This window comes from Eptatretus burgeri, chromosome 5 (assembly GCF_056783735.1).
Source record: "Eptatretus burgeri isolate ZD-2024b chromosome 5, Ebu_testis_v1, whole genome shotgun sequence".
NCBI classification, from domain to species: domain Eukaryota; kingdom Metazoa; phylum Chordata; class Myxini; order Myxiniformes; family Myxinidae; genus Eptatretus; species Eptatretus burgeri.
The window spans coordinates 22,207,037-22,279,125 of NC_140965.1; the positions used below are offsets into that span (position 1 = coordinate 22,207,037).

Sequence of the window (72,089 nt, forward strand, 5' to 3'; positions counted from 1 at the left end):
TTGTCAGCTTCAAGCACGCTCGTCTGCTTTCCCAATCGCCACTCAGCTTTGTATGCATCGTACTCCTCTGTTAGTGGTCTCTCAGAACGTTCGCTTCAGATGAGACTCGCAACCCGCTCTTTTTTTTAGCCGCGTCTCGCGTAGCGAACGTGGCTCTCAGAGAGCTCGGCGTTGTTCTTCTTCTTGTTCTTCTTCTTCTTGTTGTTCTTCTTGTTCTTGTTCTTCTTGTTCTTCTTCTTCTTCTGGTGGATACAAAACCTTTAGGACTCGGCTCTTTTATATACAGCATCCGGATCTCCTTAAATACTAAACACTTGTACACATCCTCGCATTGAGGGTTCCTTTTGAGAGCGTCTATCATCAACTTTTAAATATATTCGGACATTTGCTTTAAAGTTTCGAAAAGTTCACGTTACTATTTAAAGATTATTCCATTTAATGTGTTGTAATTTCGTAAATACACGATTTTCTCGTCATGAACAGGAGCCTCCATGACGGGTCTCGCTATTGGCTCCATCAAGGCACGTGATGAAATATCGGAAGTTGTTATTGCCTTTAGGAGGCGGCACTTGGACACATTTGTCCTTGTTTCGTTCTGGACGCTCCTGAGCCTCTTATTCTTCCTCTTCGCTGCGCGTTCTCCTTGGTTAGATCTATTTTTTTTAATCTTAAAAGTTATAAACTTACAATATTAGCTTATAAATTGTATTGTTACAATTTCTAAACTTAATTTTGTATATTTAAATTTTGAAATCACTGTAAATCAATTATCAGAATTATCACGGAAGAATCTTACCGGCACGAGCAAAGAAAACCTCCTCTTCTTCCTCTGTCCTCCTCAGATATATATATATATATATATATATATATATATATATATATATATATATATATATATTTTAGCTTGTAAGTCACAAGTTATAATTATATTCTTATAATTTATGAACTTAATTTTGTATACTTAAATTTTTAAATCACACTATCAGAATTATCACGGAAGAATCTTATCCACACGAGATGAGAAAACCTTCCATCAAAAGCCTCTGTTGTGCTTGTACACTTTGAGCTTTCTAAAGGGAATATTCTAAACATTTATTGTGGAAATAACTATGCTGAAGGACCGACGTGTCGTGAGTGCACATTTACAATAACGGTTTCTCGAAACCGCAACAATATTATAATGTCACTTGCAACTAAAACCATCGTTATATCATTGTACTAGTATTTAACTCTCCCAATGGTACCTCCCCCCCCATGGCTATCTCCCGGGGTGGACCACCCCCCCCCCTTAGTACGCCACTGGGTGTGTGATACGGAAGAGTTGATTCGATTTTGGTGAAGATCCCAATGGGATAATTTTTTAAGTGATTCTTCGTCATTGAGAAATAGAGATAGACGGCCAAAAACGATATATAGCACGATATCTCAAAAATTGTGGTCTAATTCGAACAAAATTTGGTGTATGACAAGGACACAACGATTCGATTTTGGTTAAGGTCCAGAGACAGATCCGGTCTATCGGTGGGATACAAAACGTAAACTGTTCAGCCTAGCGGACGTATACGCTCTACCGAGTGCCTTCCCCCCCTCCCCCATTTTCTGCATGCAGAGTCAAGGCTCATGGAATGGAAGAGCTAGAATACAATACCCTTCAAATCGAATAATATGTCCAGCTCGTCGCAGTCTCTGTGCTCGCAACATTTGGCACTGTGATTTGATCTTGACAGGCTGATAAAGCTCTTCATTAGTGATCCGTGTCGGCCAATATATCCTGAAGGCCGTTCTGAGAAGGTGCGAGTGTGCAACATCAATTTCCTGCTGAAAGGTCTCGGCCAACATCCAAGTGTCTGCATTGTAGAGGGTGAACATTGTAGAGTAGAGTGGAGGAAGTCAGCGATCCATGAGAGGAGGTGCCCTTGGATGCCATAAGCAGAGAGCTTGGAGGTCAATGCAAGGTTACAGACTGTATCAAATGCTCGAGATATGTCCAGAGAGATTGTCCTGATCTCATATCTGACATTAAGGGCCTCCATCCATTGTTGGGAGAGTAGATGCAGCATGTCCAAGGTGGAATGATCAGGTCTGAAACAAAATTGATGATCAGAGATGAGATTAAGAACAGTTTAATAGACGCCTATCAACAAAGTCAATTCTGATTGGACGTTCTCCACTGATGCGTCATCACCTCCCAATTGTCTAGGTGGGAGGAGCCTGTGGACTCCTCCCACCTAGAGCATTGGGAGGTGATGATGCATCAGTGGAGAACGTCCAATCAGAATTAACAGAGATGAGATTGTTGGAGAAATCGTTCTAATTCTTCTTGAGAATGATTGTATTTTTTGGAATTGTGGAAAAAAATAAACTTGAACTTGAACTGGACCAGGTTTTGAATTGAACTGATTTTGTGGATCAGGCATTGCTTGGTGGAGGTATACCCTCGACCGAGTGCCCTTCTAGTTCCTCTTTTTTCCCACCTGTGGAACAAATTCCCACACTCTCTTCAATCCCACTCTTCCCTCCATGTCTTCAAAACAGCTGTTCACCACCATATCTTATCTTCCCCCATGCAAATCCTCGATCTTTTCTTCCCCTGCTTATTCACCCCAAACCCACCTCCTTCAAATTCCTGAAATTCCCTGTAGTGTCCATCTTGTATACCCCGTGTTCCCTGCCCCATCCTTCTCCCTTCCACAGATCTCATGTGTCGACAAAACACTGTTTTTTTCCGTCACTCTCCCCCCCCCTCCCCTTGTACGTTCTGTGTGTTAGCTCTCATGCGAGCCTTAACAGTGCATACAAAAAACCCCCCCAAAAAAACCTGTATTCACCCAAAAAAAGGAAACTGTGCATGGATATAAATCGTCTTTCTTTTTAGACTATGCAGCACAAGAAGAAAAAATAAAGCCAGACCAAAGAAATAACCATTTTGTCACATCACCACCCAAGCATGTTGACAAAGTCCAAATACCATGGCAAGTTCAATGAAAGAGGGGTCATTGGCCAAAGTCTCAAACTCAGTACTTGGTATGTCCTTCTGCAGTGATTGCAGCTGTGCACATGCACCTCTGAGGATATCAAACGGATGTGGAAGGCTTGTGGGATAGCATCCCAGACCCTGACGAGCTCTGTGGCCAAATCATGGACATTCAGAGGAGGGTGCGGTGGACATCAAAGACGGTGTTCCGTTTCATCCCAGACGTGCTAAAATTGGTGATAAATCTGGGGAATTTGCAGGCCATGGAAACAGATTAATGTTCTGTTGGTTCATGAACTGCTGAAAACCCTGGCGGTGTGAAAGCTAGCGTTATCCTGTTGGTAGACGATACCATGACAGTGACGCTGGAGAAATGGAATAACCACTGGTGCCGAAACCTCATATCATCCCGATATCAGATTCCCGATATCAGAAGCAGAGGTGTTCGAGATGGCGTGCTGTTAGCCCACTCCATGCCATTACCGAGCCACCTCCGAAGCGCCTCCTTTGAACCACCATGCTTGAGAATAATGCTCATCATGACAACGGTACAGAGGAAAAGGTGGGTGGGGTGGGGTGGAGAGCGAGACAGAGACATTGAGACATAGAGACACAGGGAGACTGACAGAGACACAGACAGACAGACAGAGTGACACAGATTTGATACATTCTAATTTTAACAAAAAAAGGATTTCAATCCATAAGATAGAAGTTGTATACATTTATGCGCGCAAGTTTTACTCAAAATAAAACAGGTTTTAGAACATATTTTTAGATCCTCGTGGAGGATCTCTCAGTCTTACTCACGTTGTTGTTCTTGTAGACTTTTTTGTTTCACAGCCTACAGTTTTCATCGAAACTTCATGAAACTTGGCGTAAATATGTAAAAATACCCTGTGCAGACAGTAACCATCTCCAATTTTGAAAATTCCTCTGAGAAAAAAAAGTTATGATGTCAAAATATCTCCGCTCATGGAATCGCCTAAATATTATCTCCGAAACTCGGCAAGCTTTTTGAATTCTGTTTGCAGGAATCGAACAGGGCATTAGCAGAGATGAATTACCGCACATATGATACATCACTATGACGTCGTATCAATTTTTATGACGTCATTCCTATTTTTTGACATTTTTTGTTTCACAACCCAGAGTTTTCATCGGATCTTCGTGAAACTTGCCATGTACATGCAGAAAGCCCACGCGCCGGCAGTAACCATCTCCGATTTTGGAAATTCTTCCTAGAAAAAAAGTTGACGTCATAATATTGCCACTAATGGAAATCGCCTATATCATTATCTCCAAAACTAGGCAAGCTGTTTGAATTTTGTTTGCGGGAATAAAGCCGGGCATTAGCACAGATAATTTATCGCAAACCTGATACATCACAATGACGTCATATTCGTTTTTATGACGTCATCATTAAGAGGACGAGGATCTTAGCTCATTTGAGCTTGTTTTAAAGATATATAAAGAAAGTAAATAATATTTCAAAATCATAATTATGATTGTTTAAAGGTGATTTTTTCGATGCATTCCATCCACAAAAGACAATACTTTTCCCATACACGGTTTTTCCCTCAATTTGACGTTCTAACTGTTAACAAAAATTAAATTGTAACCCAAGTCGTGATGAAACCAACCATTTGAAAATGAGGACATCATAACTATAGTTATTATCAATGTTAGCTTTTCAAGATTTATATGCTGTACTGCAAAACAGCAGCCAATGAATGAAGAAGCAGTCCAGATTCCCAACAAAAAGAGTCGAAAATGTAAACCAAATATAAACATATGACAACTGAAGGAAAAAGACCATTTGTGAAAAAAATGTGCGAGGATAGAAATAATGAGATTGGCACTCGGTAGAGCACATACCTCTGCCAGGCTGATTGGTTTACGTTTTGCATCCCACTGATGGGTCGGATCTGGATTTGGACTGGAACCAAAATCTAATCGGCTAGTTCTCCTCACCTAACCAACCGGTCCACCTTGTTTTGTCATAAACTGTCCACAGGTTTTTGTAATATCACGCAAAATATCGTTTTTGGCCCAATCTCTGAATTAAGAATCACTTAAAAAATAAAAAAATTCTTCGATCCCAATCCGGATCCGGATCTTCACGAAAATTTAATCAATTCTTCATTGTCACACACCCAACCTGTCCAGCAAGTTTCAACTGAAATGGTCCACAATGGTTTGAGATATCCTGCTCACAAACAGACAGACAGACAGACAGACAGACAGGGGTGAAAACCTTTATCCACTTCCGGTGGCAGATGTAAACAGGATTTCACAGAACTAAAAGAACAGCAGAAGTGGGCCGGGTTAGTGGGGAACAGAACCACCCACCCACCCTTGCCCCTCGTGGTGAAGGTGGACACATCTACACACTCAATTAGAAATGAAGGGAACACGACAAATCCAGAAAGAGGTGGACTTGGGAAGGGTCAATGGGGGTAGAAAAGATCATGGTTTTGGATGAGAGATGACCTGAGTTGGGATATTGTGACCTTCACCAGAAGGGGGTTGCTGGCAGACCACACGCCCCCTAAGGAAAGCTGTGAGGGAGGGGAGGGGAGCAGGAGTACAGCCAAAGAGCAGAAGGTAAAAGATCAGAAAGGGGGTGGTGGAAGACAGAGAGACCACCGACCTGTCGGCAGTGGCGAAGTGATAGACCCATCGACTCAGCTTCATCGTGGGAGAATCCAATGATCTTGAAGACCTTGGTTTCCACGGCGTCAAGCTGAGCAAGATGTGAGGATAGGGGTGCTTTAGTAATCATGTGAAAAAGGGACACAGTATTGGTCTGTAAAAAAAAAGATTACTTTCATCTGAAGAAAAGATAACCAGAAATATTCAGTAATATACTGGCACCAGCCTTATTATCATGTGCAAAATTTGGCTGACACCTCAAACAGATTTAACACCCAGTCTTGTCACCAGTGACCCAGCAGATCAGCCCTTATTATGAGACCAATCTCTCAGGGATGCAACGCTTGGAGGAATACAGAAGAAAACCGAGTTATTAAACCATTGGTTCTTGAAGGAACATCTGACAATTCTAAGCTTCGCAATCATTGGACCCGATGATGAAAATGAATAAAATGATGTTAAATGTCACAAACTGAGGGTAATAAACTAGATTCGAGAGAAATAATTCACACCTGGGAGTAAACACACATGCTGGTGGCAAAGCAAAACCTATCGGGCTGTTTCCCACCAGCCAAAGAAGCACCGGTTTAAGGTACTTATGATTGCTCAGTTGCCATGGGAACCCGGGTGCTCTCTCTTGAGCCTATATTATGAAGCCTCGGTCTGATCATGGAGCTTTCACCTGGAAGAAAAGCTTGAGCTTGCAGTATGATGCTTGTGTGCCACAGAATATGGAATTAGAAATAACATGTTCTTACTACTCATTGCATTAATAAAAAGTTGACTTTGTGTGGACTATTATATCTCATTCGAAGACATATTGGAACGTCCCTCATAGCTCCTCCATGAGCCTTGCTGAATGTGTTGGAAGTCAGGGATTTTAACTGTTTTGTCTGTCTGAGCATCTTGGCACAGAGATAGCAAAAGCAGCGACTCCCTGCAGAGAACTGCTCCCCTCCAAGAAAATTATTTTTCAACGCATTCCAGTGGCTTCTAACAATTCAATAAAGGGAAACCTCAAACGAAAACAATTGAGAGTCATTCCTAACATGACTGGCATGTCCGACAATGAGGCTAAAGTAGAGGATTGTTGCGTCATCGCAGACAGATCAGTGGCCCTTGTTTTTGTACCACCTCTCCTGTGGCCGAAATCCCTCTGCTCTCTCTCAGTCCTCCAATTTTGAGTGATGTAATAGCAGCACTGTAATGTCTTGAGAGAATTTTTAAAATAATTGTTACTTTGGCAATGATGTTTAGGCATTAGACTGTATGGCAAGCATGGCAGGATAGACGAAGTCTAGCCTGGGTTTAAGGGTTTATAGATGGGTTGAAATTCAAACTGGTGTTTCACGGGCACGGCCAGCTATGCGTCAGTGTGTGTGTGTGTGTGTGTGTGTGTGTGTGTGTGTGTGTGTGTGTGTGTGTGTGTGTGTGTGTGTGTGTGTGTGTGTGTCATCCACCGTATAGTTGATGTTAAGCTGGTGGACTCATCTGCTAGTACTGATCGTTGATGGAAGTTAAAGATCCCACGGTGGGTGTCTTTCGCGAAAAGGTGGTTTTCGCTGGAATTCTGAACAAATTCTAAAATTCCTGCCACCTTCAGTCATTATCCTACAATGGTGGCGATCTGTCCAGCTCAGGTTATAGCCGAGGAACGTGAATTCCTCGAAGCTCCGTCAAGAGTATAGCCCATCTTTACACAGTAGAATACATGGATACTAAGCACTTTGCAGTGAAATATCCTGTGTGCTAGTACATGTGGGTGAATCTTTGGGTGAGCTGAGCTGGAGTTAGTCATGATTGAAGTGGAAATAACATGCTGAGATGAAGCCAATTTTTCACTTTAACCACCATTTATTGTAACATGGACTCTTCAAGAAAACAAAATCACATTTATCCATGGAGAAAATAAAATGTTATGAACACATCCAGTATGGAATGATGATATAGAAAATGACATTTATATAAGCATACAGAAAATGAATAATACAAAATTATAACATCAGTTTTGTTCATTCAGGGCTAAGAACACAAACTTGGAGTTTGAACAGCGACGCAACACCATTTCCTTGCTCAGCATCGTCTCAGAACTTGGCTTTGTTGAGGCTAATGATCAGGCTTATACCATAAAGTAATGTCACCGTAAAAGCAAAGATCTGAAGGAACACAAGAATAAGCATTCAGGACTGGTTCATTGAAAAAAATATATTTTTAATGCAAAGTGATAAGATTAATTCTTGATTAGGTTCAAAGGTGTCCAAAATGTAACGTTCTGAGTAATCTGTACTTTATTACCTCCACCACCTTATGTTTTCACCTCTGTCTGTCTCTTTGTCTGTGAGCAGGATCTCTCAAAAACTTATGGACGGATTACGACGAAACTTTGTGGACAGGTTGAGTGTATGACAAGGACCAATTGATCCAATTTTGGTGAAGATCCGGATCCAGCTACCAGAATAATAATAAAAAAAAATTAAAGTGATTTTTCACCATTGAGAGATCGGGCCAAAAACGATATATCGTACAATATCTCAAAAAAGTTGTGGACGAGTTACAACAAAACCTGTTTAATGAGTTGGTTAGGTGACAAGAACAAGCTGATTCAATTTTGGTTCATGTCCAGATCCAGATCTGGCGTATCAGTGGGGTACAAAACGTAAATTGTTCAGCCTGGCAGAGGATTGCGCTCTACCGAGTGCCGTTCTAGTTCCAATTGTTTTTTGACCGACTTTAACCCCAACAAATCCATGATCGATTTTAAATTGTTATTACATTGATCCCTGAGAGTGCTCCATCTGTCGATGCTGTCCATGTAGTATCTCACGACTCGGCTTCATCCTCAAATGCACAAATCTTAACCTATCTGAGATATTTCTCTCTTCCTGCTGGAAATTTCTTTATCGACGTGTGATGATCTAATAACCCAGGAAACTTGCAGACTCCGATTCTACATTGGAATGTATGAGTAACATCTTAAAGCGTGAGTATACAAAGGCAGAACTGCGTCTCCATATGAAAACACGTCATTATGCAGTGTAAAATGTGATGTTAACACAAGTTGCATAAATTGACTAAACGATGCGATCTAAATGCTGAGACGTGAGAATAAGGCCAAAGATACCATTTACACATTGCGTGCACCATAAGAAGGGGAAGGTATTAATCTTGAGATAAAATAAGGAATGATGGAGGAGTAAAGGCAAAAGGCATTTCGAGGTTATAGGGAGGTGAGTTGAAGAGAATGGATTCCAAAATTCCAGTGTTTCTGTTTATATAATATAGGGCACAAGGCCTGAATCTTTGACAGACTCCTTGGGACCATTTTCAATTTTTAGCATCGCACGAGATCACTCACAAAATACTGATCGGGCAACTTTTAGCTTGGTCAAATATTTCAAAGGAATTTATTGTCCAGAGTAATAATAAAATGGAATAAAAATTTCAGGATCTCAAGGATATGACAGCCACCGGTCTGAATTTCAATTACCTTTCTGTGCTTCGTTATATCACGACTTTGTCCATGTACTACTTATCACAAACATCCTGATTGAATAACAATGGAACGTGTACAATCGCTGCATCTCAAAGACAAGGCATTTGCCAAATGACTAATTGCGTGCAATTTTAATGATCATGCCAATTATAATATCCCTTAATGGTCATGCTTATTATAATGCTGCATACCTTGAAATTATTCACAAGTTCTTTAAAACTTGAAGCAGAATCGTACAAAATATTTGACACAAACTTTTGTTTCCGGCGAAGCCTTACCACCCCAGCCACGTTGAATCCGTAGACGTGCCCGGTGGTAACTGTGTATGACATTGCTATACAGAAGTAGGCCTGCAGGGCTGAAGCACTAAGGTAGCAGCTGAAAGCCAGCAAGTAATAGACCAGGTCCTGGAGAAACATTCAGAAGACATACATCATGAAATATACATGGCTTAACCAATGCTCAAAATGGAAATGGGATTTGTATACACACAAACAAAAGCTGATCAAAAGGTTATGACCTCAAAACTACGATGTGCTTCATAAATAATAAAGTACAAAAGAGATTAAAAATATCCCAGCCATAACAAGTTGAAACTACAACTACTACTACTACTACTAATACTACTATCAATGCCTCCACCAGCTAAACTCGTAGTTACGTGACACATCATGCAAAAATAAAGTTCAAAGGAAACTTCCCATTCTTTTTTATTCTGAACAACAGTGTATAATAGATTTTTGGTAAAATAATAGGGTTTGCAATTCAAAATGATTGACCAAAAGCCAAGAAGCATTTAATTACATTGACATTAACCCTCCCCCCCTCCCAAACCCCTCCCTCCATCCTCCCACACCAAAAGCAATGTGTTCTGACAGATTTTTTTTATCCTTTGAGATGCACTTGATGCACTTGATGCAATGATAATGAGAACCAATTCTCAAGAAGATGGTTTATGGGGATATTGATGGGTTAGATAGATTTCATTGGGCCACCTGTATACAACACAGAAAGGGGAGAGCAAGAGAATGTTGAGAAGAGGAAAAAGCAAAAGGGGCTTGATAGGGAAGAAAAAGAGGAGGGGAGATGAGGAGGAAGTGGAAAAGAGGTTGGAGGTTGAAAGGAAGAAAAGGGAATGAATGAGACATATGCAGAAAGGACCTTCGTTGAGGCAGTGGGGTGTGGGGGTGGGGGAAGGGGGTGGTGGTAAAAACAAATTCACTCCTTCCTTTGATTCATGCAGTTTGAGGAGAAACAAATTCCATCAAATTTTATATCACCAGGTCAACTTGTCCGTGGCTGTATCTTGATGATAGATCACTGGCGTATCACAATGGCATTCAACCTTCATGATGACGTTATGTGGTACAGCGTACAAATTACACGGTGCTGACGAGTGATTCAGACATAAACCCGGCAAAATCGCCTCCCAAAAAAAGTTGGAATGAAAAAGAAAAACGGTCAAAATCAATTGATTTAAAAGGCAAAATTTGAAAGGCAAAATTAACAACACTTGGTGGTGTAATGGTTATAGTGCCCTCTCTGAGCCTGGGAGGTCGGTGGTTTGAACCCCATCCAAGGCATACCAAACACTATAAATGGTATGTGCTGCTTCCCTGTTTGACTCTCAGCATTTAAAATCAAAATAGTGACCAATTACTGCACCGTAATCCCAAGAAGAAAGCCAGACACACACACACACACACACACACACACACACACACATACACACACACACACACACACACACACACACACACACACACACACACACACACACACACACACACACACACACACACACACACACACACACACACACACACACACACACACACACAATGTACTGGTAAGTACTTACAAAAACTATTTTATTTGAAGTTATAACTTTAACTTATAAGCAATTTACTGATTTCCCAACTGCCCGGATCATCAGCTGGGAACCGTTTTTCATCGAGGTTTCGATCCTTTCAGCCCAGAACCTCTCCAGAGAGAGGTTCAATAGATTACTTATCAGTAGATTACTCAACATCAATGGACCCACAACCTCAAAGTTGTGTCCAGACAGTCAGTCAACACAGCAATGCAATATCAGAATTCAAACTTATTTAATTTTAACTTTTATTTAAAGTATTACTACATATGACTAACTTTAATCATACACCACTTTATATATGATAAAGTATTAAGCGATAAACACTTTACCTTGCAGACATGTCCATGACACAGCACCTCCATCGAACTACAGACTCAAACTATCATTCAAATATTCAAAATGTCATCATTAACCGATTTTAACATGCTGCACTGCATATCCCAGCAACCACCAATAAATTATATTAATACTTAGTTATAATATATTTTATAAATAATATTTATTCATTTTATTGTATTTTCATCTGAATACGTCCACTATTTTATATATGAAGACCACAAGGGGAAAACCAGAGATGCCAGGATAAGTCAATTTTGAAGAAACTGAAAAACAAAGTTTCAAGACTTTGGTGGACTGTTTAATAACTGTCATATAGATTTCTTTTCCAGTAAAAGGAAGAGTGATCATTGGCCAATCAAATTAAGCATGTAGCATTTGCCAAGCTTCTGTGTTATTTGATTTAAGAGCAAAGAACGAATCAATGTTGCAAACTGACATCACTGGTTATTCCCTTGTTTAATAATAGCCATGCAATTTTAACCCAGGATGTGTAGCAAATTCATGCTTGTTGGTTATTTGCATACATTACATGACTTTGGTGATCACAGATTATTTTTTTCAACATTAAACGGTCATTGTTTTTTTGTTTGATTGGTGTTCAACGCCATACTCAAGGGTATTTCGCTTATATGATGACGGATTCTCCATTTCTTAATCCGTACTACTTAATATGATGGAAAACCGGGAGGAAACCAAGGATAAACCACCCCCGTGATAGCCGAAGTCACCTCATGTGACTCCCTCATATACCGAAGCAGGTTGATTGGGTGGTGGGTACATCGAATGAGGATGGGTACTCAGACGCGCTAACCATTAAGCCACGGCATGGGTCCCATAAAAGTCACAATAAAGGTTTGACCAGGCTTGAACCACGATATGCACCAACTACGGAGTCCATGATATAACCAAATAGGCCATTGTTGTGCTCAGAGTTTATGCTGTGAAAGTTTTACAACCTTTCATTTTTTAGTTTCTCAACTCTGAATATTATGGTGGAACAGTTAACATGAATGAAAGGGAGATAACCAGGAGTAAAGTACTGACAACTCTGGGTTTCTACTTGTTCAGCTTTGACAACACTTGTTTTTTCATTGCACGGATAAACGTTATACCATATAAATTATGTGACACCCCTGGTTATTTGTTAAAGTAATATTGTGAGAGGAAACCTTATGTTGCCAACTATTGGCAGGTGCAATAACCCTGAAATTTATAAAAAGTGACATCTCTGGTTTTCCCCTTGCGGTCTTCATATATATATATATATATATATATATATATATATATATATATATATATATATATATATATATATATATATATATATATATGTATATATATATATATATATATATGTTTAATCAATAATATTAATGAAGGAATTAACCTCACTAAAGTAATTAATTTATTATTATTATATCATATGCAATAGGAACTTCTTTACATGAAAACCAACCAAACTTAAATAACAGGTGACAATGGAGTCTAAAGACATTCTCACAAGACCTGATGAAACAATCAGCCAAACATCCCCTGTTTAATACAATGGAAAAACCTTCTCAGCACATTCCACAAAATCATCCTTTACTGAACAAATTCTTTCAAATCTAAGTATCTGAGATGAAAAGATATTGTAACCCATTTTAATTGGTACATTGCGACCTGAAAAGGTATACAAGACTACTGGGAAACTGAAATCATCAACTTTATGATATACACTTGTACGAAAACTATTCTGTCCAACTCTAATCAACACATCCAGATATGCAGCAACTCTACAATCATTACCACTCCTGTTTCAATCAGGCTATCTGGATAAATCTTGTGTAGCTGCCTATTTCAAAAAATTATAGTTAACCACACAAATATCATCTATATAACAACATGTATGAGATAATATTTTAGCTAATCCGAATTTTTTTCTCCTTCTGAAGTTTCTGCATGAATGAAAATTCACAGAAAATAAGGAAAATGTCCACTAGTAGGAGACAGCAATTCCCAACCATGGGAATACCCTTAACCTGTTGAAACATTTTCCCACAAAAGACACAAAAGTGTTAAATAAAATAAAATTAACAGCATCCTTAAACTTCTGCTTATCAAAACAATGAAAACTTGAGTAAAAAACCTCCTGTGTTGAAGTTCCTTGAAATGAAACTCATTATTATAAAGGTTACATTCTTGCCAACAAAAGTCATACGATTAAACATCCCCTCATCTTGCAATATCACGAAATTTCAATGATGAAATTAAACAGCTTCCAAGCTAAATTTACAATGTCTGACTGTTATAAAATTACGACTGACAACTGCCATCTTCCTTTTACGTTTATCATGGACATCGTTCATGCAGACGGTGGTCGATTCCTCTCGGTGTGGTGTGCTTTTGACATTGTTAGAGTCCTTGGGGAATCTACACGTTGTATCTGTGACTGATAGTTTGGGAGCTCCCTTACAAAGAACTTCAAAACGCAGCTGGAGGAGGCCATTCGGCCCAGCATGACTGCACAATGGAGCATACCAGCTGCACGTGTGTTTTGATAAGTGATGTTAATGTTGTTTACAAGTTGACACGTGTGTGCTATATGCACACAAACTATGCACAGGCTGTTATTCGTTGGGCACGTTGGCCATAAACATGGATCACTTTGTCACAATAATCGGTGGTGAACAAGAACAAGCCAATTGTAAGGGACCTAACTCTAACCCTAACCCTCACTCTCCGAAAGTGGGGTATGGCAAACTCTCCTATCTACTCATTTAAGGTTCCTCTTGAGGAAGATCAGTCACTCAAACTCCTGGATCTCACTTTCAGTTATGATCTTTCTTGGACAAACTACAATTCAAAGTTGGCCTCCAAAGCCAGCCGCCAACTACTACAAGGCCTTCATCCACAGCTTGATGGAGTAATGCTCTCCCATTTGGACTGGCGCCCCTGCCTCACACCCTGCTCAGTTTGACACCATGGAAGCCAAGGCCTTCAAGATTATTTGAATTTCCCGCGATGAAGCTGAGTCTATGGGCCTATCACCTTCCCATCACAGACAGGTCGGTGGTCTCTGTCTTCTCCCACCTCGTTTCTGGTCTTGCATCCTCTGTCTTTCTGCATTTTGTCTAACCCCCCCCCCCCCGTGGCTTCTGCAGGGCGTATATGGTCCACCATCAACCCCTTCTGGTGAAATCATTTGTTCCTCTTTTTTTTCCCCCACCTTTGGAATCAACTTCCACTCTGTTCAATCTCATTCTTTCCTTCAGGTCTTCAAGACAGCTATTCACTGCCATCTCAGATTGTCTCCCATTAAAAACCATGACCTTTTCTACACCCGTTACCACCCACCAAACCCACCTCCTTCCAAATTTCCAGGTTTTCCTTCCTGAAAGTTTGCTTATTTATCCATTTTGTCCATCCATGCATTCCCCACTTAGTCCTCATTATTCCCCACATCCCTTATTTGCCCAAGTCTCCCTCTATTTTGTCCTTCAACCCTGCTGTTGATGTTTGCCCATCTCTCTCTCTACTGTTCCTTTTATTCTGTCACATCCTGATATGTTCTATGTTGTAGCTCTTCCATGAGCCTTGACCTTGTATACTGTGCAATAAAAATTAATGGTATGCTGGTAATAATACTGTAGTTAATGTCATATCATCTCCATTGGATACTGAGGTGTGACAGTGTTTGAATTCCTCTTTCCTGGCTAATTTAAAAAATATTTCCTGAATTACACCTTACTATCCCAGGTTAATATCCTGATGATGATGATGATGATGATGTTGTTTTGTATGCAGCCTGTGGCTGCCTGGATGCATCATTTCATAGAGGTGTGGCTGTGCCACTGATGCAGTGCCCCCTGTTGCCAGTAAGCTGGTATTCATTTTTGCCAACCTTGGAAGGACGACAGGCTGAGTCAACCCACCTGGTGTAACTTCAACGGTAAAAAAACAGGGGCTCAAACTCAAGACCAGGATTTTAAGCCAGCCAACATGATGGAGGATGGATGATGGAGATGATGAGCGAAGAGCGATTAGAATTTATGGGATGATGGATACTGAGGATGGATGATGGAGATGATAATAATGAGTGAAGAGCAACTAGAATTTATTCTTGTAGTGTGGTGCGGCTGTTACTAAACCATCAATCACCATATTATATTGTGATTACATGTGTGCAATGGAGTTTGAGTGTGCCATCGTGTGCTCAATATTGTAGAAAACAAAACAAAAGCCAACAACAAAAACTCCTCTCCCCCCCCACCCCCAACCAACCGAAAAGTCACCCCCATAAACAATTTCAAGTAAGTGATTTTATTTTTGGGAAAAAGACTTAAAAAGAGCCTCCAAATTATTTTATTTATTTTGAACCCCGATACGTGATGTTAAACGGCGGAAGGTTTGAACTTGATCACAAAATGATGTGAAGCACTGCAGTTTAATGCAAGTTTAAACAAAGTTATTCGGATGACAAAAAAAAATCCACAAACCTTTTGTGAAAAAGAAGCATCATATTAGGAGTTGGTAATGAAAACAATGGAATTTCAAATTATAATGAAATCTCAGATAAGTGATATCTGCAATAAATGAACTATTTAATTCCAGAAATCCTCAGTACACATACTGCTAAAAAGGGCAAGGTCTTTCTGTACACACAGGAGACATTAAATCATTTTGTTTTGTAGTCCTGAAGAATAGTTGCCTTAAAGTCAGTTGTACGCAGTCATTGTTATAAAATAGATAAATCAGTGAATAACATGCAATGATGTAAGGTTCGACAGTTCAATAGATACGGTAAAACCTGTTCCGACTCTTTTGCCCCTACCCGTGGATAACAGGTGGCTGCACAATAAGCCGACGCCTAGTTTCAGTACCTACTTGATATTTTATCAATACAATTTTTGGCACAATGGATGCCGTGAGATGAGATCGATGCTTTTTATTTCCATAATCGCACTCTGCCATGATCAACATAATAAGCGGATAATAACAAATTCAGTGAATACTGATGATATAAGCACAAATCAAAGTGAAAGATTTCTGTTTTGAATGGTTTATATTATTTTTTGGAAATTTACATTTTTTTTTTCAAAACGATACAAAGGTCTGCACATGCACTGGGTAATGATATCATCCTGAAACCCATTATTTAAATATAATTCCACAATGCACATGTGTACTTACATGCTTTAAATGTGAACTAATGACAGGTCAGTGGCATTATGATTATATTTTATTTATATTCATTTGAGTTATGAAATCAAAGCAGAATGGAAGTCAAAGTAAGAGTAGTACAAGCCCTGAATATTCAATAAGCCCTGAATACCAATGGAGATATATTCAGTTCGTTTATCGTTTCTCCTCGAGCTATTGTACTGGATGCATTAAATTGATTGAAATAGCAAGATCTTTACCCTCTCCCCCTCTCTTCACTTGACTCATTGATTCCCCTTTTTTCCTTCCATGTCCCTGTGCTCCCTCGATTCTTCTTCTTCCTCCTTCGTCTGTCTGTCTCTGTCTCTGTCTCTGTCTCTCTCTGTCTCTGTGTCTCTCTCTCTCTCTCTCTCTCTCTCTCTCTCTCTCTCTCTCTCTCTCTCTCTCTCTCTCTCTCTCTCTCTCTCTCTCTCTCTCTCTCTCTCTCTCTCTCTCTCTCTCTCTCTCTCTCTCTCTCTCTCTCTCTCTCTCTCTCTCTCTCTCTCTCTCTCTCTCTCTCTCTCTCTCTCTCTCTCTGTCTCTGTCTCTGTCTCTGTCTCTCTCTCTCTCACATTCGTTCGTTTTTCCCTTCCTTATTGCGTCCAACTTTGTCCTCACTGTCAGTTTTATCTTCCATCTCATCACCCTTCTACGAGCCTAGACTTTGTGTACAAAATATATAAATAAAGTATTAAATCTTATTCTAGTTACCTCTACTACCAAAGGCAGACAGAGGTTATGTTTTCACCAATGTCTCTGAGCAGGATATCTCAAAAAGTTATGGACGCATTCGGACAAAACCTGGTGGATAAGTTGGGTGTGTGACAAGGACAAATTGATTCGATTTTGGTGAAGATCCGGATCTGGATGTGGATGTGGATCCAATAACTTTTTAAGTGATTCATCACCATTGAGTGATCGGCGGAACAATATATAGCACGAAACCTGAAAAGGTAATGGACTTGGACGAATTGATTTGATTTTGATGAGGATATGGGAATTTTTTTAATTTTTAAAGTAATTCTTCACAATTGAGAGATGGGGCCAAGAATGATATACCGTATAGCATGATATTTCAAAAAGTTGTGGATGGATTATGGCAAAACATGGTGGATGAGTTGGGGAGGTGATGAGAACAGGTGAATTAGATTTGTTTAAAGTCCCGATGCAGATCTGATCTATCAGTAAGATACAAAACGTAAACTGTTCAACCTGGCGGAGGTATTGTCATGAATCTGGAAGCCATGAGCACTCAACATGCAGGTCCTATAGCTCAGTTATTTCGATAATTAATTGTGGATAGATAGCTCCCTTTCCCTTGTTTAATGGGTAATTAAATGTTCATGCGCTGTGGAGTTATTTTGATAGTCAGGGTTTTCTTTTATTTTTACACCACCAGCATCAACTGCAACAACACCAGCATCACCCTCACCTTCACCTCGCTCTGACCGACGCCATTGCCTATGTGCGTGACAGCATGTATGTGGGCGGCGTCCACACAGGATACTGTTCCTTTGCCTGTTTGGGAGGGCGGTCCGCAGCGACGGCTATCACGCCCCCCCCCCCCCCGGTCCAATCAACGGCCGTGGCGCCCGTTTTGGCCAATGACAGGGCGACGAGCGCATTTTGCGCGCCAAAACCGTCCAGTGAGGGAAAGCGGGGAGGGAGGAGGCGTCCCCACCCCCCCCCCTGGACAAGGGTAAATAAGGTGGCGGCGCGATCGGACCGAGAGGAGAGTTTGAGATAGTTGATGACCATCGAGCAGGCAAGGTTCTGGTCAATCTGACGGGCAGGTTCAACGAGTGTGGAGTTATCAGTCTTCGCTTTGACGTTTAACTCAAAGACTTGGAGAAGTGGCAGAGAAACCTCCTGCCTTCTCGATAGTTTGGGATACAGAGGAGAGTTTTGGTTGTTGGGACGAGCGCTGAACGGAGTTCAGGAGTCTGATCGCCTCTCGCTGGTGCCTGGTTCTATCATCGCCTCTCGCTGGCCTGGTTCGCTCATGTCAGCCAAACCACACGAGGTGGGCAGGTCCATGTCCTTCTGGGTATGTGTGTGTGTGTGTGTGTGTGTGTGTGTGTGTGTGTGTGTGTGTGTGCGTGCGTGTATGTGTGTGCGTGCGTGTATGTGTGTGTGTGTGTGTGTGTGTGTGTGTGTGTGTGTGTGCGTGTATGTGTGTGTGTGTGTGTGTGTGTGTGTGTGTGTGTGTGTGTGTGTGTGTGTGTGTGTGTATGTGTGTGTGTGTGTGTCAGTGGGCCCGTCTGTAAGTAGTAAATTGTTAAGTGCCTTCGCTGTACATTATTTGCCTTGCATCTCTGATTAGTCATCATAACTCTGCCCTTATGTGCTTCCTTCCTTCCCCACCTACTGGTAATAAATACCCTATTTGTTAATTGCATCAGCTCGTTTTTGTGTTTTTTTTATTGGTTTAACATGGTGCGTGTTGGGGAATTAGAATGGCTGTTGTTGCTTTAGTGGTGTGCATTTGGGACCGACGGAAGCTCGGTGACCATCCACTCGGGTCACGCATGGGTCGAGCGCGCATACGGTTCATTCCATATGAGTGCCGTCAAGGGTGTGAATACTCGGTAGCTCGCCACATGGTCTCTAGGTATTTTGAAGGTGGGCAAATAACCCTGTACCATGTGGTGGAATTATTGATGATTCACGGTCCGGTAAAGGACCTGTACCCTCGGAGTTTTCCGAAAGGTACGATCTAAATTCCGGGTGTTCAGCAGAGTCGACCCTACTGCTCCACCTAGTGGTCGTGCTCACAGCCGATACCCGGCCTGCAACAGTATGCACTCCATATACCGAGTGTTGTTCTAGTTCGATTTTGTTTTCAATAAACACTCGTGGACATTTGGTACTCAAGGCATTTCTATGATAAAGGAGAGATGATGCACATTCAACCTTTCGATAAATGTTTTATCTTGTCTGTTATATGGAGTGTTTATAAAGTCCTTGTACAACTTTACACTTTAATAACTTTGGATGTACCCATGATGGAAGCAAATTACAAATAGAACGTGAAAGCATAAGTCATAACGTTTTTACTCAATACAATTCAAACTTTTAGGCTTCAACATAACTGACATCTTTCGTGATGCATCATTCATTCTGATTTTCCAACTTGTTGAAAACATTCTCCAGTTGCTGCTGAGTAATTTCATGAATTACATGAATGAATTACTGAGTAATTCCTCCTAATGACTCCATCTTTGCTCTTGACTTCTTCGGGTTCCTTCTTGGTCTTCCGTTTCATTAAGTGATCGTAACCCTAAGTTCATTCAAAGAATGTGGTTTTCATGAGTGAACAACAGTTTTACATAGCTCCATAAAATGCATTCCCATAGGGACAGGTCATGTGAATGAGGTGGCCAATAAATTGGTCCACGTCTACTGATCCACTTGTCTGGGAAGACATCATTGAAGATCCGTCGCACATTCAAACAATAGTGGAAGGGAGCCTCGTCTTGCTGGTACAATATGATATGTGAAGGATTTAACCAACGTAGTTGAGGGACAGAAATTCGACAACATTGTAAAGTGACGTTCACCTTTGACTGTTATTTCTTCAAGAAAGAAAGGACCAATTGATGCATGACTTCCTGAGATCACACAGATGTTGATTTCTGGAGTCTTTTAATGTTGCCAGATTTTCTGAGGTTTTTCTGTACAACAAATGTGGTAATTGTGGTGGTTGACCAGGGGAGTTGTGGATTTAACAACAGCATTAACAACAATATTCACACTTACAAAGCCTGATGAATTACGTTTTCATGTTCCGTTTATTTTCCATCATCATTTCCATCAGTTAGCTTCCATCATCTGTACATCCATCTATCCATCCATTGGGACCATACTCTGTACAGAGCGTTGGTGCTGCTAAAGCAGTCTCCTTGGCTATTTGGTACAATCCTGGACAGGTAGCCACTCCGACACAGGATACCGGCAAGTTAGCACTCATTTTGCCGACCTCGGAAGGATGACAGGCAGAACCAACCCCACCTGGTATTAATTCAACAGCCGAGTGGGATTTGAACTCAGGATCCAAGGATCCCAAACCCACCACCCTAACCATTAAGCCAACACCAAGCAAATCATATGTACATCTAATGGTATTAAAGTTTAAATTTACAATAACTTTATAAACACCCTGAAGGTATATGCTCTTCCTCGATAGCTGTATATTAGATGTGCAGTGATAATGTTTTTTGACCGCCTTTAAAAAAAAATAGTCATTGAATTTAGGCCAATTTTTTAAATACAAGCAGAGTACCTGCCTGATGGGCAATCTTGTTCCAAGCATGCAACACATTCTTCTGATGCATACCTTTATTTGGGCAGCGTTTAGGCCAAAAAAACAAAAACCTGGTTTATGTGCATGAAGCAACAACATACCTACTGCTGATAATACAAAACACCTCACAGCACTGAAACACATGGGGACAGGAATACTGTGCTGAAAATGGTGGGGACTTGTAATACCCTCCCCCTCCTTGATGCGGTGCTACATGATACACGTTTATATAGAGATTTTGCATCTCCCACCCCGCACCCTGATACCGCCTACAATTTTTGTTTTTTTAAACACCCGTGTACATTAATTGGGGTCATGCTGATGTTATGTAGCAGTCTGGATGTTATCGGCCCAGAACTGGTCTCCCATGGCTACTTTCTCCAACATCAACTCATCTTGGGAATTCTTTCAAAGAAACTTACTCTCCCTCATGCACAAATTTATCCCCTCTCATCTTCAGTTGGCCTAAGCTTTCTCTCGTCCATGGTTCACCGAAGCTTGTGGCGAGGCAGTTGTCCCAAAACAACTTGCCTTTGCCTCATGGAAAGCAAACCCAACTGAGGGTAATCTCAGTTCCTTCCATAAAGCTCAGAACTCTCAAACCTATCTCCCTCCTCCAAATCCTGGTGGCGTCTAATGAAATCTGTTTCTGGTGTTTGTTCCCCCTCCATCCCCTCCCTTACCCCAAAATTGCTGCACAGCCGATACCGCACGTGAAAAGGCTGAATGCTAAAACTCGGTGTTTACATCTAAATCTTGTGTCCAAAACCCATCGCTTTCTGTACCCACCTTACCCAGTCACACCCAACTGTCCCTGGACTCTGTGTCCTTTTCTTCTGACAGAGTGGAGAGCTTGCTGTCAAACCTCGACTCAGATTCTGCAACTGGTGCAGATGGCATCAGTCCATGTGTCCTAAAAACCTGCTCCTCTGCTCTTGCTCACCCTCTCTCTGTTCTATTCACCCTCTCATTTGCTCAAGGTCATCTGCCATCTGCTTGGAAATCAGCAAACATCACCGCCCTGCATAAAAAAGGTACAAAAACAGATCCTTGCAACTACAGACTAATCAGCCTTCTCCCAATCATCAGCAAGGTTATTGAATCCATCAATGCTTCAGATATTAAATCCTTCCTCTTCTCCAATGGCTTGATTTCCGATCATCAATTTGGTTTCAGACCAGGTCACTCTACCCTGGACATGCTGCTTCTGCTCTCCCAACAATGGATGGAGGTACTCGATGCCGGACATGAAATCAGGGCCATCTCCCTGGACTTAGTAGGGCTGCCAAGTTTATGGGACATGCTAATTATACATGAAGCCTGGTGTTGGTTTCGTGGTTAGGGTGGCGGATTGGGATCCGAGGGTCCTGAGTTCAAGCCCCGTTGGCTGCTGAATTAAAATACACCAGGAGGTTGACTCAGCCTGTCATCCTTCCGAGGTCGGCAAAATGAGTACCAGTGTACTGGTAAGGGGGACACTGCATCAGCGGCATAGCCGCGTCCCAACCAATGATGCAACCAGCAGCCACAGGCTGCACTCGATAGAAAAAATTATACATGGAAATGTGTTTGCAAGATTGTAGTCATTTAATCAAAACCTCCGCCTTTCCTCCAAAAAAGCTTAACCAGGAGTTTATTCTGACATCGTTGTCCTTACTCACTTTCTCTCCTGTCTCTCCTGTGTCTCCTGTGTCTGCGTCTCTGTATTTCTCTCTCCTGCCATATTTGTCTCTTCAACCCAAGGTTTATTTTTCTCTCCTTATTTTATGCCACGTGTGAAGACTCTTTCATTGTTGTTGTCTAGTATCTACCCTTCCCACACTTCTCTCCCACGATACACTGCTGGAATGTTGTTCATGATTCATTGCAATGTTTAAAATGAATCACTCTTTTCTATTACAAATAATGTGTGCTTTATTTCACTCCAAAGAAACGGAACCTGTGACAACAGGTGTCCCTTCAAAGTTAAGCAACCGTTTAAACATAAAAGTTAAAACACCTGTCATCGAGGAAAATGCTCAAAGCATTCAAATAGTCATTTTGAATATTCTGCTGTTATTCTTTTCAAATTGAGCATCCCTTTTCGATCTCGTGCAAAATAAGTATTGGGTCATGTCATATCTTTTTGAGAATTTTCACCGTATTGGCATCACACAACAAATACTTCTTGGTGATATGATTGTAATTCTTTATGACATCTGCCACACACTTCCTCAGGGATCTGCCACTCTAATTTGGCTGTCATAGCAAAGAAAGACATCCTTCATAAATAATTCGACTCGAAGAGCAAAATCTTCCTTTAACGAGAAGGCTGCCATTGGAGATCACCATGAGGTATTGCCACCTCGTAATATTAGGCAATTGGTAGCACTTACAATTCTGCTTCAAAATGAAAACAGATGTATTATTACCTCCACAACCGAAGGTGAAGGAGGTTATGTTTTCACCCCCTTTCTGTCTGTTTGTTTTATGTGCAGGATATCTCACAAAGTTGTACACGGATTCGGATGAAAATTTGTCGACAGGTTCGGTGTGTGACGAGGACAAACTGATTAGATTTTGGTGAAGATCCGGATCCGGATACTATAATAATAAAATTTTTAGAGTGATTCTTCACCATTGAGAGAAAAAGGGCCAAAAAGGATATGTAGCACGAGATCTCAAAAAGTTGTGAACGGATTCGGACGAAACTTGGTGGGCATGTTGGGTGTGTGGCAAGGACGAATCGATTTGATTTTGGTGAGATCTGAATCTGTATGTGGATACAAAAATTATTTAATTTTTATAGTCATTCTTCACCATTGAGAGATCGGGCCAAAAACGATATAGTACTGTACCGCATGGTATTTCAAAAATGTATTGGGCCCGCGATGTTCTCTTGGATCAGGCATTGTGTGGCGGAGGTATGCGCTCTACCAAGTGCCCTTCTAGTTTTGCAATGAAACAGCATCCATAAGGGAAAATTACCTCTTTTTTTTTTGTCTTTTCTTTTCTTGAGGTCGTAATCGAATGGTAAATGTCATCGTAATAGATCTGGAACAGATTACAAATGTGGGTGATAAAATTTGACAACCATTCAGACAAAAAAAGTGAACATTTATGCTCAAAGAAAAATTTACAAAAAAAATGAACATTCATGTTCAGACAAAAATTTACGATGTGGCTTGGTGGTCTTGAGGTATGATTCTTGCTTTGGGTGCAAGAGGTCCTGGGTTTGAAGGCCATTGAAAAATTTTGGACTTGTTTTTCAAAAAGTAGGACATCATGGACACTAAGACTAAACACTCAATGCCTCCATCATAAAAAGTATCACCAAATCCAGAGCATACTCAAAGAGTGTCAACTTGCAGAACAACCACGATGATGCCGATTTATTGCTGGGCCAATAAATTTCACATCGCAGACAGGTTGGTGGTCTCTATCTTCCACTGCCTCCTTTCTGGTCTTACACCTTCTGCCATTTCCATGCTTTAGCACCCTCCCCAACCCCCTGAGTTTCCGCAACCACACATGATCTGCCAGGAACCCCCTTTTGGTGAAACTCACAAAATCCAGACTCGCTGCTCACCTTCACTCATTTGTTTCTCTTTTTCTCCACCTGTGGAACAAACTTCTTCAATCTCTTCAATTCTTTGCTCCAAGGCTTCTAAACAGCTGTTCATTACCATTTCAGATCACCTCCACCCCCCTCCCAATCCACAACCATGATCTTTTCTAACCCTATTAACCCTCTCCAATCCAGCCTCTTCCTGGGTTTGTAGTTTATCTTTATACTTGTGTGATAAAGAGTTTATGGCTGTATTCATCTTGTCCACTCTCTGTGTCCTCCCCTTGTCCTCATTCTTCCCCACATCCCTTATTTCCTCAAGTCTCCCTCTGTCTTGCCCCTCTGCCTTGCTATTGGTCTGTCATCGTCGTCGTAGTCGTCCCCCCCACAATTCCCTCTCGAACTGCTGTTGTTTTCATTCTGTTATGCCCTCATCTGTTCTGTGTTCTTGCTCCTCCATAAGACCAAACACTGAATCCTATTTATGAGATCCTACTCTGATTATTGGTTTCATCAGACAACCTGCTGTTTTCCTCTCAGAGCAGTAAATATATTGAGGATATTAAGCCAAAGACAAATGTTTGTTTTTTCTGTGGAATATAAAGCTAGTAGATGATCATTAAGCTTCACCAAATATGCCTGGTGTTGGCTTAATGGTTAGGGTGGTGGGCTTTGGATCCTTGGGTCATGAGTTCAAATCCTGCTCAGCTGTTGAATTAATACCAGGTGGGGTTAACTCGGCCTGTCATCCTTCCGAGGTTGGCAAAATGAGTGCCAGCATGCTGGTATACTGCGTCGGAGTGGCGACCCGTCCAGGATTGTACCCAATAGCCAAGGAGACTGCTTAAGCAGCACCAACGCTCTGCACAGAGTATGGTCCCAATCTCGTCCTCCTTCACCAAATACAGACATTTCACAATGGAATTGCCATTGCTTCGACAAACAGGTAGACAATATCAGCCCAAATTCTCAAAATCCTTCTCCACTGACCTCGTCCCGCATCTACCTTTCTCTTTCTCTCTCTCTTCAGCACATCCTTCAATGAAGACTCCCTGCCTTCTGGTTGAAAGATGAAAGTTGACCCTTTTTACAAAAAAGCTACAATAAAAAATGATCTGTTCAACGACAGACCAGTTGGTCTGCTTCCAACCATAAGCAAAGTCATGGTATCCTTAATACTGCTGATATCAACTCGTTTCTCTTTCCCAATTGTCTGATCCCGACTTACCGGTCTGGTTTTTCATCCTATTTGCTCAACTCTGGAGATGTTGATATTCCTGTTTCAACAATGGATAGGGGTCCTAAATCTCAAAACGGTCAGGACTGCATCTCTGCAGACATAGCCAGTTTGTCATATACCATTCGACCTATAAAGCTCTACCCGGGGCAATGAAAAGTCTATATGCCTGGCTGGCTGGTGTCCCTTATGTACGCGAGAAGTGCTGAGCTCTTCCTGGAATTCCCTCATCAGCTCTTTGGTGGAAATCAGCCGGTAAAAAGGCAGTGTGTTTTGCATCCCATTATCTTGTTGGTTTACCTTAATGACTCCGATAAGTCTCGGAAAATGTTATTGTTATTTTGCTGATTATTTCACCTTATGTTGAAATGTTTCTCATCCGGTTTGATTCCAGGCTGGGATAAATCTAAATAAACACTCATTCTGGAAAGATATCATGTTGGACACCGATAATGGAAGTTATAACATGTTTTACCAATGAAGTGAGCTATCCTATTTACAATCAAGTCGATTAATAGAGACAATTTCCAGTTTATTAACAGTTCGGCGTTAATTAAAGAAGTTGATACATATGTTAGCTAAAAAAATAATTGTCTATAAAATCTCGGCTCTTGAAGGATTAAAGTGACAAAAAAAAATCAAAGGGTAACACACTGATAGCAGGGTGGTGGGGAAACAACCAGAAAAGCAAACAAGTGGATGAACAAATAGGGGGGGAAAAAATAGGAGAGACAGAAAGAGTGTAATTTGCAAGTAAGAAGGGTGGGTTTGAGAAGCGTTAACAGGCATAGAGAGCACCACAGTCTGACACCTGTCTTTGAGCCATAAGACCTGGAATTAAGTTTTTACTTGACTTTCAACTTCTGATTGATGTTTTGCAGGCAGTGCATTGCGTCAATGAGTGCACAATCGTCCATTCAAGACAATATTAAGCTGGAGACCTTTCCGCCAGCATTGATTTCTGGTCGATGTTAAAGATCGCATGATGCCTTTCACAGAGAGTAGGCAATTGTTGCCAGCACACCCTATGAACGCAGCCCAACAGCACCCCCAGTAGTGCCAGTATCCACGATGGTCTATAGAAGAGTCTGAAACATTTATAATAACACCAAAAGAAAAAAGATAACATAACACGTCACTCACCTTTAACAGCCAGTCTTCAGCAATACTTTCTGGAACTCGAGTCACATACAAGATGAACTGCAGAAAAGAGCAGATGCAAAACAGGGCTGCAACAAAAATGACCCATCCCTGCAGAAGCGGGTTTGGAACTTCAGATGCGGCGATGAGAATCAATGTGATTGCACCCAAAATCTGGAATGTAGGAATGTGACTTAGTATGCTTCGGAGAAGAAAAAAAGAAATAGATTACAGAGGCAATGCAATCTCAAAATGCCATTATTAAATTGCATGATCTTCACTAAATGAATGGTCAATTGATGGGTAAAGTGTATTTTTGTTTTCAACACTTATTTGGAAACATTGTTTTCATACAGGGTGGCCACAAAGTGGGGGATCAATTCGATAACATTCAGTTATATTTGTCTGTATGATCCCCGCCGTTATCCAAACACACTTGAAAGCATTGCCATGTCCTCTGAGGCATCTTCCTCAGCATGTCATTTGTGCTATCTGCTGTTGCAGCTGAAAAGAACATTCAAAATATACTGCTCCCCCGCTTTGTAGCCATCCTGTGCACTTGTCAGTTTTGGTTTTTTTCATAAACGTTTTGCGAATCAAACTATAAACATTGACTAAAATAATAATTTGAGAAAACAAGTAAAGAAAGACATAAAATGTCATTGACCCCATTGCTTTAGTAATTTTGCTGTACGGAGTAAAAGGGCGAGCCCATATTTATGTACAGCTAAAATGGCCACCAGTCCACCATCTTTGATCAGATCGCAAAATAAAGTGAGAAACACGTGTATGCCATCATGTACTGTGCTTATACAAAGTTTGAATAAAATCGACCATGCATGTCTGAGAAATAGTTGGGGACATATTTAAGTAACGAAATGGCCACCAGTCAGCCATCTTGGATCTGATCTCCAAAAAAAATAAAATGCTTATGTAAGCCATCATTCATTATCTGTGTGCCAAGTTTGAACAACATCGGTACATGCATGTCCGAGAAATGCTTGAGGACGTGTTCGATACTGGGTTTTTTTTTTTACAACTAAAATGGCCGCCAGTCTAGTCGACCATCTTTGATCAGATCACAAAATAAAGTGAGTTGCACGTGCATGCCATCATGTACTGTGTTAGTGCTAAGCTTGAACAAATTTGGAAGATGCATGTCTGAGAAATGGTTGGAGACATATTTAAGTAACAAAATGCCACCAGTCGGCCATCTTGGATCTGATCTCAAAAAAAAAAATTTAAAATGACGTGAACACGCAAGCCATCATTCTTTATCTACGTGCCAAATTTGATCAACATCGGTAAATGCATGTCCGAGAAATGGTTGAGGACGTGTTCAACATCGGGTTTTTTTTTACAACTAAAATGGCCGCCAGTCGGCCATCTTGGATCTGACCTCGAAACAAAATGATGTGCTGATGTTAATCCATAATTTGTTACATGTGTGCCAAGTTTGAATAAGATCCGTAAATGTATGTCCGAGAAATGGTTGCGGACGTGTTTGATTCGTTTTTGTTTTGTTTTTTTTAACTAAAATTGCCGCCAGTCGGCCATCTTTGATCACATCGCAAAACAAAATGATGTGCTTATGTGCAACATCATGTGTTGTATTTGTGCCAAGTACGAATAAAATCGGTCCATACATGTCCGAGATATGGGTTCGGAAGCACGGACACACGGACACGAAAATTGAGAACAAATCCATAAACCCCCGTTTTGGACTAAGTCCAACGGGGACTAATAAAGGAGGACATACTGTATATATTAAATGATAGGAAGAGACAAAAGTATGAACCAGACTGAACAGTTTATGTTTTGCGTCCCACTAATAGGGCAGATCTGGATCCGGACCTCCACCAAAAATCGAATCAGCTTGTTCTCAATTCCTAATCAACGTATCCACCAAATTTTGTCATAAATCGTCCACAACTTTTTGAGATATCGTGTTGTATGTCGTTTTTAGCCCCAATAGTGGGGCAACTTAGCTAAATATAGCATAACAATTGTGCATTTTGTGAGGAAAGCACCAAATTTGGCACACTAGTAGCCTATCATATTATGAACAGACTTGGATATTGGGCCATCTCAAATTCAGCCGCTGATGGCTGCGGCAGCCATTTTCCACTGCCATCAAAAATTTTGAGATGGCCCAATATTCATATCTGTTCATAATATGATAGGCTACTAGTGTGCCAAATTTGGTGCTTTCCTCACAAAATGCACAATTGTTATGCTAAGTTGCCCCACTACATTACTCAATGGTGAAGAATCACTTGAAAAATATTATCCAGATCCAGATCTTCACCAAAATCGAATCAATTTGCCCTTGTCATATACCCAACCTGTCCACCAAGTTTTGTCCGAATCCATCCATAACGTTTTGAGATATCCTGCTTACAAGCAAACAACCAGCCAGACAAACAAAGAAATAAATAAAAAATCACTCGTCGAGTGACACTTGGCAAAACAGAAAGAACAGAGTGGAACGGCACTTGGTAGAGCGTATACCTCAGCCAGGCTGAACAGTTTATGTTTTGTATCCCACTGATGAGCTGGATCTGAACCAAAATCTAATCTGCTTGTTCTTGTCACCTAACCAACCCATCCACCCAGTTTTGTCAAAGTTCGTCCACAACTTTTTGAGATATCATGCTCTACATATATATATATATATATATATATATATATATATATATATATATATATATATATATATATATATATATATATAGTTTTTGGCCCTATCTTTCAATTTTGGAAATCAGGCCGATGTTGACCTTTTGACCTTAAAAACAATGGTTGGTTGAAGTAATTGACCTGATTTGCAAATCCTGTTCAAATTTCAAGTCAATTGGATGAAAATTGAGGATTTTAGAACTTGCACCCAAGTTGTTGACCTTTGGCCGATGATGACATTTTGGCATATGCTGACCTCAAAAATAATTGGTGTTTGTATGCAGTGAGCTTATATGAAAATTGACAATTTTAGAAATTTCGGCCCATGTTGACCTCAACAATAGTTGGTAGTTGAATTCAATGACCTGATATGCAAATCCTCTTCAAATCAAATTTGAAGTCAATCAGATGGAAATTGAAAATTTTAGAAATTTGGCCCATGTTGACCTTTTGGCCTATATTCCATCCATCTATTGGGACCATAGTCTGTGCAGAGCGTTGATGCTGCCTAAGCAGTCTCCTTGGCTATTGGGCACAATCCTGGATGGGTTGCCACTCCGACACAGGATACTAGCAAGCTGACACTAATTTTGCCGACCTCAGAAGGATGACAGGCTGAGTCAACCCCACCTGGTATTAATTCAACAGCCAAGCAGAATTTGAACTCAGGACCCTAGGACCCCAAGCCCACCACTCTCACCATTAAGCCAGCACCAGGCATAATTTGAATTCAGTGACCTGATATTTAAATGCTCTTCAAATATCAAGTCAATGGAATGAGAATTGACAATTTTAGAAAGTTGGCCTATGTTGACCTTTTAGCCTATGTTGACGTTTTGGCATATGTTGACCTCAAAAATTATAGTGGGTTGAATTCAGTGACATGATATGCAAATGTTCTTCAAATTTAAAGTCAATTGGATGAAAATTGAGGATTATAGAAAGTTGGCCTATTTTGACCTTTTGGCCTATGTTGACCTCAAGCATAGTTGGTGGTTGAATTCAGTGACCTGATATGCATATCCTCTTCAAAGTTTAAGTCAATCGGATGAAAATTGAGGATTTCAGAAATTTAGAGATGTTGACCTTATGACCTTATGACCTTTTGACCTCAAAAATAAACATGATTCTGTCAGACCACCAACTCCACCATTTGGTGAAGGTTTGTGAATATCGATTTGAAATTGTGACCTGGAGGCGATTAAAGGTGAGCGGACAGACAAACGGAAGCGATGAAGAAATAAATCTCCACAAAAGTAAAATAAAGACTGCGTGAAAGCGAGGGAGTTTTTGCGAAATATTTCAGGAATGGCGCGTGGAAGAGCCGAAGTGCTCAGTGCACTACAGACGAATGTCTCTCTTGAAGTGTTCGATGTTTTTTTTTTAAGTTTCATTTTTAAAACATGAAACCTCCATGGAGAAGTGGGAGATTCAATTCCACCTGCAGCATGGCTGGAAGTAACAAGAGTTTTTGCCAGATCATCTGCTATCCTCCCATAAATGGTGAACGTGACTGATGAAAGTTAAAACAGACACCACTAACCTTTTAAAATGCCTCAAATGGTAGTTGATCCGCCGTGAATAAAAGAGGAGTTCATGTTTCAGGCTTTAGCCCTACCATTTGAGGCATTTTTAAAGGTTAGTGGTGTCTGTTTTATTTGTTTTGTCCTTATTTGCCACCCACGCAGACCGCTATTTTTGTGCTGAATTTAGTGAGCATATTCTGATAAAAGTTAAACTCGATCAAACCATCTCAGTTACGACTGCATTGAAAAACTAGCAGTTGTTTTCCTTTATATTTACCTATCATCAGGGGTGAGATAAATAAGGGGAGCTGGTCACCCTATAGGCCATTGTGTAATATGTACAAATAGACCTTTTTGACAAATCGTGTCGACAAACAGACATTTAATTTTGGAAAGGGGGAAATACTTTTTGACTCCCTTTGAATTAAAAAAAAAAACTTTTATAAACACATTTTTAACACAAATAAATCAAGACCTATATAAATCTTTAAATACTGTTGAGGTTCTGCGAAGCCAGCATTCCCCCAAGGTAATGGTACTCGATATACAGCGGTCACCAAGATAGTTATTTCATTAGTATTCGTTCAGTAAGCCCTTCCATTATGTCTCGTGGGTATATGGGACAAGATTTGTTGTGTCGGGCTTTTGCTTAGATCTTTAATTCCATTTGCTATTCTTTCATCTATGTTATTTCACTTTATTTCATACACGACCTCTCCTTCATGCAAGTATGCACGGCACAGACCGGACAGTGACGCTACCTGATGAGCTTCATGAGCAAATGCCACCAAAACCCTGTTCCAACCATGCACCATTATTCAACGGCCACTTCACTTCAACCTTCACAGTACTCGGACCATCAACGCAACAACTTTCATACGAATTTTAAACACCTTCCTAAAAAATAACCTCACCACAATCGTTTCAACCTCTTCACCACAAACGCCTCAGTGCTTCCCCGACCTCACAACAACCGCGACGAAACGCTGCAGCCGCGGTCGGTTCCCCAGATGCTCACCACAGTCCTTTGGGATGCCGCGGAATGGAGGACATTATGAGTCGGAGCATATGGATGTGTAGCTCGAAGTGCAAGTATGTGCTGGGGTCTGTTCAACATTGTTTGGGTAGCCCTGATACTCCACTAAATAATGACCCTCGATTGGAGCTCAGCGCATGTTCATGGCTGGAGAGCTCTCCCAAATACCCGTGCCCCATGTAAATCTCGGAGCTCCATTGCGTGGCCGAGTTTGGGAGTAAATGAAGCCATTTTCAACTCCTGAGTCTGGCGGGGCAGGGTTACTTCTAGGGGAGGTATCTACGCGCCAATAAGTGCTCGGACACGCCTACAGGGCATTTTGATCCACTTTTGGCTCCTCATTTGCACAGGCTCTATAAAATAGCTGCAGAGGTCGCCAAGTCAGTCAGTCAGTCAGCCAGAGCCAAATGAGCAGTCACTGAGCCAGAGTCGAGCGAGCAGTCACAAAGTCATTGCCGAGGAGTTGCCAGGTCATCAGCATTTGGCTTCTGCGTTCCGCAGCCAATCTTCATGAGCATTGACTTTTGCAGACTCTCTCACACGCCACATTAAGCTATTAACTCACGTTCTGTCTCTCCCATCTTCTCATTTGCTCTTAACGCACAAACAAAGTTTTCTTCCCTCCTCCCCTCCTAAGCGACTGGGAAGCGTGGGTCTGTCGGCAGCACCAGGTATTGAAAGAGGTTGTGAATTCCTCAACTGCCTCTCATCTTTTTTGCCCTCTCTAATTTCCTAGGGTATGTGTTTAATGGCACCTGCATTGTTTGCATAACTTAAAATTGTAGAAGTTTTTAATATCCGTTTAGCTCTGCCCTGTGTCTTCTCTTTGAATGAAACTGCATTTATTTTGCTGCACCCCACAAATCCTTGCTTCCCCCTGCTATACATATCACCTGTAATAAAACCTTTCATTATTGCCACACATACTTTTCCTCGCCCTCGCTTAATAACTTTCAAAAATTAAAAAAATAAAACTTTCAAAAATAAAACGCTTATTTTTTAAATGCACCCAGCTCATTCTGTCTTATCCTTCATTGGTCCAGCGTGGTCCGCACAATCATTAGTTTAGCCAGGAAGTTCTGCATCACAAATTTGCTCTTGGTCACCAGCGCACACTCACTGTAGTGCTCGGCAGTAATACGGGTGTGCGCTGAGGGTACATGACCCCCTTTGGTTCGGTCTTCCACAGGTGAGGTATCACGCAAGGTAGTGTATAACCCTACCAGGATTAGTAGTGCCAATCGGCGTTCACGATTACTGAGCAACCCGCTGGTGTGCGAAGTTATCTGTGCCCAGCGGCCTCAGGACCGGGCATTCGGGAGGGACCCGAGTGCTTCCCCTCGTGGCGAGCCTCAAACTCCCGAGTCCGTAACAATACTCTTCTGTGTATGCCTTTGCAATCCTTGATTTTTATCAACTTTCAAACTTCTTTCCTGTTCTCTTATGGTTCCTGATCTCCTCTTATATGACTTCCTCACAGCTTCCTGACAATCCCTAACATACTTTTATACCAACTGTAACATCCTCTGACTGTTTATCTTGAACTCCAATAAATTATATTATTAATTATCTGAACTGACTGAACAATATCAATAAAACCAATAAATCACCAAATTGTAATCAGTTCGTCCTTGTCACACACCCAAGTTGTCCACCAAGTTTCGTCTGAATCCATCCACAACTTTTTGAGATATCCTGCTCACAGACAGACAAACAGACAGTGGTGAAAATATAACCTCCGTCCACCTTAGGTGGCAGAGATAATTACTAATATGTATTCTCGCACCCACTGGAATTTATTCAACTAATTATTTGATATCTTCATTACCACCGCCACTGAAAGTGGATGGAGGATATGTTTTCACCCCTGTCTGTCTGTCCGTCTGTTTGTTTGTCTTTTGTGAACAAATTATCTCAAACAGTTGTGGACAAATTCAAACGAAATTTTGTGGAGAGCTTGGGTATGTGACACTGAAGAAATTATCATATTTTTGTGACGACCGAATCCAGATCTGGATGGAAGAATTTTTAAAGTGATTTTTCACCATTGAGAGATAGGGCTCAAAAACGATATATCTCATGATATTTAGCCTCCACCATCGAAGATGGATGGAGGTTACCATTTTCACCCCTGTCTGTTTGTTTGTTTGTTTGTTTGTTTGTGAACAGTATTACGGAAAAACTCCTGGACGGATTTTGACGAAACTTGGTGGGGGGATTAGGTATAGTCCAAGGATCATGCCATTAGATTTTGGACTTGGTCCAAAGTCCAATATGGCCGCTATGGCGGCCATTTTGAAAAAAATTTGAATTTTTGTTTTTTCATTTCTACATGTTTGAAGTGATTTCCAACCAAAAAAAATAAAATAAATTTGTTAGAGAAAAAAAAAATTTGCAACTTTTTTCAAAAAAATTTCGATTGTATTTGAAAAATATTTGAATTTTTTTGCATTTCTACATGTTTTAAGTGATTTCCAACCCAAAAAAAAATTTGTAAGAGAAAAAAAAAATTTGCAACTTTTTTCAAAAAAAATTCGATTTTATTTGAAAAATATTTGAATTTTTTTTTGCATTTCTACATGTTTTAAGTGATTTCCAACCCCCCCCCAAAAAAATTTTGTTAGAGAGAGAAAAAAAAACAAATTTTGCAACTTTTTTTTCAAAAAAATTTCGATTTTATTTTTTTGGCATTTCTACATGCGCGTCGATCTAGTTTAGTTTATTCAATCGTGGTTCAGTAGAGTCTGATCCGTTTTGACCTACAATGAATAGGATATCAGGTTCACTTAAGTGACCCAGCAGTATTGGCGGCAGAGGTTTTGCACTCTACCGAGTGCTCCCCCTCTAGTTTTAAAATGTATTGAGCCAGATATGTTCTTATGGATCAGGCATGATGGGACGGAGGTATGCGCTCTACCAAGTGCCCTTCTAGTTTATATTTGAGAACCATGTGGATTACAAAATGAGATAATTTTGTAAGAAACTCAAGGGGCACTCACTAGAATGCATACCTCTGCCAAGCTGATTAGTTTACGTTTTGTACCCTACTGATAGGCCGGATCTGGATTCAGACCTGAATTAAAATTTAATCAGCTTGTTCTCGTCACCGAACCAACGAATCCGTCCATAACTTTTTGAGATATCACGCAATATGTCGATTTTGGCCCTATCTCTCGATGGTGAAAAATCACTTCAAAAATTCTTGACTCCGTATCCGGTTCTTCACCAAAACCGAATCAGTTATTCCTTGTCACATACCCACACACACCAAGTTTAATCCGAATTCGTCCACAACTTTTTGAGATGTCCTACTTCGTGTCGTTTTGTGGCCCTTTCTCTCAATGGTGAAGAATCACTCAAAAAAATTCTCGAAGTCGGATCCGGATTCGGATAATCTTCAAAATTGAATCAATTCGTAATGATCACACACCCAACATGTCCACCAAGTTTTGTCCAAATCCATCCACAACTTTTTGAGATATGCTAAATATAGTTTTTGGCCCCATCTCTCAATGGTGAAGAATCACTTTAAAAATTCTACTAGCCAGACCTGGATCCGGATCTTCACCAAAATCTAATCAGTTTGTCCTTGTCACACACCGAACCTGTCCACAAAATTTCATCCGGATCATTCCACAACTTTATGAGATATTCTGCATACAAACAAACAGACAAACAAACAAGAAGAAGACTTCATACAGAGCACGATACTTGCAAAATCCATGAAAGAAATTTGACCTCAAAAATATTTGGTGGTTGAATTCAACGACCAAATATGCAACTCTTCAAATTCCAAGTGAATCGGATGAGAATTGACAATTTTAGAAATTTGGCCTTTGTTGTCCTTTTGGCCAATGTTGACCTCGAAATAATTGGTGGTTGAATTAAGTGAACTGATATGCAAATCTTCTTCAAATTTCAAGTAAATGAGATGAAAATTGAGGATTTTAGAAATACCACCAAAGTTGTTGACCTTTGGCCTCTGTTGACCTTTTGACCTCAAAAACAATAGGCTTCTTCATTATGACAAACACAACCATGTGCTGTAGTTTCATGAAGATCGGTTGAAAATTGTGGCTTGTAGGTGACAAACAGACAGACAGACAGACAGACAGACAGAGAGACAGAATAACAAAATCGACTGACCCATATACTTGAAAAATCTTCCACTTTGCAAGTAACATACAAACAGACATATAACATCCTTCACCTTCAGTGGCAGAGGTAATAATTTGTTCTTAATCTTCCATACTCTTTCTTATCTTATTGCTCATGTACGACCTGCTTCTTTCAATGCATACCTTTGCCTCTGCGGGACCCCCTCGACACTGCATTATACCGTGGCAAATGTTAAGACACGGAGAACTGCATTCAAGCTAGAATTTGATGAGAATCTCAAGATGCTATGATAAATTAACAGAGATTTCTGAACGGGTATTAATAACAATGATGTGATGGTAAGTAAATGAAAAGCATTCTCAAAATCTTGTTGTTATCTCAGGCTCGTGATGGAGTTTTATATAAATCAGATGCAAGGCAAGGATGAAAGGACAGAATAGATTATTATTCAACACAGTACCGTGGAAATTGAAATTTCACACTGAAATCCCAGCATGTGAGCCAACTGCTTGGAAAGAAAAAATAAACAAGCTCCATTTGTTGCCGATATCATTAACATGGTAGTTTTGGAAACCACCTCAGGTGAACTGGATGGAAAGGTGTGTCAAGTAGACAGGTCTAACATACAGTTTTCAAAATATGGAGGATGTGTGTCTTTAAACACTTACAACCAACCAACCATTTCACTGACAGTGAGATCACAACCTGTCAAACATAATTCTATCAGAAATGATGAATGAAGAGGACAGTGCCATAATTAACATTTTCACAATTAAGCACAGTAAATGACAATCGATTTCAGGTACATGGGGTTCTTTCAACACATTGTATGTTGCAAAGACATTCTGATGGTGTGCGTGAGTCAGTACGTAAGTTGTTGACATTTGAACTTGACTTTTGTTTATAAAACGCAGACTAAATAAAGTATGTATATAAATACACTTTGTTCGAACTTGTCTTTTATAGCGTTGGTAACCAATACACATGGACTAGCAGGGTATCGCTTACGTATGCATGTATGTATGTATATATACATACATAATTTTTTTTTTTTTAAGTAGAAGAAGGAGGCGCTGAGCAGAGCAATAAACAAATGCAGACCTGGTCTCTGGCGACGTTTCACCCCCTTTACAGCAGACTTCCTCAGGCCAATAGACAAATTATATAGGTGTGTCAAGGTATCGAAGCTCTTTCTAACCGCTGACTCACTGACTGATATTAAAGATCGGTACCTTCCCGGTGACGTAGAAAACTGAAATGTTGCGTGCTGATGGACATCGAAGCCGGTGCACCGGGGAAAGAAAGAAAAAAAATCACAGAATTGTCAGACAACATCCATCAAGGAAAATATAAATAAAAAAAACGAAAAAAAAAGAAATGAAAAAAATGCAGGTAAGCAACCCATGACAATGGGGAAGCACGGTAATTTTGTGTGCCGCCGGACATCATAGCCGACACACGAGAAAAATCACAGAACCGGCAGAAAGCATCCGTAAGTGAAAATATAAATAAATGAAAGATCAAATGCAGGTGAGTGACCCGAGACAATGGGGAAGCATGGTTCGTATGCTTACACAATGTGTAAGGCATACCCTGCGAGTACGTATATATGCACACTCTACCTTAACCTGTCTAGCATGAGTTTGAAACCCGACCCAGCTATAAGCTGTCATCCTGGTGTTTCACAAACAGGGCGAGGCATCAGTGTGTGTACATCTATCAGAAGTACGTCAAACTGAATGTCCCGTCTGCCGGCATAACATACCAATGCAGAGATGGACAAAGATCCCACGGTGTCCTTCATGGATAGAAGACGAGCTATCGCTGGCACCTGGCTGAACAAATTGCAAATTCCTGCCCTAATCTAGAGTAGGCACAGAAATATGGGGTCATCACTCGACACAAAGCGACAGCTCGGCTACTCTTCGTGAAGGACACTGTGGGATGTTTAACGTCCACCAACAAATGCTCACAGACGGGGCACCCAGTTTAACGTCCATAGCAGGGACAGCACATACATTGATGAATCACGCTGCTTGTGAAACACCAGGATGACCGTTTATAGCTGGGTCGGGATTTTAACCCAGGTTGGAAACAGAAAAAATACAATATTGAATTAGAACGGCACTCGGTAGAGCGTATACCTCCGCCAGGCTGAACAGTTTACGTTTTTTATCCCACTGCTAGGTCGGATCTGGATCCGGACCTGAATCAAAATGTAAGCAGCTTGTTCTTGTCACGTCACCAACTCATCCACCAAGCTTCGTCCAAATCCATTCATAACTTTTTGAGATATTGTGCTATATATCATTTTTGCTCTTTCTCTCAACAGTGAAGAATCTGAATTTGCCAATAACATTTTGAGATATCCTGTACACAGACAAACAAACAGAGGTGAACGCATAACCTCCGTCCACCTTCGGTGGCGGAGGTAACAAGCCACTAACTGCTTTCAAAATCTCGTCTTTTTCCAAGCTGAAAACTCCCAAAGAGGAGAAAAATATCCCACAATATCAGATTTATAATCTCATCAGTCCAACATTTTCCTGCATTGGAGTATAATTCATCTTGCTGGGTCTTATAATTGAAGCAATCCTCAGAAAGAGTAATATACTTTCAGTGGCTTGCTGCCTGATGTGCAATCTCATACTTTAGTGCTTCTGCACTTGGGGGAAGCAGTGGTAGTGTCACGGAGTTGTAATATGAACCAGAATATGTTCCAAATAATGTATGAAAGATACACTGACTTTATGCACCAATAAATGTCTGGATCGGCTCTCAATGTTATCACTCGTTATGTCCTTTTACATTGAAATACTTTAAGTACATGCACCCACTGATGTTTACATCCACAAAGAGGGTGAAAACCACCATTGTGCAGAATCAGGGAGAAAAGGAAAGACGATTTGTTGGCCAAAGATGAAACTGCTTGAAGAATTTAATTTTCTCTGCTTTGGTATGTTATGGTCACAATGATTTGTTGTTTTTCTGATTCCAGATGTGCTCTAAAATCTTGATGCTATTTTAACGTTTTTGTGATACTTTTTTGACATCATAATACCCGTTCCACAATGCACTGAGTTTGACATCAATAACACGATACTGATGCAATGCCATCACGAGATGGGCAAATGATAACATTTACACGTATTTGGTGACATCTTTCCCGGTGAGAAATAGGGGGTCATCACGAGATGCAAAAGGGTGGGATTTTGTGCACCCTCACTCCTGAATGTTTCACACATTTCCCCTGATCCTTCTCTCTCTCCCCCTCTCTCCCCCTCTCTCCTCCTCGTTCTCTCTTCTCAGCACTCATTCCCAACTCCGCATTTCTCTCCAATTTTCTTTGCCATCTCCACCAACACTCTCACTAATTCCTCTTCGTTTGAGTAAGATTTCTTCCAATTAAATGTGTGCTCACCCCCACCATGTACATAATTTGCATTTGGCCCACATGTTATAAATAGCATCGAGAAAACCACTGGAGAGAGAGAGAGAGAGAGAGAGAGAGAGAGAGAGAGAGAGAGAGAGAGAGAGAGAGAGAGAGAGAGAGAGACAGACAGACAGACAGACAGACAGACAGACAGACAGACAGAGACAGGGAGACAGACACAGACAGGGAGAGAGAGACAGAGACAGAGACAGAGACAGAGACAGAGACAGAGACAGAGACAGAGACAGAGACAGAGACAGAGACAGAGAGAGAGAGAGAGAGAGAGAGAGAGAGAGAGAGAGAGAGAGAGAGAGAGAGAGAGAGAGAGAGACAGAGAGAGAGAGAGAGAGAGAGAGAGACAGAGAGAGAGAGACAGAGAGAGAGAAACAGAGAGAGAGAAACAGAGAGAGAGACAGACAGACAGACAGAGAGACAGAGAGACAGAGAGACAGAGACAGACAGAGAGACAGACACAGACAGGGAGACAGACATGGAGACAGACAGCGAGAGACAGAGACAGACAGAGAGACAGACAGCGAGAGACAGAGACAGACAGAGAGACAGACAGCGAGAGACAGTGACAGAGAGTGACAGAGAAAGAGAGAGAGACTTGACTTTGACTTTTATGTCCTTTTATTACAAGAGTATAAAACACAATTTATAAAGGAGAAACATTTTTCATGAGGACACAAAAGTTACATATTCAAGAATACAAGGTTACATCATGATAGCAAAAGTGATCAGTCTGTGATTCAGAGACCACTTTGAACAGTACAAAGTGCACCATTTAGAGCCCACACACTTTTAAAAATGCACATTTTGTTTATGAAAGTGTACAAAGAAAATTCCATTTTAATACCGGCGAAAAGGATTCCTTTAAACAATGCCAACCTTGGTTGCTAGTACTGCAGCACTCAACCATCTCGTGTTGTCAATCATTAGATCAGAAACGCAATGGACACCGTTCTGAATAAAATGATCGATAAAAGAACGCTCCGTTCTTATTCTTTTAAAAAGAGAGTTGTGAAACAGAGGTTAGTTCAAAAACATATCTTTGGTGTAGGAAAGATAATCACGGTTGACTATAAAAACACGCCAAGCATTTAAAATGCTATTATAAAAATTACCCCCGTGTGGGGGTGACGGTCATCTCTATAATACCACAAGTTCTCAATGTTCAGTTATGACCGAAGACTACTGCGCGGTTTGATTAAAGATGACTCGGCATTTTGGCGCGCGCGCACGAAATTATATTTTGAAAATAAATGCCGACGTTTACATTTTGGGTTTTGAAACGTTTGCACCTTTGGCGGAAAATGTATAAATATACAAGGTCAGCTGCTATGCAATGACACCTTTCACTAACTTTTACCATGCCCAGTAGAGAATGTATAGCCTCCTGAAGGTAGGGCAGTTTTTGCAAACTTTGAAGTCACGTGACGCGAAAACGAAAGCGAAATTCGAAAATCCGTCCCAAACAAATTTGGATATTGTCCCATACATTCATATGCCACAATCAAATTCAAGATTGCCTGAGAAATGTAGGAGGAGAAAGATTTTGAAAATCGTCATTTTCGCATTTTTTGCCAACTTTGAAGTCACGTGACACGAAAACAAAAGCGAATATCGTAAATCCGTCCTGACGAAATTTAGATATTGTCCCATAGATCCAGATGCTACAATCAAATTCAAGATCGCTTGAGAAATGGCGGAGATAGAATTTGAAAATCATCATTTTCGCAACTTCAAAGGCCTCGTGACCTTGACCTTGACCTTCGGTGACCTTGAAAGTCATACCATCGTGTACGTCTCATCGACCTCTATCAGGATCACTAAGGACCAGATCTCCCGCTTCAACTTCATTGTGAACGGACGGACGGACGGATCGAAGGACATCGACACTCATATTATTAGGTCATGCTCAAAGAGATGACCGAAAAAGGTGGAAGCAAGGACAAATCAATACATTTCACATTCATTAAAAATAATCCTGATGAAAAGTCAAGCATATCAGATTGACGAAGGATGAGAAGTCCGACGGACCGTAGAGAAGCCGCCACATTGAGGCGATGCCGAAGGCCATTGCCCTGCATACAATGTCCACAAGACCCTGTCCACCTTCCTCCAATGGAAGATTCAGGATCTGTGGACGAAGCCAGTGTTTTCCACTCCAGAAAAAGTTTGTTACGGTTTTCTGTATGTTCAGCAAAAAATGTTCAGGAGGTGGTATGGCTTTGATCCTGTGCCACAATAGAGATGCTGCTAAGTTATTGATGACCAGGACTCGGCCTCGATAAGAGAGCAGAGCCAGTCAGCCGTTCCATTTCTGCAGTTTTTTTTTCGAGAGCTTCAGCGAGACCCTCCCAATTCTTTGCTTGTGTTGCTGTATCACCGATGAAAACGCCAAGGTACTTCATTCCATTGTAAGACCAGGTGAGGCGTTCCGGAAGAACAGGCATGGACAGCTGGCATGGGCCGATCCACAGTGCCTGGCACTTGTTCCAGTTTATTGCAGCTGAAGAAGCTAAACCATAATAGTTCAAGCAGTCCACCAGTTTCTTGATCTCCTTGCTCGTGTGTACAATGGCACAAATATCATCAGCATCGGCAGAAAATTTCACAGGTTTTATTTGCAGATTTGTTTATCCAGTTAAGAAGCTGCGCACTTTGATTAGGAGAGGCTCGATAGTTAGAGAGTACAAAATGCCAGACAAAGGACATCCTTGACGGATACCCCTTCCAACCTTTACAAGTGAAGTCAGTTCAGAGTTTACTCTGAGTACTGAGGAAATGCCATGATAAAAAAGATTTATAACGTTGGTAAACCTGGGACCAAGTCCAAAACACTCGCGAACTTTGAAAAGATATGCATGACTAACGCGGTCAAAATATTTCTGTTGGTCGCGCACAATCAAACCAAGATTATCATTTTTAGCTTTGTACACATCCCAAAGATCTCTTATTAGGAATATGTTATCATGTATCTGTCTGTTAGGGATACAGTAGGACTGATCACTTTGAATCAAAGATTCTAGAAGGGGGGAGATGCATCGAGCTAAAGCTTTGGAAAATATTTTATAGTCAGAAGTTAAAAGAGAGATTGGGCACTAGTTGCCAATAAGCTGAGGGTCCTCTTTTTTCGGTAATAAAGTAATTACTGCTCTACGACAGCTCATTGGCAATTCCCCACATTGTAAAGAACTCATAAAGACCTCCAAAAGCTCTGGACCTAATAAGGACCAAAAGGATTTGTAAAAATCGACTGGGAGGATGTCTAGTCCAGGAGATTTTCCAGTCGGCAGAGAAGCCAGCGAGAGTGTAAGTTCTTCCAAGGAAGGTAAGGAATCAAGCTGGTCCCTTTGAGTAGCACTTAACGTGGGTAGATCAGATGTGAAATATCGTATCGCATCATTGTCAACATCATTTGCCATAAACACGTCTGAGAATAAGTTATAGATCTCCCTCTTTATGCTATTTGTGATGTCACGATGTCCCCAGTTGAGAGCTTTAGGGTTTCAATTTGCCTTTGATGGGTGATCAAATGGGTCTTTTTATCAAAATGAAAGAAAAATTTTGTTGGAGAGTCCAAATTATAAATCTGATCCATCCGTAATCGGATCACAGCACCTTTCACTTAATAGTCAACAAGATCATTTAAAAGGGCCTTTTTTTCCTGTAGCAGATGGTTATTTGTTGTACTGGGGTTGTTTGCAACATCAGATTTTAATTTCAGTATTTCTTTTTCGAGTACAATCCTTTCCTTTTTTTACACTAAACGATGAGAAGTGATTAAACTGTTGGCAAAAGACAGCAATCTGTGCCTTTGCATAGTCCCACCATAATCTAGGGTTACTTAAACTATTCTTTCGTTCGATGAGGCTATTCCAAAACACCCTAAAAGCTTCACAAAAAGTTAAATGACGTTAAACTTCCAATACGGACTGCCATGTTGCTCCAGAGCAAACTTAAAGGAGAATGTTGTAACCAGATGATCAGAGAAAAGAGAAGGCACGATATCAGATTTTAATATCTTGTCAAGCGTTGTAGCATTGGCATAAATTCTGTCTAACCGAGCTAGAGTGTGTCTCTGGGACACACATCTTAACCAGGTGAACTGACATTGTCTGGGGTGTTGGATACGCCAAACATCCATGAGTCCCACAGTTTTTATGATTTTTTTCCAAAGTTTTGGCAGATTTTGGATGTGGCTCCACACTGTTTCTGTCTATAGCAGGGTCAAGGGTACAGTTGAAGTCACCACTCATTATAAAGCAGAAAAGTCTGTGCTTAGAAAAGCCTCTAGTTAAAGGAAGAAGCTATACTTTTCAGCATTCTCATTGGGGGCATAGATGTTAACAAAAATAAAGGTTTGATTGTTGGCAATGAACTTAAGTCAAGCCAGACGTCCAGGAATTATTTCATTATAATGAACTTGCGAGAGCGTTAATGATGGAGAGACAAAGAAAGCAATCCCGGTAGTGAAGGAATTGATATCACTGAAGAACCACTGACCCTTCATGAGTCTTCTCCATTGGGCTTGGGCAGTCAGATCTCCATGCGTTTCTTGTAATAACAAGACGTCCAGGTGCAAACGTCGTGTCAGATATTTTACCTGAACTTTGCGTTCTAAACTAGCACCACCATTAATGTTTAGACTTCCGAAATTGACATTCATGTGCTTAGAAAGGGAAAGAAGAAAAATAAATAAATAAGAGAAACACACCATGAGGACCTCACTTCAGAAGCTCCTGTTGAGCTTTCTGGATCATTTTTTTTAACCTGTGTTTCTGAACCTCAGTGAAGTTTGGGGTTATGCACAATTTCTTTCAATTTAATAATTAACACCGGAAGATCAGGGAAATGATCTTTCAGTTCAATATTCCTCTGATGATAAGAAAACCTCAAGAAGTCCCAAAGCTCGTCATCCGAAGGTCTGCTTTCAGCCTTCAGAATCTGAGAGGACTCATCTTGACCTTCACCATCAGATTCCTCACATGGGGAATTAATTGGTGTTTTAGTTTCATTGTGAGCATCACATGATTACTCGGTTTCAATGAAAGAATCTTCTTCGGCCCCTTATATATCAGAGTTACGTCTGAGGATTCTTCGGAATGTAAGAGAGTGGACTCCAATCTTGTCCGTGACACGGCCACGGTTCTCGGGTCATGAGTGCCATTCTCCATTGGACAATTTAAACTATCCTCCATCGTTTCCTCGGTGTCCTTATTTGTCTCATTTAATGCTTTGTTAAGGCCCAGTCACACCTTGATGTTTTAGCCGGCTTATGCCGATTTTTGAAAAATTTGTTTAAAACGCTGGTACACGTCGAATACGTTATGGGTAAGTTTTAGAAACATTGAGAGCACGCTGAAAAACACTGCCATACGTCGTAGTACGCTGGCTTTCATCGGTGTACTTTGCGGTTGTCCTCAAATTTTAGCATGCTTGAAATTTTACGACTTATGCCAGCATATGACTCACAAGTTCCGCTACGCTGGCCATAAGTTGTAGGCACGTTATTCTATCGTTGACACACGTCGACACATGTTACTTGGAAGTTAATCATAAGTCGAAACACGTCGAGGTAATTTTTAGCGTACCCGAAACTTATTTCTAACCTATGAGTAACGTGTTGTAGGCACGTTACGCGATCATTGACACACGTCCACACACGTTACTTGTAAGTTACTCATAAGTCAAAACATATCAAGGTAATGGTTAGCGTCAGTGTTCCAGACTCCCTGGTTTTTTTTTGGTTTTTTTTTTCTTCGGTATGACGGTGATGTTGACACTTCGATTTCTAGTGCAGTTATTATTTAAATCGTTGAGCGGCACCCTATTAATAATTATATTATATTATATTATAACCGCACTAGAAATCGAAGTGTCAACATCACCGTCATACCGAAGAAAAAAAAAAAACCCCCAAAAAAACCAGGGAGTCTGGAACACTGACACTAACCATTACCTCGACGTGTTTCGACTTATGAGTAACTTACAAGTAACTTTTGTCGACGTGTGTAAACGATCGCATATTGTGCGTACAACTTATTCCCATCGCATGCGGAACGTGTGAGGCATACGGTAAAGTACGTCGTAAAATGTTTAACACGTTTAAAATTTCAAGACATACTCCACTTACTACGATGTATGATAGCGTACTTTAGCGTTCTATTCACGTATACCAAACTTATGGCCCGGTCACACCTTGACGTTTTAGCCAACGTATGCCGATTTTTGAATTTTTTTTCTAAAACGCTGGCACACGTTGAATACGTTATGGGTAAGTTTTGATAACATTGAGAGCACGCTGAAAAACACTGCCATACGTCGTTGTACGCTGGCTTTAAACGTTGTACTTTTTGGTTGTCCTCAAATTTTTTCATGCTTGAAATTTCACGACGTATGCCGGCGTATGACTCACACGTTCCGCTACGCTGGCCACAAGTTGTATGCACGGTCTGCGATCGCTGACAGACGTCAACACATGCTACTTGTAAGTTAATCATAAGTAGAGACACGCCGAGGTAATGTTTAGCGGACCCGAAACTTATTTCTAACCTATGATTAACGTGTTGTTGGCACGTTACGCGATCGTTGCCACACGTCGACAGACGTTACTTTTAAGTTACTCATAGGCTGAAAGACGTCAGTATAATGGATCGTCCTTGCGTCAGCATCCACGGCCATGGCCAGGACACTTATTTGCAGCATTCTTCAAACTTTTCTTCGGCATGACGAGGATGTTCACACTTCGATGTCTAACTTGGCTATGATTCCAATTGTCCATCGGCAGCGTCTATTTAAAATAGTCGAGTTTGAGCGTTTTAACACGTTCAGAAGAAACGCTTCAAATTTCAAAACCTCAGCGTCAAAAAACAAAGGTGAGTGACAGCAATTTAAATCGTTCATTGTAAACAATGAAACTAGCTGAGTGGTACCGTTTAAAAGTCGTTGAGTGTAAAAAAAATCCAATTGTTGAGCGCAAGCGTCGACTTTCAATAGTGGGGTTTGAGCGATTTAGCACGTTCAATAGAAACGATTAAAATTTCCGAGCGCCAGCGTCAAAAAACAAAGGCGAGTGACAGCAATTTAAATCGTTCATTGTAAACAATGAAAATAGCTGAGTGGTACTGTTTAAAAGTCGTTGAGTGTAAAAAAATCCAATTGTTGAGCGCAAGCATCTACTTTCAATAGTGGAGATGCAGCCATTTAAATCGTTGAGTGGCAGCCTATGAATCTACCCGTGGACACGCGGACGCAAGGAGGATCCATCATAACCCACACCCTCCCCCTCACACCCACCTACTACTGCCAACATGAACAAACTACTACTAATACTAATACTAATACTGATACTGATACTGTTACTGCTGACATGGACATCGACTCAAAAAGGACTCGAAAACACTGTTGGGTTCCCCTTTTATGAACAGCATTTTTATATACCAATTCCCAAAACCGCTGGGAACACGTCTTTATATGGCAGTTGTAACCTAGAAACACGTTCATTTTTTTTTTTTGTCGACCGGAAGACGTCATTGGAATACGTCTACATACGTCGATGTGTGTTGGGACTACGTACAGAATTGGTTTAAAGCACGTCAAACACAAGTTAGAAATAAGTTTCGCGTAAAAAAGACATTACCGCGACCTGTTTTGACTTATGAGTAGCTTATAAGTAGCCTTTGTGGACGTGTGTAAGCGTCCACATATCGTGTGTAAAACTTATCCCCATCGCATGCGGAACGTGTGTCATACGCCAAGTACGTCGTAAAATTTTGAACATGTTTAAAATTTCTTGACGTACTCTACTTACTACGACGTATGATAGCGTACTTTAGCGTTCTACTCACGTATACCAAACTTACTCATACCATATTTGACGTGTCCCAACGTTTTAGACACATTTTTCTTAGGTCGGCATACGCTGGCAAGATCGCCAAGGTGTGACCGTGATGTTGACACTTCCATTTCTACGGCAGTTATGATTCGAATCGTTGTGCGTCAGCCCTTTAATAGGCTACGTCACGACATCGTCGGCGATGCGTGCAACGCGCTATGCCGAAGTTAGACTATCGTTGGGCATCGGTTGTGTAGGCCGACAACAGGTTCAGCATTCGTTGGTATAAGTTATCTATAACACAACGAAACGTTCTGTGTCCATTACTAATATGTTATGCATACGACCACCTCGTTATGAATACGTCCGAATCTTAAAAAAAAAACATCAAAAGTTCAACGTAAGCCAGCGTTTTACATACATTTTAATACGTTGCCATCGCTGGCTAAAACGTCAAGGTGTGACCGGGCCTTTACCCATACCGTATTCGACGTGCGCCAGCGTTTTAGACGCATTTTTCAGAGGTTGGCATACGCTGGCAAGATCGCCAAGATGTGACTGCGATGTTGACACTTCCATTTCTCCGGCAGTTATGATTTGAATCGTTGTGCGGCAGCCTTTTAATAGGCTACACCACGTGATCGTCGGCGATACGTGCAGCGCGCTATGCATAAGTTAGACTATCGTTGGGCATAGGTTGTGAACGCCGATAACAGGCTAAGCATTCGTTGGTATAAGTTATCTATAAGACAACGAAACGTTCTGTGTCCGTTACTAATATGTTGTGCATACGACCAACTCGTTATGAATACGTCCGAATCTTAAAAAAAAAAAACATCAAAAGTTCAGCGTAAGCCAGCGTTTTACATACATTTTGATACGTTGCCATTGCTGGCTAAAACGTCAAGGTGTGACCGGGCCTTAAGAGAGAGGCTGTAAAAGTTTATCTTCCTCCTGTGACTGTTGGATATGGGAGCATAAGGTCTACATAAGGAACGTCCTAGTACGAGAGAATGCTCTCTGTGGGGTTGGAAACACTGATTGGGATTGGCAAGTTTGATACGATTGTTTCATTGATAACGTTTGTACAAGCGGACGCTTCTGGATTACTTTCTTCTTCCAGAAAGGCAAATCTGTTATAACATGGAATTCCAGTAATTACATTTTCACTGATTTGCCTTTTACCAGGTGACACACGTGTTGCAAGGGATTTACGTTTTTTAACTTTTGAGACGGTAATGAACCCCTCACTTACACTGTCCATTGGCTCATTGGGAGGGGGCGTGTCCACTTGTTCAGTTAATTTATCCTGCATGTCATTGGGAGGGGGAGTGTCTGCTTGTTGAACGAGTTTGTCTTGGACGTCATTGGCAGTGGGCGTGTCCACTCGTTCAGCCGGTTTGTCCTGTACGTTCGTTGAAAGGGAAACGTCAACATTAATCTGTGAGTCGTTGTTATTCGGTTCGGCCGTGGAAAGCTGCGTTTTCCGAAGAGGGCAAAACTGTTTCATGTATCCCACTACACCACAACCAAAGCACTTTAGGGTGTCAATGTTAATATATACTTGGTAGTCGTGACTATTCACAGTGAACTTTAAAATGACGTTCAGAGAGGGATAATCCTTGTTGAGTACCATAAATACTTGTCTACAGAAACCCATCACGTATCTGGCACGTTCATCTTTACAGCCCAAAGGGCTTAGGGGCACGCAGTGTCCATAGCGCTGCAGCGCTTTCAGGATTACATTACTGCTCAGCAATGGCAGTACATTTGAGATAACCACTTTCTGAGCAGGAGTATCTAAAGGATACGTCATCACAAAGTGTCCAGAGTTGAGGGACAGGCCTTGTTGAACGATGAGAGCAATGTGGTCCTCGTCAGACACAAACGCGATAACTCGTTTATTCATCCGCGATGCGGCACGTACCTCACTAAGCCCGATTATGTTCCCGATCATGAGAACAATCGCTTCCACAGAAACACCCTCTGGTGGGGAGCATGCGATGCCATTCTTGCGCGATAACCGTTCGAACACGGCATATTGCTGCGAGTGAGCGGCCGCCATGTTTCAAAATACGACGCTTGACGTTTTCCTCATTCAGGAAGAGGAAGTTACCAATACACTCCAACTTTTCCCGAACCTTGGGAAAGGGAGCGCTAACTGAACAAAATAAGGAAAGATAAGCGAAACAAAAAGGAAAATAAAGGTTTAAAGCGAAAAGTTTTTGATTTTTGAAACGACTAACAGGGCACTGCCCAGGAACCGACGATACCCTGACTAGCACCGCGACGTGCTCTCTCCATCTTTTCTACACAGAGGAGAAACACGGGAAAACACGAACACAGAGGAATGGAATGGGCAATGTGGAAACACAAACCAGCACAACGGAGGACAGGTACTCACGACACGAAGCAAGCAGCAGCCATGACACTACACACAACGTACCAATGGCCAGCAGGGGACGAGAGAGACAGAGACGAATAAGAGAGAGAGAGACAGAGAGAAAGAAAGAGACAGACAGACGGACAGAGAGAGACACACAGAGACACAGAGAAAGACAGAGACACAGAGAAAGAGCGAGACTTTTATGTCCTTTTTTCACAAAAGTACAAAATAAATTTTACAAAACATTTGTGAAACAAGGAAACAATGTTAAGGAAACATTTTTCAGAAGCAGAACATGAGAAACAATTCATGAATGCATCAAAAGGAAAAAACAAGCATTTCATTTCTTAAACAACAAAGAACATTTTTCACATACCATTTATCAATAAAGTCCTGCTCTTTCCCATGCCTGCTACAGTCAAGGTTCTCCAGCTGGATTCGAGAAGAAATTAAAGTTCTATAAGTCAATAATATATTATAAGCAGAAAGATCACCACTTTCCACCACCTTTTTTCTGGTTTTATAAATTGACATTTTCACCTCAGCAACCAAAAAGTTAACCAAAGCAGTTTCAGCTTTACGTACAGAGGACATAAAGTAACCATAAATAAATTTCTCAGAAGAAAAGACAAAACCCAGTTTCAAAAAAACGTCATGTAAAAAATTAAACAAGGGAGCAAGTTTTGTGCACCCAACACATGCATGAGACAGCATTTCACGATTCTCACAAAAAGGGCACACTTCCAAAATTTCATTGGAAAATTCGTGCAACAAAACACTACAGGGAAGAATCCAATGCACTCATCTTCATTGCAGGTCACCTGAACATTTAGAAATTTGAGCTGTGTACAGACTTCGCCATGCAGGAGAAAGTGAAAAAGAAGTTGACAGGTGCTCTTTCCACTGAACACCAAAAGGACCTTTCACTAAATCAGCAAAAATAAAATGAACCAATGTCACCCCCAGGGTGAGCAGTATCTTTCCAAAATGTGAACATGAGTGACTTATTTAAGGTCACACTGAGCTGAACAGAACTGATATCCACTCGGAGCGACTCCTTGAGGAATATCTGCCTACGAGAGATTCCGATGATAATCGTTTTACAGTGACCATGAACAATACGTGTTTGCCTCATAACGTTACCCAATGACGTCATCATGGCTAAAGCTTAACATATCTAGAAAACACTCATCGAGGACTTCAATTTGAGGTACTACAGGATATGGTTCCTAAAACTTGAAAATTTGACTTTGGGGTCAAATATGTTCGACCTCAGGCGCTGACCCTGAAGGTCAAGGTCGATCACAAACAAACACTAATAAACTGAGCGCTAAGCCATTTACTACATTCCCACAAAGTTTGGAGATGATTCGATGAAAATTACTCAAAAAGAAGGGTTTCATCGAACTCCATAATTGACTTCAAAGTGATCTTGACATTTGACCTTGACTTTGACCATTAAGTGTCCTGAAAAGTATTCCAAAAAGACAACCATATATGAACCCACAAGAGTTTCCAATGAGAACTTTGCTATACAGAGTGACTTAAACAAGAGTTTCTGATGTGAACTAAATCAATGCAAAATACATGAAAAATGCAGTTTTTCGTCATAACATCGTCAAATGACGTCACATCGTCAAAATAGTTGTATGTTTAGAAAGCCCTCATCAAGGGCTTTAATTTGAGGTACTATTCAATATGGTAACTGAAACTTGAAAATTTGACCTTGGGGATAAAAAAGAATGACCTTTCGGTTGACCTTGAAGGTCAAGGCCGATTAACATCAAAAATTAATCAGCTGAGCGCCATACCACACCCTATATATCCACCAAGGTTAGAGATCCTTTGATCAACGTTACTTAAAAATTAAGGGTTTCGTCGACCTTGATTATTGACCTTTTTGTGACCTTGACCTTTGACCTTGACCTTAACAATTTAGTATGGTTGATGGTATGTCTCCAGGACTCGTATACATGAACTATCAAGAGATTTTGATGAGAAAGGAGAAAATAAAATTTTCATGAAAAATCCGTTTTTACGTCATGACGTCATCAAATGACGTCATAGTGTCAAACATTTGACAGATCTGGAAAGCACTCATCAGACCCATTCATATGAGATATTACTCTATTGTTCCTAGGAATTCAAAATTTGACCTTGGGTCAAAATATTTCGACCCCAGGCGCTATCCATGAAGGTCAAGGCCGATCACCACCAAAAACTAATCAACTGAGCCCCAGACCATAGGCTATATTTCCATGAAGTTTGGAGACTATCCGATTAAAATTACGAAAAAAATAAGTTTCGTCGACCTCTATAATTGACCAGAAAGTGACCTTGACCTTTGACCTTGACTTTGACCTTTCTGTGCAATGAAAGGTATTCCAATAAGACAACGATATGTGAACCCACAAGAGTTTCAATTGAGAACTGTGCTATACAGAGTGACCTAAACAAGAGTTTCTTATGTGAACTTAAGCGATACAGTATACATGAAAAATGCAGTTTTTCGTCATAACGTCGTCAAATGATGTCACATCGTCAAAATCGTTATATGTCTGGAAAGAACTCATCAAGGGCTTTCATTTGAGGTACAACACGATATGGTAACTGAAACTTGACAATTTGACCTTAGGGTAAAAAATGAATAACCTTCAAGATGACTTTGAAGGTCAAGGCCGATCACCACCAAAAATTAATCAGCTGAGCACCATTCCACATCCTACATACCCACCAAGCTTGGAGATCATTTGATTAAAGTTTCTCAAAAAATAAGGGTTTCATTGACCTTGATGCTTGACCTTTTTGCAACCTTTGACCTTGACCTTTATATTTTCCTACGGTTAATGGTATCTCTCCAGGACCGTTGCACATGAAATATCAAGAGATTTTGATGAGAACTGAGGAAATAAATTTTTAATGAAAAATCCGTTTTTTCGTCATGACGTCATCAAATGGCATCATAGCGTCAAACTTTTGACAGATCTGGAAAGCACTTATCAAGCGCTTTCATATGAGGTATTACTCGATATGGTATCTCAGATTTCAAAATTTGACCTTGGGGTCAAAAACTTTTGACCTCCAGCGCTAACCATGAAGGTCAAGGCCGATCGCCACCAAAAATTAATCAGCTGAGCACCAGACCATGAACTATATTCCCATGAAGTTTGAAGACGATCCGATCAAAATTAATCAAAAAATAAGGGTTTCGTCGACTCCCCTGATTTGCGACAAAGTGACCTTGACCTTGAAAATTTTATGCGCTGAAAGGGACCTCGAAAGGACTCTGATATGCGAAGTTACAAAAATTTCCAATGATAACTGTGCTCTGCAGAGTGATCGATGCGTGATTACAGACAAACAAAAATAAAAATAAAAAACCATACAAGCTGACTAACATATCTTGCAAAAACTTCGTTTTAGCAAGATAATGAACACGAAAGTCATGTAAAGTCTCTTTCTCAATCGAGTTAAAAGGTACAGATTTGCCGTTACAACTCAAAAGCAGCACCGGGAAAGCAGATTGGTTGAGCAAGCCATCAGATTCAAAGAGGTTCTTAAATTCCACTCCCAGATTATTTAATGCTCTTAAAATTGCAAGAAAAATCTAGCCAATAATCCAAATTGACCTAAAGCCAGAAAGGGCAGAAATTTCACAACCGGACTTCCATCTTTCTCTTTGAAAGTCCAACAAATTATGGACTGAAAGGAAATCTGACCCCATAAAGTGCTGGACAAAGGTCCTGGGAGAAGGAATGGCTACAAAGAGGGGGTTGTAAAAAAATTGGTTCATTTAGCAACATTGAGGTGGTAAAGGAACTGGTCTCATGGTGCAGTTACAAAGCTTGCCAGGAATTGATGACACTGCAAGTACAGAGGAAGCGATGACACATCGATCTTAGGGAGGTTGAGCAAAAAGAGCTCACGATCATATCCCAGCCGACCTGTTTGCTTAAGTAAACACAGGGTTCGACTCTCCCAATGCATGTGGCAGTAAAGAAGCTTATTTACAAAGAGAAGGTGGAAAGTCATGAGCCTGCAGGTGATATCAACAAGCCCCTGGCCCCCCTCATTACGAGGAAGGCTGAGGACACCTCGTCTGAGCCAGTGTTTACCACTCCAAACAAAGTCAATCAATTGTTTCTGGGTGTTTTTGATGAGCCACTCTGGTGGTTGCAGCACCATAAACCTGTGCCACAGAGTGGAAGTGATCAAATTGTTCGCCACCAATACTCTACCATGATAAGAAATCCGACAAAGCAGCCATCTCCATTTTTGGAGTTTGGAAAACACTTTGGTGGTTAATCCATCCCAGTTTTTTTTTTTTTTGATATATCGTGAATCACCGAGATATACGCCCAAATGGTACACTCAATCATTCTTCCAGGACAAATTTACAGGGAGTGACGGGAAAGAAAAACTTGATGATAGTCCAAAAAAAGGAGGCATAACTCTTTGACCAGTTCACCTTTGCTGAACAAGAAACACTAAAATTTTAAAGAGCTTTAAGTTACTGGCATACATTGTCTTGGTTCTGAATTACAGCACAGACATCACCTGCCTGTGCTATAACTTTTATGGGAGGCTCATTTGGAGAAGCAAAGAACCCTGACAGTTTCTCCCACAACTGAACTAAAAGGAGCTCAATGGCAAGTACATAAAGAAGACCAGACAAGGGACAACCCTGCCCTATACCCCTCGATACAAAAAAGGAGAAATCAACTCTGTTTATTTCAACCAAACGATAAATATTGTGATACAACAACTAATATAAAAGTAGTACCAAATCCAAAATCCCTCAAAATTGCAAATAGATATTTATGATCTCTACTATCGAAGGCATGCTCTTGATCTATAAACAATAGACCTGTGCTTTCGTGCAAAATGTCACACACATCAGAAATATCACGAACAGCACCGATATTATTATATATTGATCGTCCAGGCACACAACAACTTTGATCCATGTGGACTATAGAGTTAACAACCGATCTTAAGCGAGAGGCAAGAACCTTGGAGAAATTTTTGTAACCGGCGGATAGTAGAGAAACTGGACGCTAGTTGCAGAGTAGCTGGGTGTCTCCTTTCTTCGGTAGCAAGGAGACAACCACTCGTCTACAACTTAGGGGAAGCTCCCCAACCTAAAGACTTGGTACATTTCCAGAAGCTCAGGACCAATAATGTCCCAAAGTGTTTTGTAAAATTCACATGGAATGCCGTCCAGTCCTAGAGCTTTCCCAGATGCCATACCAGAAAGCGCAAGCCTCAATTCTTCCAGAGTGATAGGGTTCTCCATCGAGACCCGTTGTGACTCAGACAACTTCGGCAAAGGTTCAATAAAAGTATTTGTAACATTCAAATCAACTTTTGTAGCGCATAAAAGAGAGGAAAAAAAAAGCATTGATTAACTTCCGAATCATCTTAGGTTCACTTACAATCCCACCATCAGGTGATTGCAAAGATAGCATTAGCTGTTGTGTTTTAGTTTTATTCTCCAAGGAGAAGAAATATTTAGGAGAGTCACAAAGATTCAAGTTTTTAATTATAAGCCGCACTACAGCCCCTTTTGCACGTTCCTCTTCAAGGTGTTCTAAGCACCTCTTTCTTACTTCTAAAGTATTTGTGTTCTCTTGTGTTACCATTCAATGTAGTAGGCTTTGATTGCAGTTCCAGAATCTCCTTTTCTAGTTGGGAGATCTTAAAAAAAGTGTCCTTTCAGTAATACACATTATATTGTTGGCAAAAAACCTTGATGTGTGTTTTTGCAATATTCCACCATTGTTTCTTACTCTGAAAAGTGTTTTTTTGGCCAGAAGAGAACACCAAGAGGCTCTAAATGCATTACAAAAATGCACCTCTTCTAACAAACCAAGATTTAGGGCCCAATAGGCACTCGTACGTGGAGTACAAGGAAAAAATCAATTTTAAGAATACCAGATGATGATCTGAACAACCAGAGAGCGAAATCGCCGTTGACAAAATGAAATTCCGGAAACCATTGTTAACGTAAAATTTATCTAAACGTGCAAAGATACTCTGTTGTTCGAGGCTTGACGCCATGAAAATTGCTTAATCCGAGGGTGCTGCAACCTCCATGCATCAATCAGGTGATATTTTATGAGAACAGCCGCCAAATGTTTTGCACTCTCTGGGTGAGGTTCAACACCTTTACGGTCTAGAGATGGCTCCAAAGTGCAATTGAAATCACCGGCTAGGCAGACAAGACCACCAAAATCAATTAGAGCTAAACAATTATCTAGCAAGGAAAAATGATCTTTTCTTCTAGAAGCATCATTTGGGACATACGCATCCAGAAATGTGACCTTATGACCTCCACACGGAAAAACAACAAAAGCCAAATGACCTTTCATAACTTCGTGAAATGCTATTTGGTCAGATGGGATTTTTGAAGCAAGCCAGAAAGTGACTCCTGCTCTCGGACAATCAAACGAGCTGAAAAATCACGAGCCTCTTATTGTATTTTGCCATTCTGCTAAACAGGTGTCAACACAACGCACATCCTGGAGAAAAGCTACGTCTGCATGCATTTGCTCTCATAATAGTTTGACATGCGTTTTTCGGATTGGGGCGCGGCCCCCGTTTATGTTTATACTTGCAGTAGATAAAACCATAATGAGTTTTTTGAGTTTATTTAAAGAAATGATCATTGAAGTTCTTTCCTTGCAATAGATACAAATTTTCTCAGCCTATACACCAGGGACTCGTTGGCACCACAGGCGGTTGGATTTTAATGATGCGAGAAGCAGCAATATTAAATTTGTCCAAATGTGAAAAAAAGAAGCTTGATCTTTTTACAATAAATGTTATGTAGAAATTGGATTATTTCAATTGGAGAGGGGGCATCTACAGTAAGTCCTTGCCATCCTGTAAATCCCCAGTTGCACCTTCGGTCTCACTGGAATCTGATATTGAACAGGTGTTGTCCAAAGCGCACGACTCATGCTCGATGACAACGTTTTTCACCTTTACAAGTGCAGGAGACACTAGTCTCGGCTTAACGAAGACAAATTCTTCAGGTAATGGATCAATCTCCATTTTTGAGGGGACCTCCTCACAGGGTTTTGGTGTACTTGGCACACTTATTGTTTGAACAATAAAATTACCCCTGTGTGGGGGTGACGATCATCTCTATAACACCACAAGTTCTCAATGTTCAGTTATGACCGGACTATTGCGCAGTTCTACTGCGCAGCTCGAACTGCGCAGTTTGGTCAAAGATGACTCGGCATTTTGGCGCATGTGCATGAAATTATATTTTGAAAATAAATGCCGACGTTTACATTTCGGGTTTTGAAACTTTTGCACCTTTGGCAGAAAATGTATAAATATAAAAGGCTAAAAATGTGTTTTATATTTATGCTTCATTTCTCCTTCCTTCCTTCTTGGCGAATCGCATCGGCGTTTTTGGCCATCTTCCAGATCACATGACGATCAAACGGGAAGGAAATTCAAAAATCTTTCTGGTTAGATACAAGATAATATTTTTTACTATCATGATCAATAAACAGTTGCCGAATATCTTGTAGAATGGCAGACGAGATAGGATTTGAAAATGGCGATTTTTATAATTTATGTGACCTCGTGACCTTGACCCTGACCTTGAACCCGGACAAAAGTTATGTCGTTGTGCAACACTCATCGACCTCTACCTACATGCTAAGTTTCATCAAGATCGGAAAGAAAAATTGACGGACGGACGGACGGACATTTGGTCCGGCTTTATTAGGTCATCTTGGTAGAGATGAGCTAAAAGGCGAAGAGATAGCAAGGGAAAAAATTAAAAAAGGAGAGAAAAGGGTGAAAAGCAGCACGACAACACAGTGCACCACGAGAGCTGCCGTGCAGCAAACCCTCGTGATTACATGTGTGCAGTAGCAGCTGGGTGGGGGGGGGGAGGTGGAGAGAGACTGAGACTGAGACCGAGACTGAGACTGACAGAGAGACATTATATAGGTTGAGAAAATCCCTTTATAGGTATATTGCTATATATATATATGTATATACATTATATATGTTTGGTTCCAGGACCACAAGATAAATTACACTAGATTTTTGCATCTGTTGGTGGAAGGAGATCTCTTGCATCTCTTGCATCTCGTGTTTCTATATTTCCGTGAATCCGACTTACATTAAGGAACACAACAATTATAGTTAACCACCCCGAAATTTCCACTCCATGTTTTGTTTAAATGCTGAGAATTATGTTTGAAAGGCGATTTGAACCACAGATTTTATGCTAGCAACTGGCAGGTTAAAAGTGCGTGTCCGTCGAGCAGAACCGCATGTGCAAAAGGCCTCATTTAGTATTATATTTATTGATTCGTATGCAGCCCGTGGCTCATTGGCTGCACCATTTTCTGGCGGAACAGCTGTGCCGCTGCTGCAGTGCCCTTGTTACCAACAAGCTAGTACTGTACTCATTTTGCCGACCTCGGAAGGATGACGGACTGAGTCAACCCACCTGGTGTGAATTCAACGACATAACATGGGCTTGAATTCAAGACCCTAAGATCTTAAACCAGTCACCTTAATTGTAAAACCAGCACCAAGCTATTTAGCATTCATACGTCATCATTTTGAAAGTCGTCATTTCAAAAGTCACGTGTTATAAATAACCGCTCTTTGAGACAAAGGAAATCCAAATATTTACTCACATCTGGCTGAGCAGGTATTTTAACATTTTATATAAAAGCAAGGTGTTTATTTTTACTGATATTTTTGAAAACGGTATGATTTAGCTTCTAAAATTAGGTAGGCAGTAGAACGAGTAATTACCTATCGCATGATCATCGAGTAGCATGTGTGCTTTGGAACACAGGTGATACCTTGTATGTATTTTAGCAAGGTGTGAGTTTAAACGGTGCAATGAGTTCAAAAACCGATCAGAATGGTTGAGCAATTTGGAGCATTTTCACAACCATGAAACAACTGCTGTCACCGAAACTAACATTCATCATCATCGGGTGGACCAAAGTCGGATAAAACATTAAACCTCAACAAACAAACCACTACTACTACGACCTCGATTAATTATTCAACCTTCTTCTGGGGATGTTTCTGGCCCAAGTCTTTCACGAACCGGCTGGTCAGGCCTGGCATGAGTTTAAAGGTGATTTGGGTCAGAATTTATAATTTGTTCATGGTGCTGGAGATAACTCACCTGTTCTTTATAAAATGTTCCATGGGATCTTTAACGTGTACCAAATATCTGAGGGACGGCTCACTTTGTAATACGACTCCCTGCATGCGGACCAGCAATCCGATGGTTTATCATCGGGTCGGGAATTGAACGCAGATTGTAGATCTCAGAGAAGTAAATGCACCTGTCGACCTTCGTGCCAGACTAATCATTCATTCTCACTTGATACTCAATTTGACATATACAAGATGAGTTCAATCAGGACATTGCGTTTGATCAGAAGGCAACTCTTGTGGCTGTTGCAACAAATATTGGAAATAAGAAATATTAAATGGAGGGAGATAATATTCTAGAATATTATCTGGAGTATAAATGGAGGGAGATAATTATTATTCTAGAAGAATATTTGGACATATGTTGAGACAATGGGCCCATCATTTGATGCCAGGGTCAAGGATAACCAGCATGCATAATGTCAGGTCAGGAAGGGGAGCATGCGCTCCACTTTCCGTCAGTACTCCAGGGTCCTCCGTCTGGCCATCCCCCAGGCAGATGCCTGGTCCATCCCTATCTCCTTGAGATGCCGATCAACCTGCTGCAACCACGAGGCACATGGTCGGCCCACTGGCCTCCTCCACTCACGAGACTCCCTCGCTGAGAGAATCTGGTGAGCAGGATCAGCGTCATGAAAGCGAGCAACATGTCCATACAGCCGCAACTGACGCTCACGGACCATGCAGGTAACAAATCTCATCCGAGTCTCTCTCAGCAACCGCTCGTTGGACACAAAGTCCGACCAGCGATAGCCAAGGATTCTCCAAAGAGACCTGGTACCAAAGGAATATATATATATATATATATATATTTATTTATATTTATATACACACATGCATATACATATACATATACATATGTGACACCAGGGTGACAGTTTATAGCTGGGTGGGGATTCAAACCCGGGATGCACGGCTCAGAGTCGAATGCGTATACCTCTCAAGTCTGAGCCATCCTGCCTGCCCCGACCAGGTGGTGAACTGTCAAGGCAAATACACCTGCCCGTTCGCCCACGTTGCGACGCCAGCAAAGCAATTGAACCATTATCGGTGGAAAGAATAACACATAAACAACGGTAAAAGCTCTGGAGACATAAACTAAGATGAGTACATGGGCAAAAATGGCAACTTTCACGGCACATTAATGACAGCACAGCTAAACCACGTAATTAGAAACGGAACACCTTGGTGAAGACAGCTCACCGTCTCAGCGATAATGAGATTCCCTGAGAATCGCCAGAACACCTTGGTTCCCAGAGGCAAGATTGGCGAGGAAGGATCCTGGCTGAAGTTGGCCGAGGCACTATGCATGGTGTTTGGAACGAGCTCTTCGGTCCCACAATCAATGTGGAATAAGGACGCGCCAACACCTATGCACCACGCACACCTGCTCGTTCGAAGTGAACATGCCAACGCCCCACACTGGATTGTTCATTCTCACTTGTCCTTGACGTTCGATGCACCACCCATCACCATTATCGTTGGACGTGATGGAACAAGACACTGAAAAACAGAAATGGCATCAATAAGTTGTCCAGACAAGTTTGGTTAGAAGTTTACTTCACTCGTTCAGGTCGTGGGATCATGAACCTGTCTGACTGGCTTCCACATTCCCAGTGAATATTGGGAGGAGTACAGTGAAGCTATCCGCTAAAACCCTATATTAACATGATTGTGTCTCTTTTCATACCTTGTGTACCTTTGTGTACCTTGTTTACCTGATCAGGGAGTGTGACTGATGGACTTCCATGGAAACGCTCCAGAATATGAAAATATCCTTCACAGTTACATGCTCCAGTTTGGAAGCACAGTGTGAAAGTTTACATCCAAGGTTAAAGATGACTTTAAATTATCTTACAAAATATAGTTTAAAAATTAAATATTAAAATCTTCTACCCTTTGTTACATGAACTTGTCATGTTGGGAAGAAGTGAGTGTGTGTGTGTGTGTTATGAACTCTTCTTGCTGTGTCTGCAGCCACCTGGAGATGCTTCCTGAAGGATCCGTGCGGCATGAAGTGACCATAAAGACAACTAGACAAGTGTATACGCCATTGTTGCTAAGAAGCACGTTCTTGCAGAACTTTGTTAACCCGTGGCAACTTTCAGGTAACTCGTCCCGTCACAACACACAGCTATCACACGTAAGTAAATCCCTTTGATCGTCACCAGGTGAGGCGTAGGTAATTTAATAAACGCTATCTACCATCAGTGGTGTGTAGAGGAAGGGTCCACCCCGGGTGCCAAATACTCGAGTTCTCTCGGTATGCCCCCGATGAGCTCCGAACACAGGAATGAGACGCGAACGCCTCGCTGCCTCATCTTCGAGTTTAGTTGCTCATCTTCGAGTTTAGTTGCTCATCTTCGAGTTTAGTTGCTCATCTTCGAGTTTAGTTGCCCAGCATTCCGTGCACTCCTTTTTGCCCGCACCCTCTCTTTGAGACATCGTTGGTCAGCAAACGGAGGGTGTTCAACCCCTCCCTGTACTTGTGCTTTCATGCCACTGGAAATTTGTCCTCAGAAGTGTCGATAGTGATGGATGATAGATACAACAAAACAAATTCGCACCCCCCTCCCCACTCTCTCGTTACGCCAGTGTGTACTAGCCCTATACGTTGTCCACCATTCCTGACTGACGAGACCATGAAATATCAGAGCACACAAGCCAGAAACTCTGCTTTAACTTTACAATTGATCTTGTTTTTCCCTTCGGATTGGTCTGTTAAGGATTCCATCGGAACCTCCGACTCACGAGGGTGGGAACCTGCTTGGTTCAAATGGCAGGTGTCCCTCCTATTTGTCCATTGTCTGTGAATGCCCTTATAACAATGATATCTGACCTCCATGTGATTTTATGTACAAACTGCAACTCTATTTTGAAATACATCATCACACAAGTCTGCATCACATGTACGTCGTCCGTAAGCAGACACTACGTGCGCATGTATCCGACGTCGACGGACACCTGTTTACGGCTTACGCATGGGAATGGGGAAGGGTCTGAATTGAGAAAACCGACACACAAAATAGATGTTCACCAAGGACGCCAATGAGGATATTAAATGTCCCCTAGCTAATGCCGACGGATGGGACGCCCAGAGTTTAAGGTCCATGTGAGGGACGACACCACCTTGATGCCTTGCCCTACCTGCGAAACACCGAGCTGACAGTTTACAGCTGGGCGAGGATTCCAACCTCGGCTAGAGACAGGTGAGAGACGAGGTGTATACCTTTGAGCTATCTATCCTGCCAGTCCAGACAGTGATGGTGTTGAAAAATGAGCACAGTGCAGCAGATTATAATCAACCACGCTTCATGTTTAGATCAGGGTCTATAATGCTGTTGTTTAGTATGCAGCCTGTGGTTGTTGGTTGCATCATTTTCTGGGGGCACGGCAGGTTGGGTGTGTGACAAGGAAGAATTGATTCGATTTTGCTGAAGATCCGAATCCGGATTCGATCATTTTTTTTAATTTTTAAAAGTGATTCTTCATCATTGAAAGAAGGGGCCAAAAACGATATATAGCATGATATTTCAAAAAGTTGTGAACGGATTCGGACGAAATTTGGTGGAGAGGTTGTGGGTGTGCAACGAGGATTAAACGATGCGATTTTGATGAAGATCCAGGTCCAGATCTGGACGATTAGTGGGAGACAAAATTTTAACTGTTCAGCCTGGCAGAGGATGCACTCTACAGAGTGTCTGTGAAAGTGTTGTCCAAAAGTTGGATTTTTCTTGTGTCGACTTTATTTCAGGACATTTATTTATTACATACATGTGGTGAGGATTAAAATTAATGAATCTTTAAAATAGCCGCAATTACTTCCACTTCGTGCGATGGCAGGGGAAAAGTTTTGGCCTAAGTCTTTCACGAACTGGCTGTATAAATTTTGGGAGGAGTTGCAGCATGGGTAAAAAAAAGAAAGAAGGAAACAAACAAAATCAAATAAACAGACGAACAAGAAAGATGTCTTTGTATTGCACAAAACTTGAGAAATACAAATAAACAATAGTTGCCATTGAAACAGAAATTTTGCTGTTTGGAAAATTTCACTTATCAAGTGTTTTACATGATTGAATGTTATACATAACAGATTTGGCTGATCACTACATTTTCTAACTGCAGCCTCGTAGGTGTTTTACATGTTTTGGGTGGCCTTAACCTTGATCTTTGACTAATTTTGATCAGATCTTACTCACATTTACTACACCTCCATACAAATAAGCTATGTAAGTTTCAATATAAAATCGAGAAAAATTAAACAGGTATTTCAATAATAAATTCACAAAAATCCCATTTGATTATAATGGGGGTGAAATTGTTGTCGTGGACATCATTGACATGTCAAAACAGATGAATCCATTTGCTATGATTTTGGTGAACCGAAATGCAAACCCTGTTGAAATTTCAAGTCCATACATCCATCACGACAATACTCTGTGCAGATCGTTAGTGCTGCCCCAACAGTCTCCTTGGCTATTGGGCACAATCCTGGACGGTCACCACTCTGACCCATGATACCAGCAAGCTGGCACTCATTTTGCCGACCTCAGAAGGATAACAGGCAGTCAACCCCACCTGGTATAAATTCAACAGGTGAGTGGGATTTGAACTCAGGATCCTAGGATCCCAAGCCCACCACCCTAACCATAAAGCCAACACTAGGCATCGTACTGTATATAACATTCACTAACTGATGCGAGCATATTGAAGCTCTCACTCCCCCACACCCCCAGGAATACCTCTGGCTTCGGCTTCCCCTCCACTCCCACCTCATGTTTATATGTGTACTGTACCGTCCACCGAACAGTGATGACTCCATCTACACCTCACTATCCGAAAACATGGACCATCTTCTATCTTCTCATCCAAACTCTCTCTTATGTGGTGACTTCAATTGTAATCACGCCAGTTGGCTCGGTGTGGGTACCTCTCTCACCTGCCATGGCACCTCAGCAAAAGCTTTCTGCGACTCATTGGGACTGACTCAATCGGTCAACTTCCCGACCCGGATCTCAACCAATGGTATTCCATCTCTTCTGGATCTGATTTTGACAAATTTCCCTGACAATATCTGCTGCTCTTCCTTCGCTCCAATTGGTTCTTCTGACCACATCCTTGTCAAAGTGGACATCTCTCTGGCTGTTATCAGAGAACCACCTCACCGCCGTCGAGTCTGGCATTTCACTCAAGCCGACTGGCAGGGTCTCCGAGCAGCCATCAAACTTACAGACTGGTCTCATCACTACTTTCTCAAACATCAACTCATCCTGGGAATTCTTTCAAAGAAACTTGCTCTCCCTCATGCACAGATTTATCCCCTCTCGTGTTCAGTTGTCCTACCCTTCCTCCCGCCCTTGGTTTACTGAAGCTTGTGGCGAGGCAGTTGTCCTGAAACAACTTGCCTTTGCCTCATGGAAAGCAAACCCAACTGAGGGCAATCTCAGTTCTTTCCACAAAGCTCGGAACAAGTGTGTATCTCCCCTCAGGAGAGCCAGAAAACAACATCTTTCTCATCTCAAGTCTGAACTCTCAAACCTCTCTCCCTCCTCAAAATCCTGGTGGCGTTTAATCAAATCTGTTTCTGGTGTATGTTCCCCCTCCATCCCCTCCCTTACCTCAAATGGCCGCACTGCTGATTCCACACGTGATAAAGCTGAATGTCTAAACTCGGTGTTTGCAGCTAAATCTTGTGTCCTAAACCCATCACTATCTCTGCCCACTTTACCCAGTCGCACCAAATTGTCCCTGGACTCTGTATCCTTTTCTCCTGACAAGGTGGAGAGCTTGCTTTCAAACCTCGAGTCAGATTCTGCAACCGGTCCAGACGGCATCAGCCCACGTGTCCTCAAAGCCTGCTCTTCTGCTCTTGCTCACCCACTCTCTGTTCTATTCACCCTCTCATTTGCCCAAAGTCATCTGCTATCTGCTTGGAAATCTGCTAACATCACTGCCCTGCATAAAAAAGGTGCAAAAACAGATCCCTATAACTACAGACCAATCAGCCTTCTCCCAATCATCAGCAAGGTGATGGAATCCATCATCGCCTCAGATATGAAATCCTTCCTCTTCTCCAATGGCTTGATTTCCAATCATCAATTTGGTTTCAGACCAGGTCACTCTACCCTAGATATGCTGCTTCTGCTCTCCCATCAATGGATGGAGGTCCTCAATGCCAGACAGGAAATCCGAGCCGTATCCCTGGACATATCACGTGCTTTTGACACAGTCTGGCACCCTGCCCTACTCACCAAACTCTCTTCCCATGGTATTCAAGGCCATCTCCACTCATGGCTCGCAGACTTCCTCTCCTGTCGCAGTCAACGTGTGGCCCTAAATGGAGTTCTTTCATCCCCTCTTCCTGTGCAGGCTGGAGTTCCTCAAGGTAGCGTTCTGGGCCCTGTTCTTTTTCTGGTTTTCATCAATGATCTCTCGGACTCTCTGGAAAATCCTCTATTTCTCTTTGCCGACGACTCCACCCTCTGCCGTACCATCTGTCATCCCTCAGACCGGCAAGCAGCAGCTTCTTCGCTCACTGCAGATCTGGATAAAATCACAAACTGGTCCAACACGTGCAACATGTCTTTCAATCCAGACAAATCTCACACTCTCACTATGTCTCTTCGAAAGGACCGTTTACAAAACCCCCCCATCCACTTTCTCAACAATCCTCTGGAAGAAGTCTTTTCTTTCAAGCTTCTAGGTCTCACTATCTGCCATGACCTTTGCTGGGAAAGTCACATTTCCAACCTCGCCTCAAAAGCCAGTCGCCGACTGGGAATCCTCCGTCGTGCAAAGTCCTTCCTCGGCCCTCTTGAGCTCCTGACCACTTACAAAGCTTTTGTCCATAGCCTGATGGAGTACTGCTCTCCCCTCTGGGCTGGTGCTCCTGCCTCCCACCTTTCTCGGCTTCACGCTGTCGAAACCAGGGCATTTAAGATCATCGGCATCTCCCGCAATGAAGCTGAGTCTTTGGGCCTCTCACTCAATCACCGCAGGTTGGTCGGTGGTCTTTCTGTCTTCTACCGACTCCTCTCCAGCCTTGCCCCCCTGCTCTCTCTGCGATTTGTCCCCACCACATTTCCACAGGGCGCTCAAGGTCTGCCAACAACCCCCTTCTGGTAAAACTACCAAAATCACGAATCACTGCTCATCTTCACTCTTTCATTCCTCTTTTTTCCCGCCTTTGGAATAAACTTCCTCACTCTATTCTTTCCCATTCTTCCCTCCAGGCTTTCAAAACAGCTGTTCACCACCACCTCTTATCTTCCCCCATCCAAATCCTCGATCTTTTCTACCCCCGATAATCCACCCAAGCCCACTTCCTTCATTTCTCCTGCTTTCCTTCCTGAAAGTCCCTGAAATGTCCATCTTCTCTTCGCCATGTTCTCTGTCCCATCCCCATCCCTCTCCCTTCCACAGTTCACCTAATGTGTCTGTTCCCCACTGTTTTGTCCCTTCCACTCCCGCCCCTCTTGTCTCATGCCTCCTTGCTGTGAGTTGTGTGTTAGCTCTCATACGAGCCTCGACCAAGGTATACAAAAAAAAAAAAAAAAGCCACAAAGGCTACACAAGATGTCTAAGACGACTTTATGACAAATTCAGTGGTCTAAGGAGGATGGTGGAGCACATACAGATACAATGACTAATTAATTACTGGAAGTACTGCAAAATAAAACCTGTATATTAAAAGAGTTTAAGAACGAATACTTTACTGGGGAGGGGTAAAGTGAGTTTCAGGCCACCCTGAACCTGCAATTTTTTTGTATACATAGTTAGGGTTCATGAAAGAGCGAATGAAGGGATCAGGATTTAAGACCATTAAAATCATGGTTTTCGATTGGGGACAATCTGAGATGGTGGTGAACAGCTACAGTAAAGATCTGGAGGGAGGAATGAGATTAAAGAGAATGTGGAAGTTGTGTAGAGTGCAGGACCAAATGGAAGGAAGGACCAAATGTGTAGAGTGCAGAGTAAGTACATTCCAATGAGGTGTAAAACTAGAAGTATAAAGAGACCAGGGTGGTTGAGCAGTGAAATATGGAATGCTATAAAGGAGAAGCAAAAGGCATTTATGAGGTTTAAAATAACAGGACTGGAGTTAGATTTATTTCACAATCGGAGTAAACAGAGGCAAGTGAAGAAAATAACTCGACAAGCCAAAAGACAGTATGAGAAGAACATGGCTAAGAATATGAAACAAAATAGCAAGGCTTTCTTTAAGTATATCAGGGGAAAAGAACAGGTTAGGACCAGTGTGGGCCCATTGAGGAATAACACCGGGAGAGTGGTTAGTGATGAAAGTGAGATGGCAGGCTTATTAAACAGGTATTTTAATTCAACTTTTACACAAGAACAATCAGGAGAATTGCCAATAGCTGAGAGTATCTATCAAGGAGGTGAGGAAGGGCTTTTACAGAAGATCCAAGTTGGAGTGGAGGAAGTAAAGGAACAGCAAGGTAATCAAAGAGTAGACAAGGCTCCAGGTCCAGATAATATGCATCCGAGAGTATTGAGGGAGGTGGCTGAGCAGGTAAGCCAGATGTCAACGGATATTTTCAATAGCTCACTGGAGTCAGGACCGGTACCGGAGGATTGGAGAGTAGCAAATGTAACACCATTATTTATGAAAGGATCCAGAGAAGAATTGGGAAACTATAAACCTGTTAGTTTGACTTCAGTTATGGGGAAGGTGTTGGAGACATGAATTAAGAACCAGATGAGGAACCATTTAAACAAATACAAACTAATTAAAGGTAGTCAGCATGGGTTTACCAAAGGTAGTTCCTGCTTAACAAATCTTTTAGAGTTCTATGAAGCAGTGTCTGATTGGGTGGATGAGGGAAAGGCAGTGGACAAAGTACATCTCGACTTTAAGAAGGCATTTGATAAGATACCACATCGGAGGTTGTTAGCCAATGTGAGGACTTGTGGAGTGACTGGTCAGGTAGCTAATTGGATTGCAAACTAGCTTAATGATAGGAAGCAAAGAGTGGCTGTGAGTGGGAGGATGTCTTGCTGGGAGGAAGTAGGTAGCGGGGTACCTCAGGGATCAGTACTCGGACAATTGCTATTCAATATTTACATCAACGATTTCGATAATGGGGTAAATGAGTATTAACCAAGCCCATGCCCCCTCTCCAAGGGGAAGAAAAGAAAATTTTTTTAAAAATATAAAAAATAAAAATTACAAATTAAAAAAAAAAAAAAATACAAAAACAACAAAAAATACATTTTTTTTCTTTCATTAATTAAAATGATCTTGGGTTGGTGTGGTGTTCGCACAGGCATGATGGGCTGAATGGCCTCCACCTGTGTTGGATTTCCTTGTTGTTCATTGTTGAAGTTGGTTCCACAGGTGGGGGGAAAAAAAGAGGAATGAATGTACATGACGTGCTCTGGACATCACGTACACTTCCCAGCGTGATATGTGTGGAGTACATTTTGCTTGTTCGCCACTTCTCTTTGGTGTGACGTTCATTTTTACATGGGCAGTCCACATCTCTTCTCCTACATCATTACGGGTTTTTTTGTTATTGTTGTTATTGTAGAGTACCTTCCTTTCGATTAATGTAAAGGGAGGAGGAATAGTGCAGCAGCATAATTTTTCCCTTTGGTTTATTAATCTAATATACAGGGTGGCCATAAAGTCTGGAAACATAGATAATATTATGTCATTCTGTTACAGCTTGAAGATGTCCTTGACGGAAGACAAACGCGTTGAGGTGATACTGCTGAGTGGGTGCAAGGAAAGCTCTTTCTAAGTACTGACTCTGACTGATATTAAAGATCGGTACCTTTGGGGTGATGTAGAAAGCTGAAAATTTGCGTGCTGATGGACATCGAATCCTTTACATCGGGACAAAAGAAAATCAGACGATCGTCGTACAACATCCATAAATGAAAAGAAATGCAGGTGAGTGACCTGAGACAATTGGGAAGCACGGTAGTTTTCTGTACCAACAGTCATCGAAGCTGATACACCGGGAAAAAAAATCATAGAATCATCGGACAACATCCGTATATGAAAATATAAATAAATGAAAAAATAAATTAATGAATAATCAAATGCAGGTGAGTGACCCGAGACAATGGGGAAACACGGTTCGTATGCTTACACAATGTGCAAGCACACCCCACCTTTTTGGAGTTTGACAATTGTGGTTCAAAAAAACTTGGCTTGGGATTGAATGTTTTGGATGTCTTTTCTTCCACACTAAAGTATAGGAAGACAGCATGTCTGTTGCACGTCCAATCAGAACATTTCATGAGTGTGCTCAACTCACACACGTGGCAGGACGAAAAACGAGCAATACAGTGCGAGGTCATTGTTGGTCATTTTGGTGTGTTTATGTTCTGGACTCCCTGCAGTGTTCGTGGCTTTGGGGTTTTGTTCTGGAGCATTAATACTGGTTCTGTCCTCATTCTAGTTCAGGCTGGTTCCATCCCTGGTCCCACACAGTTCTCCGGTGGTCCAGCACAACTCTCTGGGTGTCCCGCATCGTTCTGGTGTGGTTCTCGTTCTCGTTCTCGTTCTCGTTCTCGTTCTCGTTCTCGTTCTCGTTCTCGTTCTCGTTCTCGTTCTCTCTCTCTCTCTCTCTCTCTCTCTCTCTCTCTCTCTCTCTCTCTCTCTCTCTCTCTCTCTCTCTCTCTCTCTCTCTCTCTCTGATTGGTGCGGAGAGTGTGGTGAGAGTAGTATGAGAAGAAGCCTGCATGGACCACTGTACAAGGCTCCCCACTGCGTGACGATCATTGCCACGCAGGACAAGTTCCATTCTCTGATATCTGCTTCATCTATCTCCAGGTGAGTCCCATGTTTCCCCCATATGAATGTGTTAAGGCTTTAACTAAGTAAGTTCCGTCGTGGTTCCGTGGGCACGTTGCATGTTTATTTCAGTATTCAATGACACAGTTTTGTTTCGCTGCATGAATGGCCATGTCTTCTTCTCCCACCCCACCACATTTTCTTGTAAATGAATCCCGTTTGTTCATGAGAACCTTAGTGTGGCCATTGGGAAATAGGCTCCATAGCATATAGAGAATTGGGAATTTATCCATTCATGGGTCATTGGGTCCGTTCATTATAAGGTGCCATAAAAGTGAATTTTTTGACAGCTTTCGCTCGGCAATCTTGTCAGGCTAATTTGCTGCAGTTGTGTGATTTTAAGCATCAGCTCACGCTCAAATTATTCGGGTGGATGTGTATACCTCTCTTCCTCTATCCGCCTGGCGGCAAGATGGTTTGGACGACCCTCGGCCATAACAGTACTATGAAAAGCGATCACATTGTAGCATATTGTACGATTGTACTTTATTATTTTTATTTTTTTTTGTATGAAAAGTCAAGACTTGTGGAAGAACAAGAACACTGAATGGATCAGGACACAACAGCATAAAAGGAACAGTAGAAAAGGGGGGGGGGGGGAGAGCAACAGCAGTGTCGAAGGACAAAATTGAGGGAGACTTGGACAAATTTAGAATGTGGGGAGAAACGAGAGGTCGGGGAGGATGGATGGGGTGGACAGATGGATACAAAAGGAAACTCTCAGGAAGGAAAAACGTGAAATTTGGAAAGAGGTAGGCTTGGAGGGTAAAAGTAAATCACAGTTTTGGATTGGGAATGATCTGAGATGGTGATCAACAGCTGTCTTGAAGTCCTAGAGGGAAGAATGAGATTGAAGAGAATGTGGAAGTTGGTTCCACAGGAGGAACGAATGAGAGGAGGTGAGCAGTGATTCTGGATTTTCAGAGTTTCACCAGAGTGCAGTTGCTGGTGGACCGCGTGTGCCCTGCAGAACCCTGGGGTTGGGGGATGCAAAGCACAAAAAGAGCAGAGGGTGCAAGACCAGAAAGGATGAGAGAGAGAGAGAGAGAGAGAGAGAGAGAGAGAGAGAGAGACAGAGAGAGAGAGAGAGAGAGACAGACAGAGAGAGAGAGACAGAGACACAGAGAGACAGAGAGACAGAGAGACAGAGACACAGAGAGACAGAGAGACAGAGAGAGACAGAGAGAGACAGAGAGACAGAGACAGAGACACAGAGAGAGACACAGAGAGAGAGAGACAGACACAGAGACAGAGAGACAGAGAGACAGAGAGACAGAGAGACAGAGAGACAGAGAGACAGAGAGACAGAGAGACAGAGAGACAGAGAGACAGAGACAGAGACAGACAGAGACAGAGACAGAGACAGACAGAGACAGAGACAGAGACAGACAGAGACAGAGACAGAGACAGACAGAGACAGAGACAGAGACAGACAGAGACAGAGACAGAGACAGACAGAGACAGAGACAGAGACAGAGACAGACAGAGACAGAGACAGAGACAGACAGAGACAGAGACAGAGACAGACAGAGACAGAGACAGAGACAGACAGAGACAGAGACAGAGACAGACAGAGACAGACAGAGACAGAGACACAGACAGACAGAGACAGAGAGACAGACAGACAGAGACAGAGACACAGACAGACAGAGACAGAGAGACAGACAGACAGAGACAGAGACACAGACAGACAGAGACAGAGAGACAGACAGAGAGAGACAGACAGACAGACAAACAAACACAGAAAAAAACACACACACAAACCACTGACCTGTCTGCGATGGGAAATTGATGATCCCATAGATTCAGCTTCGTCATGGGACATTCAATTATGTTGAAGGCCTTGGTTTCCACAGTATCAAGCTTGGCAATTGGTGAGGCAGGGGGGGGCATCAGTTCAGAAGGGAGTGCAATACTCCATCAAGCTGATTATGAAGGCTTTGAAGGTGGATAAGAGTTCAGGTGTGCCAAGGAAGGACTTTGTACAAAGCAGGATGCCCAATCGGCGAATGGCTTTGGAGGCCAACTTTGAAATGTGCTTTGTCCAAGAAAGATCACGTCCCTCAATAGTGAGACCCAAGAATATGAGTGACTGAACTTCTAAAATTCTTTAATTGTTTCGTGAGCTTCTATAAAAGTAACCTTTTTTCAATGCTCGTGGCTTTGTAATGGAGACAAAGTAAAGGAGGCCTGTATTATATTCAAATGGTTATTTTATTTGAAATGGTCATACATTCTGTCTGAGCTGGAGGAAACAAGAAATAAAGACGAGAAAGGGATGAAAGGA

General features: G+C 41.5%; 1 protein-coding gene across 1 annotated transcript; it reads right to left on the minus strand.

Moving 5' to 3' along the window:
• Positions 1-7,460: 7,460 nt before the first annotated feature.
• Positions 7,461-60,512, minus strand: LOC147026045 (myelin and lymphocyte protein-like). Its single transcript, XM_085881054.1, has 4 exons — positions 60,181-60,512; positions 26,746-26,916; positions 9,398-9,526; positions 7,461-7,782 (listed from the first exon to the last, which is right to left on the minus strand). The coding sequence occupies exons 1-4, from the start codon at positions 60,286-60,288 to the stop codon at positions 7,711-7,713; spliced, it is 480 nt and encodes a 159-aa protein (XP_085737180.1). The 5' UTR covers positions 60,289-60,512; the 3' UTR covers positions 7,461-7,710.
• Positions 60,513-72,089: the final 11,577 nt, after the last annotated feature.

Excerpts from the sequence above, each read along its gene's own strand:
- LOC147026045 (XM_085881054.1), bottom strand. The coding sequence starts at position 60,288 with ATGCATAGTGCCTCGGCCAACTTCAGCCAGGATCCTTCCTCGCCAATC. Across the intron at positions 26,917-60,180 it reads ATCTCATTATCGCTGAGACG|ATTTTGGGTGCAATCACATT; the intron begins GTGAGCTGTCTT and ends CCTACATTCCAG. Across the intron at positions 9,527-26,745 it reads CTGAAGACTGGCTGTTAAAG|GACCTGGTCTATTACTTGCT; the intron begins GTGAGTGACGTG and ends ATGTTTCTCCAG.